Source organism: Strigops habroptila, chromosome 4 (genome assembly GCF_004027225.2).
Source record: "Strigops habroptila isolate Jane chromosome 4, bStrHab1.2.pri, whole genome shotgun sequence".
NCBI classification, from domain to species: Eukaryota; Metazoa; Chordata; class Aves; order Psittaciformes; family Psittacidae; genus Strigops; species Strigops habroptila.
This window is the reverse complement of record NC_046358.1, coordinates 72,978,364-73,050,452: the sequence shown is the minus strand read 5'-3', so window position 1 is coordinate 73,050,452 and position 72,089 is coordinate 72,978,364.

Below are 72,089 nucleotides of genomic sequence, written 5' to 3'. Positions count from 1 at the left end.
GGCTGTAGCTCTTGCCTTAAAATTTATAAGAGTTTCTTCCTTGGTGCTTCCCAAAATAGCTTAGTGGTCCTGGAAGGCTGGTAGGTCTCAAACTTCTAAGATTTCAGCTTAGTACTAACTACTGGTTTTTAAATATCTTAGGTGAAAACGCATTCTGGATGTCATCTTGATCTCTCAGAGGTCCTTTATTCCCATTGCTTTATTCTTTACTAGTCTCTTCCTCCTTGCTCTTCCGTTCAGCAGGTGAAAAATGAGCATTTATGCCTTTTCACTAAACTGGCAAATAGGTAGGCATGCCAGTCCTGCGTAGCGTGTGACATTTTATGCAAAGCTTTATCTCTTATCTCTGACCTTTCTTTTCTTACCCTTGGTTCAATTTCTTTCTGCCCCGGGGTTTGAGACAATGAAAGTTGATTATGACTCCTGTTAAGCCCTTTGGGGGGTTTGGCTCTTCATATGCATCTACACAAAAAAAGTGACCTTGAAGGTCCTTTTTCAAGAGTTGTCCCCTATCACAGTTCATCTCCTTTTCCTTCTTTTTCTGTCGGCAGAAAACTTTTTTTTTTTCTTTTTTTTTTCTTGTTAAGTGAGGGTCATGTAAGAATTCAGTACGATTAAAAATTGTGTCAAATTAAAGTCTATTTATTTATTATTTTTTAGGAAATAATAATCTTGGGATTCCTGCTCAAGGAATTCAGAAATCTTTGCCAAAAATTTGGATTACCTCTGAATCCCAAAGTAGAAGTCCAATTTGCAAATGCATTCCCAAAGATGCTGAGGTTCAGACAGATCTTTTGGGTCCCCTATTTAAAAATTAAATAAAAGGGACTTCTGATATTTCCAGAATTACTACGAGAATTACTTGGCTACTCGTTTGAAAGTATCACCAGTGGCTTTGAAATGCTTTTTCTTTGCATTCATGAGCTGTGTTGCAGTCTGGTGTCCTACTTATGGACTAAAAACTTAAGCAAGGAGCTATGAAATTAAACCAGCATATAACTGAGCCAATCTTAGGTAGTATCTCTGAGGTAATTAAGAATGGAGCAACACAGTGATCAAATCAAGGTTGCAATTAAAACTGAATCAACAGATCAATGGGTTCAAATGAGCAAATCATCATATTAATATAGCAGGTAATCAAGTAGAATTAAGAGGTTGCCACTGGAGGGAATTTCTGTTAGTCTTAAATTGCTGGGAGAGATGGGGAAGAACCCATTTTCTTTTAGCCTGAGATTTGATAGCAGTGATCACTGCCCTCAAGAAAGAAGCACATGTGTGACCTTTCTGATCGTAAGTTTACACCTGGTGTTTTTCACCCAGTATTTGTGACAATTTGATTTTGGTTCACTTTTAGAAGGTGCAGTTTACCACATCTCTCGTCTTCTAGCTCACAGTTTTACAGATCTGTTTGTTCTTATAGGTTATTGATCACTAGAACATTACAGAATCCAATCCTGGTTTTAACCATCATCTCTGTGTTTAAATACGTACAATAGCAGCATTAGGACTATGTACTGTTAACTTCTACTGCTAATATACCTTGAAGTCCAGTTCTGAAACAGAACTCAATGAATAAGAAGACTCAGTCTTTTTTCCAAGGTCTTACAACTGAAAACTAATGTAACAAAAAGTAATTAGGAAAGCTCAGGGAGCAAGGTAACTGATTTAGGTGTGTGAATAGACAGAAGATGCTCAAAATCATATGGTGATTTGGGCTGTCAGATCAGACAACCTCCAGTTTGGTTTTCAAAAACCCCTGTAGGGATCAAGCATAGCCTAGATGTGAAAATACAGCAAGAAGTCTAAATCAAGAACATACACAGGCTTTGGGCATTAGGAAGAGATAAGTGGAGTCTATAGTGTGAAGACTGAACTTGATCATCTGGTAAAGAAAATGAGATTACTTCATTAATGTCAATGTGCTGAAAAATACGGTTTCGTGAAGAGCCTCACTTCTGAAATGTACTGGTTCTGAAACAGTGCTCTTCTACACGGCTCCTTCAGCTTATTGTACTGTGCTGGAGCTCAGAGGCAACCTTTCCCTGCAAAGAGAGCATTTTTGTAGGTCAGTTTAGTCCTTTCTTTTCCAAATCTTTGGGAATGCCCATCTGAGATCTCCACCATCCTATAAATTTAGCTAAAACACGTCGGTTGTCTCAAGAGTTATTAGAGGCATATGGACAGGGCAATAACACAAGGCTTGTCTCCTTAGGTAAGAATAACAAGATCTTTTTACATTTGATTGTAATTAATTCTCTTCCTGATGGAAGTACGAATCTTCCCAGACTCAATTACAGTGTGGGCCTTCTCTACAAGTCTTCAAAAGTATTTTGCGAAATAGGTTAATTTCAAGATTGAGTCATGTTTATTCACTGATATCAAATAGCTCTAAACACAGGTCATAAACACAGAGGTAAGTCATCTGTGCCTGTTTAGTGTGATAAACTTCTTTTGCCTTTCCTCTGTTAATGGGGTTGGCCTTTTGGAAAGACTGTAAAATTATTATGTGAAAAAGAGATTGTTTAAAATTCAGCATGATCTGGGGAGTTGGGCTGTGCTTCTCCAGTCAAAAAGGATGCCTACAAATCTTGCCATCTTAATTCAGAGACCAGATGCAACACAGGTCAATTTAATTTCATTACCGTCAGAAGGTCTTCTGGAAAGATTATAATGTTTGCAAGCCACTACCTGCCGCAAGGTGATGCCACGTGAGGAGAGTTCACTGGGGACCACATGCTGGAGTGAAATTGATTAACCCATGTCAGCCATGGAGATGTAAAAGCAGGCCCATAGCTTCTTCCCTTGCTCACCAAACGCAAAGTAATAATCAGTTTAAATTTCTTACACTGTTAAGAATCAACACATAAAAAGTTAAATGAATAGGTTTTGGTTGGTTGGTTGGTTTTAATGGACGATTGTGACAAAAAGGAAAGACTGAAAAAGTAAGAGAAGGCATATTTTTATTTTCTCTTTTTATGGTAAATGCTTACTATGCTTAAGCTAACAGAAATGCAACTAGCAGCACTGGATTGCCCATGATATCTAATTCTCATACATAAATACTGCAGAACAACTTGTCATTTTAAAAGGATAAACAAAAAAATCATATAAATTAAGTGACATTTAAGAAATTCAGGGTTTATGTCACAGCCACCAGGGAAATCAGAGATCTAAGGAAGAAATGTTTCTTTAGGGCATTGATGTTATCAGGCTGGGGAGAGAGATTTTCTTAACTTTTTTTCCCTCTAACTGGTTGCCCGAATAATTCAGAAGCATGATTTTGGATTCAGATTGTCACAAAGGATTAATGTTTCTTTTTAATTGTGGGCCCTGTATTCAGAATTCATTTTTAACTTTAATGAAAATTAGTTCACTAAGGCAGTAAGAGGCTAAATGCAATCAAGTGACTGTAAGAAATAAAAAGCCCCACCGAGGCTCTGTTTTTTTGAAAACAGGAGAAATGGCACAGCAGTAATGATTATTTTGGGTCTTTACCTAAGTGTTTCTAAGGCCCGCAGAGCCTGCACTGGGATAGAGGAACACTTTAATCCCATCCTGAGGTCCATCCAGAACATTTGCTATACAGCCAAGTCTGTCCAATATTAATGGGTATCTTTGCACAAAGACTGCCTCAGTCAAAAAGACCTTGAGGTGACGAGTTAAGCACCATGGTGTTGTCTCCTACTAATTGGAAAATACATTGACAGCAGTCTCATATTTGAACTGTTCAAGGATGCTTGAGGCCAAGCTCTCTGTAGGCTGGATGGGTTGGGGCTGGAAGGGAGAAAAGGGAGTCTCCTTCTAAAACTTCGTAAGGATGAGTATAGCATGAGCGAGGTTCCCCTGAAGTCATTTGGGTGTTAACTGCACCCTTGGTGAAATGCAGCCTGAGAGGGGCATTGCTCCATGGTAGCTGGGGGTATCTCCTGGTGCACACTCAGGCTTTTGCTTTCGCTGAGACTAGGTCAGGCCTGAGAGACTCACCTCTTCTGAGGCATGGCAACAGAAATGAGCTCCTGCTGTAGCTGAGCAAAGCATCCTCTGGTATGTTGGTGATGGAGAGCAGCAAGGCATCCAGGGCAGGGACTTCTTGCATGGCTTGCTCAGAGAGCAGACTGTAGCTGCTGGTGTTACATGGTATAAATGCTGATTCCATTTCAGTCTGCAGTGGGATGCTGCTGTATCAACGAGCAGATGATGAGGAGAGCAAGCAAGGGGAAAGGTCACCTCCCATACTGTCAAAGCACATCAAACAGCTAGCTGATATTTCTAACCCTCAAGTGCAGGAATTCATCGTGCTTATCTGAGAACAGTGCTCTGCGCACCAGATCTCAGTTAGGGCCTGTCCTCACTGCTCACATTTATCATGTTAGAAGATGACCTTTGAAGGATCAAGCTACCAAACACCATGCTGGCTGCAGCTTTGCAATATGTATAACCAAGAGCTAGCTGTAATGCAGTGTTATGCCAACTTGCTTAGCCCAAACAAGACCAGAGCTTGACCTCAATACAGAACATTACCCATTCTTTGCTGTATTATCCAATTAGTCATTAATTTGTCTCTTTAAGGTCTTGTTCTAACGAGACAGTGCCAAGATAATCCCTAACATTTTACAAACATAGCTTTATAGACAGTTCTGATGAAAGGGAACCTCAAGGGGGTTGACTAATCCTCCCCCTATCCTAAGGCAGGATCAGCAAGACATTTAAGCTTTTCAAGAAAGATATTTATCTAACCCATCTTTAAAGAGAACCTGTAATTCGGGGCAGAGAGCTGGGTTGTAAACCCTGCCCCTTATTCTGTCGTTCTCTACAGCTTCTGTTTTTGTTTTGGATAGGGAGTTTTCTTGACTTATTTCATCCAACAAATATTTGGCTACAGATAGTTGAAAGAACATATTTATATATTGCCTATATCAGTGGCTTATAGTCCATTAATTAATAACCTGAGGCAATCTGTAGTAAATTCTACTGATGTGTAAGAGCTGTCTGTATACATACCATTCAGATGCGTCTTAAAACATCTGATTGTTCACTTAGAAATGAAGTCACATTCACATCTAATAGAATAAGTGCTCATATAAAAAAAAATAAAATCTTAGTCTTTCCATTCAAAAGTGGTTTTCAGTGTTTTTTTATAAAAGCAAAAAGTGCCTCTGCTTTGTAGAGCACTGACTGGAAAACAGACTACACTAACTTTTCTCAGAGGCATTTTTCACACAGATTTTGGGCAGCAACTACATTATGATGTTTGGGAAATAGAGCTATGATCTTCTGTGGTCCTTGTTTGCTTTTTGTCAATGATGTCTCTAACTTGGAAGATTTGTAGCACTCTCATCTACAAAATTATTAGTATGTCAGCAGAGAAGGTGTAAGCTTTTTCTCTCCTGAAGGGTTTCATAAAATGTTATGCAAGTGTCTGTTGCAGATGGAGTTGGTAACACTGCTCGCTCTTAAGGTAGTCCAGCATTTGGCATTTTCACTTGCCAGGTTTTAATTATTCAAACTAAAACTTTTTATGCAAATATTTGCTTCAGGCTAAATGTTTTAGAACTTTCAGGAAGTATAGTTCAGCTGCATCCAAGAGTACAGAAATCTGAGGAAAGGAGGAGATTAGCTGTTCCTCATGATAAAATATTGAAATGATATAATTAGAAAGGTTGGTTTGCTCTTTGTTTAGAAATTTTTTGGCAGAGGGATTTGCTCTAGCAGCAGAGATCTGTCTACTCCAACTCCTTGAAAATCCAAGACGAGTTTCTGAAAAGCCTCAACCTGACCATGCTCAGTGGCTGTGCATTGGAGTAGTCACTGAGTTTTCCAGATAGCTTCTGCTATTGGCTTTTCAGAGGCTGTGCAAGGTCATAGCCATCTAACTAACCTGTTTAATTTGCAAGAACAGCCAAAGAAAATTATAGCAATCCGCATACATTTTCTGTCTGTCTAGTAGATATCCATAGGGCAAGAGTTGTTCTTTCATTATTCCAGCCTACAGATGATCTGATGTCAGTGAGCACTGTGGTTTATTCAGCATTTCCTGGCGGAGGGTGGGGGAGATGTGCTATTGCCAGGCATTCAGTGGCCTCTACCTGCCTCTAATCGCTGGGGTTTGTTCTGTGTCTTAAACTGAGAGGCATGAGCCAGCAGCTAACATTTTATATATATCATAGATTCACAGACTGGTTTGGGTTGGAAGGGACCTTAAAGTTCATCCAGTTTCAACCCCCTGACATGGGCAGGGACACCTTCCACTAGACCAAGTTGCTCCAAGCCCCATCCAACCTGGCCTTATTAAAGTTACTTCAGAGATATCCAATCTGTTTATATTTGTCTATTACACATTTAACCCATCTGACCAGCCCTCTGCAAGCACTTGGCAATGGCAGCTTTAGTCAGGATGAAGTCTGCTGGCAGTGACTTCTGGAGGGGTCTGGTGAGGACAGAGCAGGGATATAGACAAGTATTTGCAATGGTGTTAAGCCTAACCAGGTTCATCTGCTTATTCTAATGTTCACTTGAAAAGAAAAGAAAATCTCTCTGGATTCAGTCCAGAAATTGTCTGTGCTGAGCATGCTGCATCACCAGACTGCAGGGACTGCGCAGGACTTACCCTGGCAGCTGGAAGAAGCAAATGCAGAGACAATTATGGTGTTAAGCACTGAACCAGAGAACAGGGAGACAGTGAAACCTCCTGCTTTACGCACTTGATCCCTTGTGATGATAACAGTCTGCTTATTGTTGCCAGACATCTCATCACAGCCAGCAGTAGAATCTGTGCTATGTACCCAGCTCTCTGACACTCCAGCTTGAGGAGTCTTTCTCACTTCATAAAATTTCGTGATAAGTTGTTTTATGAAATTTAAGACTATTTTCCTTAACATTATGGGTACACACACAAACAGCCTCACTCAGGTTTGAAAAGGAAGCAGCTACCTAGTATCTCAAAACTATTGTGTGCTGAATTATTTGTGTTCAGAATCTCATATAGCTCTCAACATCTGTATCAAATTGGAACCATAGGGGAAACTTGGGCAGTGGGACATGGTAGCAATTATCCCCAGTGCTACTCACTACATGATAGCTAAGGTAACCAGTTTTTAAGGGAGATTGTACTGACTAGTGTTGCTTCAGAAGCTTGTTTTCTCGGCCTTTGGTTGCTATTATGCAAAACCAACACCTCCAAATCAGCCTGCTCATTGCTGATGCATCGGAACTCCTGACTCACTTGTGCTTCTGTAGCATGGGCTTGCATGGCCTTAGCCATCTGGGTCTAGTTGAAACATTCATTACTTGGGTCCACATTTATTGTCATTACACAAAGGGCTATTAATTATCAGTAGTTCTGACAGACTAGTAATGTGTAAGTTTTTCTATTTAAAGTGTAACACCAGTGTATTTCGAGGGGAACACACTATATCCGTTTCTTCTTAAACTTGAAAATGAAAAGCCATTACTTTGTAAATCACTGCACAACACTGTACAAATCGTTTTTTAAAAGGAAATCATGATGACAGTGCTGTTAAAAGGGTGAGCTCACTGGTGCTGGGTTTAGATGCAGGAGTTTGAGACTCTTTGGACCTCTGCTAGCTACTGCTCGAGCATACATCTGTGTAGCTAAAGGACATGGCTTTTCAGAGGTTTACTGCTGCTCATAGTTAGAAACTCATGAAATGAGCAATTTTTTTCTGTTCTTCTGTTGCACCCACAGCGGCGCTGTTTAAGGTGAAGATAGAAGGTGCTTTACCAATGACGAGCTTATGCGGAGGGGTTTTCTGGAACTGAATTCTGAATCAGAGCGAGTACGTCTGGTTCTCACAATGAAAAATTAAATGGATTAGTTTAAGTAAATAGGCTTTCAATTTAAATTGGAAAGACTGTGGGATTTGGGTAAACAATTACAGGTGTGTGCTTTGGGGTTGTTTTCTTTAAAAGAAGGTCTGTCTTGTACTATTAAACCCCAAAAAGTCCTTTTCTTACTGAAGAAGTATCTTCCAGAATGTGGGACAGGCTTCATAATGTACCGGATAATAAAACAAGGAGTTTTATTTCAATATATCTGTCTCCACAGTGTAATGTACGTTAGTATGTGTAATGACTGCAGGGACTGGTTAGATGTGTGATAGAACACACAGTACTGTGCTGTTATCTTGTTTTAATTACATGCAGCATTTTTCTTCAAAATGAAGAAAACAATAGAGACAATAATCTGTGAGCAAGCAGATATGTGGATTCAAAAGAAATGCCTACAGTATTCCTCTGTTGGTAGTACCAAGAAGAAGGTCATGAAAAGCCCCATAAATAGCCTCTATTACCCAGAAAGAATGCCTCGGTAAGTGTCTGACAGAGATCCCCTGCTCCCAGCAGCCATTAAAGCAGACTTTCACTTTCAGACATTAGAACATAAAGCTCCTTAATGAAGGGAAGATGGTTTTAGTCAAATTGTTTTCCTTTAATATTTGTTTTCTTCATTTGAACAAAATGTGTATGACAAATGACTGACTAAGCTTACAAGAAAGATCATTGTTAAAATGGACAGTTCGAATCAAAAACTCTAAAAAATTCCCATTACACTATTTAAATGGAAACAATCCAGACATCATTAAAATAAAGCAGGATTCCTTCAGGGAGAAATTATTTCTGGTTTGATTTCTGTCAAAATGACTTTGACTTTCAGAATACTTCTACAAAATGTTTTCCTGAGGCTTTGCCTTTGTGAAGGGTTTTTAAACAAAGGAAGTATTTGCCACTAAACAGAAGTAATCTGATAAAAGTTGGAATTCAAATTAAGTATGCTGCTTTTTTAATGGAAAGGGTTCTTTATTATTTTATTTTGTTTTAAGACGTCACCTAATCAGCACATAAATCTTCATAGAATTCATCTGACAACCTCATTAATTTCCTGTGAATATTGCAGTGCGAAGAAAAGACCGTAATTTCATGAAGGTAATTTATTCTAAAATCAGGTGCCTCATATTTTTAGTTCCATGAGTCTGTGTTTTAATGAAGCTGGTCTCGGACATAAACACATCCTTGTGGACACAACATAGTTGCATCCTGATTCTGGAGAAGGCCTGGTCCTGCTCTCACTCCTGTGACTGCAGATCAGAAGTAAGTTCAGTGAGGACACATGACCAAATGTAACCTGGGGAAAACCAACCTTAGGGGACTGGAGAGCTTCATTTATGTCATATTACAGCAAAAATGTTGTAAAGGACCCTGATTATGAACATGAAACTACTTGTCTGGCAACCTTACGGTGTTAAAGCAGCAAAAACCTGAACTGATGCAACCCTGAGTCAGATCTCCTGTGGATACCAAAGCTCTTGTTTTTCTCCAGCCTCTCACTCTTAATTTCAAGTTCATTCTTTGAAAGCTTGTCCAGTATCTGAAAAAGTCGAATTCTCTGCTGACAGGCACATTGTCTAGGGCCTGATTTTCAGTTCCTTTGTGCCTCGGTCACTTGTGCAATGAATCTGAGTTTTTCCAGTAGTATGCATAGAACATTTTTTTTTCCTATCTACTTTCTTTTTGCTGTGCTTTTGTGTTTTGGTTGGTTGTGGCTTGGCATAAACATAGCAGCAAAAAGCAGATGTTTCTGTTGTCCTCCCAGCTTCTGTGGAAGTGAACTTAACAGAGGAGTGACTGGATTCTCCTGTTGCCATCCTGAGCCCGGGGTTACACCAGGGCTGCATTGTGTGTGGAGATACTATAGCCTCTTCTTGTCTGTTCTTTTGTGCCCTAAAGTGGAAGTGATCATGTTTTGAACTCTTAACTCCCTAGAATTTGGGCAAATCATCTATTTAATGTCAGTGTTCTGTAATAGACTTGATGATGAAGGAGAAGATATAAAATAATGTTGTCCTAAGTAGAAGATAGGCTATTCATAAAGCATTGGAGCTTTGATATAAATTAATATACATTACGAAGCACTGGCTATGGAAAAATCCCAGGCTCTTGCTGGTATTGAGCTCAGGTTTCAATGAAGCATGGTTCGTCCCATATTTCTGTATATTATGTGTCTTCTTCAAAATTCTGCCCACTTCTCAATGTTGTCCTTCTGTGATGCTGTTTAAAACTTGGTGGTCACAAACGCTATGCAACCATTAAAAATAATGAGATCAAATTTCAGAAAAAAAGGAGCAATTTGTGTGAAAGCAGCTTGGGCTCCAAGCAAATGCAAGGAGAGGCCGTCTCGTTGTCAGGAAAGTTTCAGAAACTTCACATGCAGAGTGTACAGAAAGCATCTCTCAGGCATGATTTTAAAAATTGCTAATATTTGAAACCAGCTGGTGTAACAAGGTTACTGAGGTGAGGAGAGAACTGCTGCCTGGAGGACATGTATTAGAGAGATCAGAAGATGTTGCAGGCAAGTTTCAATATCAGAAGCTATTTTTTACAGTAATTTCATTGCAACATTGACCACTGAGAACAACCACCCGTCATTTAACCAGTTCTGCAACTTCTTTTCCCCCCACTTTTAATCTTCAAGTGGAGGCAGCTGAATAATACCTTTTTCAAGGTAAGTGTCTGATGTGTTGCATCAATCACTAGAATTTCTTCTAAGATCCACATTATACTTTAAACCTTGACCTTAACAGCCATATCAGCATAATAATTTTTAGGTATCTGAGAGATTTAATACTTGATCACGAGAGAAGGTGTTGGGGGCTCCTTTTATGACCCATGGCAGGTAGGAGTACGATTCTGCTACTTCCCCTTGCTTTATTCTCCATCACCAAGCTTTTAAAGGCAAATAGTTGTACTGCATGGGTGCAATCTTATCTGTATAGTAATGCTTTATTAAGGAATAATGAACAGTTGAGATGAAGAGCAGGTAAGCTATTCTGGAGGAAGATGTTTGGTTTCTAGGCCAAATACAGCCTGAAGAGGAGCAATAAACATTTCATCCCCTTGCCCTCAGTGGGAGAGAGCTCTTTCAGTAGTAAGTTAGAGTATTCCAGGCTTTGGAGCTGCTGGATGTTTTCTGAGACTCAGAAAGAAAAGTGGAACAGTGATTTTTTTTTTTTTTTTAAATAGTGGTTTCTATGATGTAAACACATTAAGTAAAAGGTGACCAGGTCATTTCATGGAGGCTACAGAACATTTTTCAGATCTTAACAAGCTTTGGTCCTAAAGGTTGCTTGTACCAGATCCATTGACCAGCCATTCTTGTAGAAATTTCTCACTTTGCAGCCATTTTTGAATGTGCAGAGTCAGCCAGTTCACTTGCAAAGCTGTTCGGTAATGTAAGTTACTCCTGTTTCCATTAGGGATGATCTGAATTCTTTCAAGATTTGTCTGGGGTTTATGATATTATTTTGGGGGTTGGGGAGGGTCTCCGGAAGTTAATATATTTAACCAAGACATTTCACAAAGAAAATAATTTTGAAAAACAGGTAAAGTGTCATTTTCCCCTCTCCATCACAGGGGAAGGAGATGCTAAGTTTTCTTTTATTCAGTGCCTAAGACATGCAGGCTGTAGCTATAATAAACATGGTTCAGTAACAGGGACTGTCAGTTTGGCCTCTGTCATTTCAGGCCAAGACTCTGGCTCTACCTGAGTGAAGCAGTCAGTGAGGAAAATGCGGGTCAAGCCTTGCTCATGCATTCCGTGGATACCTTTCCATTAACATCAGTGAGACGCAGGCCAGGCTTCAGTGTCATAATCATATTCTAGTTATTCTAGCTATTATGATAAATGAATTTGTTTGCAATATTTATACTGGGACAGCAAGTTCTCAATTAAAATAGTCCTGTTTGGCTGCAGGTTAAAATGCGTATGTAATAGGTTGTTAATTCCTCCTGGAATTTGCAGGCTGCTGGTTCAGAAGTTAATTCTAAGTACTGCACAGGTTGACACAGTCAGGCAACATTTTTTTTCTGTGAAATGGCCCTGGAGTTGGCCCACTGTATTACTGTGGTGTTAAAAATGGATGTTTGAGTAGGGATTTCCATAGCAGAAAATGATTCTTTCAAAGCATGTATGGATGTGCACTGCATGCACTTTACAAAAGGAAATGCTTTTCTGCTGTTATAATCTCCTCTGCTATTTCTGGCAAACATTCATTTGACTTGTAGGTTGATCCATTTCTGTAAAGCTTCTCTGTCCTTAACAATCACGTCATGTGGCTGTCAGAATCCCATTTCGATGAGGCATGGTTTTCCTGGGCTTTATCTTGTCACAACCACAGTAAAGCATCAGACATGCAAAAGTAGATGAGTTGTGAAAAGCACAAAACCTTTGATGCAGCTTTCTGTTTTTAGATTTTAGTGATTAGGAAAATGATGCAGTGTATTTATAATGACATATTTCTGCACTGGTTAAATGCTTTTTTATGCTCTAAGACCTGTGGGGTTTGTTTCAGCAGCATAAAATATTTCAGCAAAGGTATATTTGAGGGAGGGATTGATTTGGTTTTATGTACCTTCTATAATCATACTGAATCCTAATTATTCTTTCTGCTGATTGCTATGTGGATGGCCTGAGATGTACATAGTGCAACACAGTCCATGCAACTTCTTTATGATCATTTTGTACAAAGTAGTTTTCTTTGTGGCCAAGCTGAGAGTGGTAAGGCACATGGTATGAGCTTTATCTCAGCATGCTCACAGACTATGTTGGAAACCACAGGATTCCTCAATGCTTTTAATAAATAACACGTCATCCATCTAGCAGCCGAATCCCTGTGCCCTGCATAAGCTGCAGCAGTCAGCTGGCCTGTTTATCTTCACCCCCACCTGCTGCATTCAGTGCGAGCAGAGCTATGGAACCTGGAAAAAAAAAAGCCATTAATAGAAGAGAGGCAGAAGATGATGAATTAACGGAGCCTCCATTAATTTTTCATTTTGACAGATTACGGTCTGTCAAAATGCAGAGGAAATGCTTCTCGTACGCAGAGCCAGGGAGCTCGCTCTTTGTAACGCAGACTTATGTTTTTTCGCATGAATTAGGTAGTGGGCACCAAAAAGGATGAAAAATTCAAGACAATCTATAATTTACATGCTTGAAGATAAATAATGAACTAAATCCTGTCATTAAATTGGTCTTTCGTTTTTTCTTAATCCCTAGGGTGATGAATCTGATTCTGCAACAACATTTAATATAAATTGATTTTTATTTTTTTTTTGGTGGGGGGCAAAGCTGTTTAAAATACTTTTTGTTATAAATAGCTTGAGCAGCGCAGTACATTGCCTTAGGCTGAGTGATATACCAGCCTATTAATGTAATAGTGCATTAAGATTGACATTAATTAATGTCAATATTAACATCACCTTTTCTAAACCACGTTGAGCTACAAAAAAAAAACCCAACTCATAAATATTGTAGGGTTTGGTTTAATTAACTTTGAGTTTTGTTCAGAAAAAAAGAGAAGGCTGATGTATTGTGAAACTTCCTTTATTCAAATGGTATTAACATGGGTAAATGGGCATTAGGATAAGCGGGGGCTTTTCGCATCACTTAATGTATGTCAAGGGACATGACCTCATTTCTAAGTGTGGTTTTTTCAGATAAGACATTAGGGTAAGTGAAGTTGCATTGCATATCATAAATAATAAAAACAGCAGCCTTAAAAGATAATCATAACAATTTTAGTTGTGCTGTAGGTTGGTTACCAAGAGCTGGTAGAACTGTTTAACTTCCTTTGCGTGATCCTTATAGAAGGCAAAGGAAAAAACCACAACTGCTATATGGAAGTTAGAAATTAGGTTCCTCTTATTTTTCTTCACTACTTCTTTTTTCTAGAATGTTGTGCAAAAACCTGTGTGGAAAAAAAGTTGCGTATGTATATGTACACATGTACACACACACGTATAGGACATGAGCTTGATCAAGCTCAATTGCTATTATTGTCTGATCTGATGTTCACAAAACACTGCAGAGCTCTTTGGGAACTGGACTGTTTCTCTAGAACAGTTTTCCTTGCAAATAATAAGGCGCTGACTACCTGTGCAGGCCAGATCTCTGCTGAAGTCAATGGGACTTCCAGCCAGTGCAGGAGTTTTCTTGGGTGTATGTGTCTCTCTCTACAGTATTGAGAAAAAATTGGACTCACTTCCCTCTGACCTGCATTTGTGGGAGGACATCCTTACTGGATGGCTCCTGTTTCAGATGGTTTCCTTGTCTCTGTGACAACAGCAAGAGCAAGCCCACATTATCCTGTTCAAACATACCAGGTGACTCAATGGAAGTGGAGCAAACCCTGGTTATGGCTACAGCAGTTTCCATTCTGTGTTCGTACCCTGTGACTGTCGCATGCTGTGGAACACAGGGGAGCTCTGCAGGGGACCTAATGTACCATCATGTGTTTTAACTTGTGTCTGTAGATGTTCTTTTGGCTTCTAGCTTGCAGGAAGTACCTCCTAATGAGTAGCCATAAAGAAAGCCAAGCTAGTGAAAGACTGATTTAATGCAAGTTCATACCATTAATTTCTAGGGATTGGTATATTGAATGAGATTCCTGAAGAGTATTACAAAAATGTTTCAGTTAATTCTAGCCACTATCTGGAGTAATGAGCAGTAGCTGCTGTGCATGGCCTCCTTCCATCATGTGGGTTTGGGGATGCTATACCTGGGGCTGGGAGGCTTTCTACGTGCAGCACAGCCCCACATCACCTTCTAAGACCTGCTTAGTGCCATTGGGATGAGTCTGTCAGGTAAACTGCCAGGTCAGCTGTTTCTCCCCATGGAGAGCTGGTAGCAGTGGTAGATGTCCCAGGTGTAGAGCAGAAGCTTTGTTGGAAGCATCTGGCTGCCAGAGATTCTGCCAGCCAAAACAGTTGTTCCCTTTTCTTCCCAAGGACGTTGGAGACAAACTGGCCCAAATCATCCTATGGACTAGATTTCACTTCTGGGTGTTCACATCTGAACTTTTGCCTCATAGCCTTGCAGACAACTGAATCAAGAAATAAAAGTATTAAAAGCAATTAATTTTTAAAAGGTTCTAAACTTGGCAGTGAATATTGAGCTTCTAAATCATTCTTGTGGCACTGTCTTTAACCGCTTAGAAAGCCACTCAGATCACTATATTTTGGTTTTGTTCATAACACGTTTTCCGTTTACATTTAATGATCAATCAAGATACTTTGTCTCTCAGCCTGATGCTTACCAATATCTGTCCATTTTTTCTGGATTCATTGAGAGGAAAGTGTTTCTTTTGCATGTTCCTGCAGTTACTGAACAGACTGCGGATTAAATACCACGTTTCTTATGCTTCCAGATCCAAGTCTTTTTCCAAGCACCACATTGCTCCCCAAATATTTGGGGTTTTGGGAGACCGTGCTGCTGGGGCTTCCCCCTTGTCCACTGCTGGCAGCTGGTCTTGTTGCCAGAGGCCCACAGGGCTGCCAGGCAGCACCCAGCCTTGCTATCCAGAAGCATTCTCACCCCGTCTTAGCTTCCCACTGGCATTTTCTGGGGTTTCATCATAAATCACAGTGTTTGCATTATCTTACCGCAAAACACAGCTTGACTGACTCCCTCATCTAGCCCACTGTTGGCCCACCAGGTTCAGGAGAGTTTCACTTGGCTGATGCTGGAGCAGTATCTTTTGGATGGAAACCAACCACATTTTTGCTGTGTTAGTCCAGTCTCAGCACCACAGCTTGGCGTGTTCCAAAATCCCCTGGAAAGCTGAGCCAGAGGGAACATCATGCTAGCTTACACCAGCTGAAGATCTAACCTAATTCTGTATGTACAGCAGTACATTTATAGCTCTGATTAGCAATGCCAGTCATGGCATCACCATGAAGTAAAACAGGTAGAGTGTCTCCTTGCTGAACCAGATGTTCTTTAGCTTGTGCTGTCTGTACCATTGGGACAAATGGGGTCTGAATTTCATCCTGACTAAGTCGGTAGGGTATTTCTGCCATTGACATCCTTCTGGCAGCAGGAGGCCATGTGACATATTTTTAACACATCTGGGCTTTATAGTTTATTTCCTGTAACAAATGTGCAGGAAATACTGGTGGGCTTTCAGTGCAGATTATGCTTTTGTAGCTGTCCAAATTATCTTGGCCTATTTAAACACATTTAATGCTATTTTAGGCTTGTTGGTATTCACATTGCTTACTGCTTTAAATGTAGCCTTGGGGGCCCTGTGGGCTGGAGCTAGAAATGAAGTTCTCCCTATGGAAGTCCTATGGAGTCATATGGTAGATAATGGGATTGATCCAATTTCCATTGAAGTCTGCAGTGGCGGGATTGAGTCCAGTATGTTGATTAGAATTTCGTGCTTGCTCACAAGGCTAGGTGTGCAATCAATAAGGAGAATGACATGAAATATCAGAGGAAAATTTTATGCAACAGTTTTTCTGCAGGGGAAAAAAAAAAAAAAAAGGAAATATACATTGTTCCAGGACTGCCTCTGTTTCCTGCATATATTCATTGCTTTTGAACCTGTAGAAGCACCACATTTGAAACCTAATTGTTGATACATATTTTCTCCTTACTCTCTTTAGAGTCAAATTTATTTGTCACATGAGGTCTGTATTTGGACTTCACAGGGTAATGGGTGGTTGACAAGGGAGACAAGTTCGAGATGCTTCACCCTCAATCCAAATGCACTGTTACAGTTCAGACCTTTAAAGCCTTTAAGATGTGTCAAATTATAAAACCTCTTTTCTTCTGGCCCCTCTTGTTGCCTGTTCTGCTCCCTGTGTTGAACACAGCTAGTCTAAGATATCATCCTACTACAAATATACTTTTGGGTTTGCTTACCTTCTTGTCTACTTCTGATACTGACTTTTTATCCTGAGTAGGAAATCCTTATGATTGTATCAAAAGAATTCTGATTAAATTCTTCAGGGTTTTGGTAATTGTCATTACTTGTCAAGATTAGTGAAAACTAAAGGCAGCTTGTATAAGGCAACACTAGCTCTAACCATTTCTTCGCTAACTATAAGGAAAACTGAACTTGTTACAATGCTCACTGAGTTTGATTTCTTATAGTGGAGGTAAATTTGAAGTACCTGGTAAGGCTTATGGACTTTCTAAGGAAATTTCATAGCTTGTTGGAAAAGCTTTTCCTGAATCCAGGCGAAGCTTAACAAGAATATTCCAAGTGGGTATTTCCAATTCTTTCAATTAATTTTTTTTAATTATTTGTTAGTTTATTATTGGTGTATTTATTTTCATCAGTTCGCTCAAATGGACCAGGACCAGTCACAGAGAGCACTGCAGTAGGAAAGGGCATCAGGAAGTTTTCATTTTAGTTTTCCTAATAGCAGATTTCCATGTGTACATGAGGCAAACCCAGAGCTTTGCAATGAAAAAGAGCGCTGTCCTGAGAACCAGCCATGTGCTATTGAAAGCTGACGAGCATTGGAAAGCAGCTAGAGACAATCAACGGATGAGTTTTTGCAAGGCTAAAGGTAATGGTATGGTGTCTTACTGAAATCAAACATACAGAATTGGATCGTGAGTGGGTTTTTTTGATAATGTGCTGTTTAGCATCCCAGAATTTTAAAAATGGACTGCCAAGGCGTTCAGTATCTTTTCTAAATGGTAGGGTATGACCAAATACACTGTGTAGTGTTTTGACAGACATTTTAGGATAGTTCTGTATGACACATGGTTTCCCTTTTATTGTTCCTTAAATTGAGCCATGTAGCATATGTTATATGCATTCCTATAAAGAAAAAAAAAAAAGCAAGATTTAGTAAAAAAAACAGGGCATCCATTTCTACAGTGTCACCCAATGAACTGGGTGACATGGGTATAAGAAATGGGATTAAGATATATGGCAGTAAGGCTGGTTTTTTTTCCCATACGATATGGCTAGATCATCATATTCTCATCTTGAGAAGAATGAAATTGAGATAATTTTGAGTAATTTTGAGTACTGGGGAAATTCATTCCTCTATAACTTCAGTGAATAACGTTTTCAGCAGTTAATGACAGTCTTACATCTGATCTAACCACTGTTGAATTTGATGGGGATGTTTGATGGGAATGCAGTTAAACCAAACTGATTGCTTCTGAAAATTCCAACTTTATAAAGTCTTAGAAAATATTTAAATAAATCAGACCAAAGTAATACACTGTGCCTCTCAGAAATGAAACCACTACCTCTAGGGAGGAGATTTCAGCTGTCCCTACAGTTATTGTCATTGTTTGTCTGTAATATGATAGTATCTTGGAACCAAGCCTTAGATCAGTTTTCCACTGTGCTACTGCAGTGCAAACAGAAAAGAAAGGAAGAGAACTCTGCAGAAAGTGGCTGCTACTTGTAACAAGACTTGATACAAAGGAAAATTGCACATAGAGAAAATTTCAAAACATAAACAAGCCCTGATGTTAATTAAAAGGTGTGACAACAAAAACAATCAACTTGTTACCTTACTGACAGGCAGAGTTTGTGTACTGCAGAAGCAGTAAGAACAGATAGTGTTGAGTACAATGGAGAGATGCCCGTCCGAGCTGACTCCTGCAAAGAAGAGAACAAAGCTGGCAAAGATCAAACTGATCATGTTTCAGTTTAATGTTCTGATAACTGTCACTGTCAGTAGGAAAGCACTGCTTCTTCAAAGATACCAAGCTTTCTGTGAGTTGCAAGATGAATATTCATATTGCTTAGCACAGAAGGGAAAAATAATGATTGAAGAACTTTGGAAAGACAGTGTGAAGCTGATGAAAAATGCATCTGCAATCAGCACAAGTTCTAGAACTGTAAAGCAGAATGGTGTAAGGTAAGGAAGTTGTTTATCATGTTGGAAGTAAAAATGCACAAAGCCTTTGGGGTTTGCTTGATGGATATTATACAAGACACTTGGAGGCTTTTGGGACACTCCATTGACTTTGCATCCTAAAATTTCCTTGGGACCATATTTTATCCTGATCACAAGTTAATTTTATTCTAGTGAAGGACAATAAATGTGACCAGTATGGCCATTTAGAAAAAAACTCATGGAAAAACACATAAAAATTAAATGCGGTCATGACAGATAACTAAGTATTTCACTTGACGAAAACCAGAAAAACTTAAGTGCCTACAAAACAGAATGATGAAATCTCAGTTTCACAGTAAATGAGACCTTTGTGAAGTTTAATAAGAATGGAACCTCCTTCTCTGTTTTTGTTGGAATGTAGTGAAGATAGCTTGAGATTTATAAAATCTACATAGTGTGCATCTGTTAACACTGGTGAAATCTGAACCCAGTTAAAAAGACCATGTCTGTGTAATAACAAGTTCAGTACTACTGTCAAAAAAAGGGCATCTGGCTAGAACCAGAAGTCAGAATTTTTTTTTTCATTTCTTTTATTCTTTTATAAGTTATAATTCCTCATGCCCCATCCCTGGCAGTGTTCAAGGCCAGGTTGGACGGGGCTTTGAGCAACCTGCTCTAGTGGAAGATGTCCCTGCCCATGGCAGGGGGTTGGAACTGGATGGTCTTAAGGTCCCTTCCAACCCAAATCGTTCTGTGATTCTTTGACTCCAAATGTTATTGTGTTCAGAATATTTATTATAGCAACCAGTATTTGGGGGGAATAAAGTATTTCTTAGCTTAGCTGCTTATATTTGGTTTTTACCTTCCCTGATTTAAATACATAAGCTAAGGGTCTAGTTCTGCTCCCATGCCATAAACCCCTGCATTCTGCAAGCTCTGACTGTGGCGAAATTTAGCAACAGGGCCCGCTTTCTGCTGTTTATAGTGTCTCCCAGTCTTGGGACTCAACTTTGCTTGACAGATGCTCCTCTGCATGTTAGAGCATCTACAGACTTCACCAAGTGCTTGTGACTTTCATGGGATTATTTTTAGTGTAGGGACTGGAAACTGTAAAGAAATATCTTCAGAAAGAACCCATTATTGTTGAGCTGATTTGTTCTTTGAGGATTCCTTTTAACTGGGGAAATCCAACTGTAAAGTGGTTCATGCTGCTTGGGCATGACATTTTCACCATCTCAATTTTGAAGAACTGTATTTGGTTTATAGAAAGACCAAGAAGACCCAAAAGATAAAATCCTGCCCCGCAGAAGTTTACTAGATCTTGAACTGCATTTATTTGGGATGGAATGTGCTAATTGATATTTATCTTGGGCTAAAACCCCCACGTCCTTAGCCATACAAGAGCTGTCAAAATGTGATATTCTAAAAGAAAATACAGAGCATAGCTAGGAATTCTGCATGAAAGTCTGTTTTAAAATATTTTTAAACACACTGAAATAATTATCTTGCAGAGGAGAAAGTCTCAAAATGGTTCTACAATTAGCATATTCAGCCTTGCATATAAATGATTTACTTAAGTGTCAACCTGCAGACTAATATAGATATATTTCAGTCAAGAAGAAGGGCAAGGAGTCTATCACAGAGCTATGAATCTGGACCCTAGAAGAGTTTGGAAAAACAGACAGCAATTAATTTTGGCCTTCAAGGATTATCAGAAGGCTTCACATAAATTAAGAAAAATGCTGTGGAAGTTAAGAAGGTAGGCAACTGTGCCGTGCTGGAATACCAATGACTGTCCTTGTTTATCATAAAATAGAAGACTCAGTTATAAGAGGAGAACAATGAATTTCTAGAAGTATATGAAGCCAAGCATTTGCCATTAGTCTTAATTTGCTCATAATAGAAGCAGACAAGATCTTCCTTTGTCTTCTGAAAAGAAATACTTTAATATGGAGATTGACTTGTTTGTTGGTCAATAGGAAAAATGCAGTGCTCTGATATAAAACCCCACTAGCACAGCGCTGAATTTTCAGGCAGCTGATAACCCAAGAGGGAAAAACAAAGAAATATACAGCTTTAAATAATACCAACTCCAGTGGAGTTTAGGTACATTCCAGAAAAACACTACTGAAATATTTTGCATTACAATTGAACAGAGAGATCTGGGCCTGACCATACGAATACTGAGATCAAACTCTGATTTTGAGAGTACATGCACAATTTAGAACAATGTCTTCATATGAGAGACTTGAACCTTAGGATAATGCTGATACTATTACCTGACTATTAATGTGTTGGGAAATGTATGACAAGAAATCATAGTTGAGACAAGTATGAATCCCTTCTTCTAGACTCTGTATTTCTGTTTTGTCTTCATCAGAATTCCCTCAAATAGTGAAAACAGGCATACTGCACAGAAAGAAAAATGAAAGAACTGGGTAAAGACCAATCAGACACCCTCTGGATGTCAGTTACCTGGTTTTATGTGATCTCCTAAGAGCCACTAAGTTATCATCTAGATTTTGTCTTAAAATTAGTATTAGCAATAACAGCTTTACATTGTGGACTTGAGCTATCAGTCTAAAGAAGTATTTTTGGTTTGAATTATTTATCTAAGTCTGAAGCTTATATTCCCACAACACAACATTCCCCTTGGGGTATTGTTATTTTTGCTAAATGAAGAAGAAACAACGTTTCCGATAAGAACATTTCATGACAATAAAGTTCTTTATGGTGAATTAAACTGCTAAGTGTTCATTTTATGTTCTGATCTCAACATAACGGAACAGCACAATTCCAAAAGTTAAGCAGCCAAGCTGTGTAGTTTTTGTACATCACACTGCTACTAAAACCAATAGATTATCTAAACCATTTTTCAGGGGAGCAGTGACCACCCAATTCAACCTCCTATTACAAAACTCATTTCAGTGGTGTAAGCAATGAGAGAACCTGCTGCTCCGTCCCAGGCCTGAATACCATAACCAGCACACTGAGCAGATGCACAGGCAGAGGGGGAAAGGGGAAAGAGGAGTCAGATCTTGCTGTCATCACTCTAGGAGTCAGATTCCTTCCTGCTACAATTGAAAATGCTGCCAGAAAACTTCATATTCTTCTCTAGCATGTAAGTTCTCAGTAAAACATACACCACTGAAGCCTTACAGAATTGGCTGTCCAAAGGCAGGCTGGAAGTTGAGCAGCTTGTAACAACGAAAGCTCAATCCTAGAGGAAGAGTCAGAAATAAAGCAGGCACTTCCTGGAATATTGTCCCAGTTACTTCTGGCTCAGTGTTTTCCTTTGTATTTATAATCTGTTGTGGCTTTTTCTTCCATTAATTTCTCTTGCTGATTTTTGAATCCATAGAAAGAACCACCATCCCAGAATATTTACATATTCTGCGGAGAAGCACCTCCTTTTGCTTTTTATAAACTTGCGTTATCTTTTTGTTATTGTTGTCCCCTCCCACTTTCAGTGGAAGAGGGATGAAGCAGCTGTTGGCTTCCTTTGTTAGCACTTTCTCTTTGCTAGTTATGATTTTATAGATATCTGTCATGCCCCTTCGTTCACCTCTTTTTCAGGCTCATTTAAGTAGTAGTCTGGATGTCAGTTCTTTGTGGGGAAGCAGTATTTTTGGAATGTTTGGCACATCTTCTGTTATTTTCTGGGTTTACTGTATTATTTTGGGGATGCGACTGAGGACTGGGCTGCCACTTTAATAAAACCAGTTTCTTATAACTTAAAGATCTCTTAGCGATAAGCGGTTCAGAACCTCTTTTTGTGTATGTAAAACTTAGGAGTTGCTATATGCATTACTTTATGCTTATCAGTATCAAAATGCATTTGCCGTTCAGTAACACAAGAGCCTCCTGCATCTCTTCACAGCTGGCTTTCAACTTTACTGGGAAAAACAAAAAGTTTCACCTTGAAAAACTTGGTATCCTGAGAAAGCTTTGTCCACTCAGTGTTCATGGCCTTTGCTAGGTCAATTTGGACACACTTAGTTTGGCTACCTGGGGAATCCCCCAGTGACACCCTGCTGCTGTGAAAACTGCCTCACTTTTGTCCCTGTCTTTCAACCAGCTCTTTATCTGTGAGAGAACATTCCCTTGTATCCTATAACACCATGGTGTCTTTAAAAGTCTTTGATGAAGGACCTTGTCAGATATCTTTTGGAAATACAAATAGACTATGTCAGCTTAAACTCCCTTACCCCTATGCTTGTTGTTTTCTTCAAAGGACTCTTAGCTTTGAGAGTCATGGCAAAAGCTGTGTTGACTTTTCCACAGAATATATTAATTCATATATACATTAATGCTGTTCTTTTATGCCCATTGTCCAAGAAGATGGCTATGTTCCCTCTCTTTTCTTTTTTTTTTTTTTTCCTTTGATTTTGCTTTTTACTTTAATTTTACTCACCAGATTTGTCATCTGTCTCAGATTACCATGGGTAACTTGCAGAGGAAAGGCAGTGACAATAAATCTTGGGTAATCTGCACTGAATTAAAGAGGCAAGAAGGAGTCATACCTGCAGAGATACAGTGGTGTATGTATGATCATAGAGCCTTTAGGGTAGGAGCAGACTTTGAAAATTTGACTAATAGCAGGGAAAGGCTTTGGCATAAACTGTTTACGTTGCCTTTGCATACACATCAGTCATGAGTATAAGCCATCCTCCTTTCTCTGCGCAGATCCTCTCTATGGGTTGGAAAGAGGTGACATAAACGATAGCCTGCAAGATGTAGGTAGGATAAACTGTGATCCTCTTAAATAGCAACAAAAGAGTAGGATAATTGCAGCCTTGGGAGCAGGCATTCACATGGTTGCAAGTGTAGCCGCACTTGCTATGCAGTAACGTGGTAGTGCCACACAGGTTACCTTTCTGCTGTGTCTGCCACAGGGATCCATGGTTGTGTCACTGTACATGTGGGTCAACGACCTCTTTAAAGAGCTTGATCTTCTCCTGCTTTATAGTAAGTGCATCCAATATAAAACCATGTGGGTCTGAATCACGTTCATGCTTACTCAAGAATGCATAGGAATAGGTGATACTGTAAGATAAAGAATCTGTGCCAATGGTTGCACTGTGGACAGTAGGATGGTAGAAATCAGGATAGTTCTTTCTTTGAAGGAAGATCTCAGATGCAGTAATTCTGCAGCTGCAGAGTTGGGAAACAGATTCAGGTTTGCTAAGAACAGTGTTATCTTCGTAGAAAATACAGCATATTTCTGTCTTCATAGAAGACAGTTTTTCAAGTAATTTAATATATCCGATTAAAATTTAGATGTGGAAATTAGCTTATCAGCATTTAAAAAGTAGAGAACTACATAAGAAGGGGTGATACAGAGTCTGTCCCTGAGGCTGTCTTACCTGCCTTAAACCACTGAAATGGTGAAATTACACTTGAAGCTTCTGAAAGAGTATTTGAAACTTCTGATTACAACACTCAGTAAGCATCAGCTGAATGCATGGTTTCCAGTGGCAACTCTGCACTCTCCACTGAAATCCCCACTCCTCCTCCATCAGCCTGTAGGGAGGTTTGGCCTTTCAAATCAGCTTCAGCTGATTTAGCTCCTCCAAGTGCAAGGTGGTTTTCCTAAATTCACTTCCTCCTCCCCAGGCTTCCCAACAGATGCTTCTGCAGGTGGTTCTCTAGACCCTTCAATCTAAGGTGCTGCAGGCCTAGAGCAGGCATTTGGCAGTGAGCAGGTTCACCTCCCTTTTGTGTTTTCCAGATAAGAAATACCTTTTAATTTTTGCAATTTTTTGAGCTGGCAAATCCTCTTGTGCTCCATAAACATCAGAGAATAAAACCTACTTTTTTTTTTTCCTTCCAGAAGTACAAATTACAATGATGATTTCCGTATTTAAAATTAAATCCAGCTGCTTGCATTGCAGCTCCAGCTCCATACGTGTAAGCAAACATCTCGATGTTTTTTCTGTGGTCTTTGATAAGACTGTGGAGGCTGGTTTGTTTCCTTTTAAGCCTTAAAAAACTATCTCCTAGTGAGAGATGTAACTTGGATTGGTACTTTGTCCTTCTCCCATGCCTTTTGTGGGTGTGTGTGTATCAGGTCAATATGTTTGTAAGCTCACACCTGCAGTCTTGGTCTGACTCAGAAAGAAACAGAACTCCTCCACTCGTATCAAAACCAAGTGACTGTAAATCAGCAGGAGGTGCCTGGCAGTAGCAGTAAGTGCTACATACTGCAATGAATAGGTTACTCATCTTGACTACTAATGCATCAAGTTGTATCTGCCACAGCTATTCTTTGCATGATACATGCATCAGTTAAATGAATTTGAATCTGCTGCTTGCATCCTGATGACACAGCAGAGTGGTTCCCAAGGTCCATCCACAGCATTCAAATCCTCCCAGAGCAGAAGGAGAATGCAGGCAGATGCTAAGGCATGTATTGACAATGTATTACATGTATAAGGCATGTATTCCCAGGATTAGGGAAACTAAAATTTGTGGGAAATCCTGCATCCACAGATGGAAGGGTTGCTGTTAGGACATTGAAAACAGGAAGCACATGAAGATCACTAGATAATATCTGTGCTATTTCTTTGACCTTAAGAGAATTTTAAAGCAGATACATTTGAAATACATAACCTTGAGGGTTATCTGGCTGTTTGTTGGTTACAGCAAACTAGTTTTATTTCTTGTATATTCTGAAGTGGCTCAGGATAACAGCAATGAATAACATCCGTTAGATCTGATATGGAGGGGGACTGCAATCCCAGGGAACACACAGGTACATTCTTCTTCTTAAACACTTGAGCAGATCTACTGAGCCCTCCAGGTTTTGCATTCCTCTGGTTCTGGGCAGTGTGGCGCCATGTCGGGGGGTCCCAGCTGGGATGAGTTCCCTGGGATTAGCCATGTGTGTAAATCATTTGCTGAAGTGGGATCTACAGAACCAGTGAGTCCCTTGAAATCTGTGGAATTGCCCAGGTATAAAAATTGAACTAATAAGAGATTATCATCTTTGGACACCTCTGGGTGAAAAGTTTCTTATGTATGGTGTAGTTTTCACATCCCTAATCTAGAGATCATAATTCTTTTGGTGTTTTTTTCCTTTGTTTTGTTTTTCCACAAAGGATGGAACAGGGTTATTGTTTGTAGTCAGAAAAAATGATCTGAGCAATCTAGAAATTCAGAAGGTGCTTCAGTCTTCTGCTCTCTCTTCTTTTCATCATACACCAAACTACTAAGTTTGTTCTTAATTTTGAGGTCTTTAGTGAGCTTTAATGAACTTAGCTCTTTGATCCCTCCAAGAGACAAGTAAATGTGTGTAATTTCCCCTTTGCAGACAAACGAGAAGTTAAATATTGAGAGGTGTAAGAAGTGCTGATAGCACTGCCTCTCGGGCTGTATTGCTGTGAGCCTCAGCTCTGGTAATCATCCCTCACGCCATTCTGGGAGCAGATCTGCAGCAAATCTCTGGTGAAAGCCTTATACCATGGTTTGGGGAGCTGCATCTTAATGCTGGTCACCTCTGCATGTTTACTCCTGTGGTTTCATTTAACATCACCCACATCATTAGTCTGACCAGGCTGGATTTAGGTTTGGTTTGTTTTCTTTTTCCTTTCCATTAATTTTTATGACAGTAGCATTCATGCATTCTCCCCCTAGGGAAAAAGGAAAATAAAACTTTGATGGAACTGAGGAGAGCCCATGTATGCTTTAAGCAGGAAAAGACTATTTATATCTCAGAAAGAAAATATCTTCAGTTAAAGGAATATGGTTGCCGAAGACTAATTGAAGTACGTTGATATTCTTTGTGCATAACAGGCCTATGTGTTTATATTTATATGCATATGCAGATTTTCTCTGTATAAAAAATAGGAAGCCAAACTCTAGTGTTTGTATGTCTGCATCTATTGCATGTATTTTTAGGCATAGTAGAGGTAATATAAAGCATTTATTTACACATGCACACACAGTGATTGGGCTGTAATCCTTCTTCATTTATAGCATCAGGTAATACAAAATAAAATTAGCAGATTTATGAAATAAAATATAATGAGATGGATCTTGCAGGAAATTCCTCCAGGAAATTCCCACTGGCATGAACAAGAAGCCTAGCCTACAGGACTTATCCAGTTCTTGGGCAGGAACTGCAGCTCACGTTGACCTTGTTGCGGCACAACTACAGTGCTAGCTAACTAATGTAAACACAGTCAGAGGTGGCTAGTTCAGATCTAGCATCAACAAGTTTGGATCAGAGCACTCATGAATGTAAGCTCTTCCAGGAGGATTTATACTCCTGGTCTTTCCAGGAACTGAACCTCGTTACGTGTATTTTTTGCACTGGTTGCACATCTTCAAAGAACAAGTTGTGTACAACAGAGGTACATTTGTGTGATGAGCTGAAGAGTCTGATGAAGCTGAAGTGAACCTCTACACAAGCAGGAGAAATTGAGAGAGCTTCTTATAGTTTTCTGAGTTATATTTGGTTCTTACTACTAAAAACTAAAGTTAGATGCTTGCTTCTAAAGTTAACATTTCTATCTCTGCTTAATCTGCTCTCTCATCTTCCCTTCCTTCATGTGATTGATTGCTGTGTTCTGAAAACAGCCACAGAGCTCTTTGGCAGCTTGAGATTTTGAATTGTGCTGTAGCGGCAGGAACAGTTGGCAAGGGTTTCTGGAAGGTTAATCCACTGAGAATTTATGGGTTTGTGCTAGTGAGAGAGCAAACATTATTTGTGTTGTCATGCTATAAAACTATAATCTGACATTGATGGTTATTTTGATTTTGCTTCTATTTCAGTGAATGGGAATTATGTAACAGCACCTTTCTTAGGTAGCTCTTAAAGTGGCTTAGAAAACGCATGAAACCGTTTCTGCCGGGGTAAGGAGGCAGAGAGGCTCCCAAGCTCAAACAGCGAGCAGAGGCTGGAAGCTGTGTGCCAGGTTCCGGCGCCCGTTGCATTGCTCTGAGGCACGCTTCCAGCTTTCTCTTGACTGGCTTCCTTCAGTCTTCCCTGCGAGGCCACAAGGCAATACTGCGTTCCACCACATATTTTTGTTGCTGGTCACATTTCTTTCTAACTCAAATTCTCAGAACAGTCATCTTCAAATTAGCTGTGATACTGGAATACTAGTATTAGTATGTTAAAACTTAGCCTGTGTGATCTGGAGGTATGAATTGGATACATGTTTTAGATGTTTCATCTCTACAAGGCTAAACACATTCTAAACACGTAATCTTCTATATTCAGCTGGGAAATATTGGACACTTGCTTTACTTTTGACATGATGTGCTGTCTGTCGTGGCAAAGCAAGTTTTCTAGGTCTCTTTTGTTCATCATATACTATCACCTGAGTATCAGGATGAGTACACATTTCTTGCGCCATACTTCAGAAGCAAAGTGTTTATTGTCTTGTTAAAAGCGGACGTGAAAAGGAACTGCTACAATGATGGAAGATGGTAAGAATTGTTGTATCATCGACCATGTAAAGAGAAGAGAAAAGCAGTGGGGGTCTGAGGAGGAGCTGGACAAGAAGTCTATTTCCTTCTTGGCTCTGAGAAAGGAGTTAAGATAACGATATTCGGAGAACAGACACTATCAGCATTTGGATGCATGACGGTTACCACTGAAATGCCATATTCGAAGCATATGGAACAATTGCAGCCTACTGGGTTGATATGTTGGCAAACATTGACTTCTTAATGGCAACTGCTGTGCAAGTGACAAAAATGCTTCGGTGCCTTCTGGTGTGAGGAAACTGTTTCAGCAGCAGACTCTTGGCATGGTTCAGTGTGTCTATAGGAGCCACTCCTGCACTCGGCAGTGATGAAAGGTGGCTGCAGAGCAAAAAACATCTGCCACCTGGGTGAAACTCATGGTGTCCTCACAGCAGGGAGCAGTACGGCCTCAGCCTGTTGTAACAGTATGGACTCTGGGTCTATCTCTTGGACTGTAATCCATGTAAAACAAACACCCTAAGTGTACCCCAGACTTACCTGTTTCACTGTGCTGAGTGTGGCATCTAGAGTGTCTGTGATTTGCCAGTGCCAAAGTGGTGTCAGTTAGCATTCCAGTGTTGAAACCACCAACGACCATTTTATTTCTAAGATGTGGCCATTCCTCAAGCTCTTTTGAGCTTTGTCTTGTCTTTCTGTGCAACCCATTTGTCTCAGGAACTTTAGATTTCACAGGACTTGTAATAACATAGCGTGTTCTGTGATTTCTGCAGGTGTATCTTTACCCTGTTCTCTAGTGGAGAGAAATGAGAAGTGATATTCTCATTCTTCAAATGGAGAACAGATCCATAGAAAAACCTAACAGTATTGTCAGAGCTCAGGAGGAAAACCATGGCAAAGTAGCTTCAAGTTTCACAAACTTTTAGCTGTTCCAGGATTGTAGTTTGCCTTCAGTGTTTGTCAGAAGTGCTCCTTTCACCTTCATCTTCTCACTTTATACTCAGTTGATGCTCCACATGATACGTGGTCTGGTCCATCCAGCTACATCAAACCAAGGGCTATAATGGATTGCAGAATGTCACTATCATTTTCCAGCTAATGTCAAGTGTCCTAGTACCTAGACAGGGTTTTAAATATTTCATACCTGAAAATCTGCATAACTGACAAATAAGAAAGCTGCTTGTACCATTAATTCTTAATTTATTTAATATAAGAAATTGAAAGAACCTAAATGTGTAAAAGAAAAAGATGGGTATCTTTTGTAAAGTGATGGTACTCTCAAATTGAGATAATTAGGCCCAAAGGAGACATTTCATATTTGTAAACATAAAGGGCCATGCTGGTTGTCTTAAAATAGGTTTGAGTGTTCATAAAGAGTAGCTTGAACTTTCTAGTTTGGTTATAAGATACACAATGCCCTCTAGTTCTTATTCATGGTAGTAACATCACTTTAAAAGTGAAATTCTGACAAGTACAGCTGCGGTAAAATCTGTAGAGCCCAGTAGTATTATTGGATAGCAGTTATTTAGAGGTCACTCATTTTGATTTAGTTGAAATTATTTTGAGAGGCTGGACGTATCAATTAAAAATTGAAAGCTACAATAATCCTCCTCTAGATTTAAAACTCAGGTAGACTGAACTCCTGACCTCATTGTTTCCTGCCTCCATGCAGCTCCGAGATGCTTGCAACTTCAATTGAAATTGCCCTTCTACATAATTAACTTCTGCCTGCAAAAATTTTGCACCTTTGTAGGGAAGTTCAGTCGCAGAGCTTTAATGTCATGTTGTGGTTTAATCTCAGAGAAGCAATTACTGTTGCTTGGTTACTAGTGCCATTGCTAGCTCATTTTTAAACCAAAACCCAAGCTAATAGCACATAGTTGTAGGTTTAAGCCTTAATAGAAGGTGCAAGTGAGGGTTAAGTCTGATTTATGTCTTTGAACGTTTTTGTCTGAGTCTTCGTGTTTTTCTGTACAGGTACAGGAAATATTTTTCAGTGGGCTGCGCTTTGGTATTTTTTTCTGCTGTGTTCTTGTAACTTCCAGGGGATTTTTGTCAGTAGGATGAACTGCTGATAACTGCGAGGGTTCTGGAGCTGACCAGAAGCCTGATAGCTCTGAGTTCAAACAAAAATGAAACTTAAAGGTTATGAAAACATATGAAACATAGGTCATAGAAAAGACAGCTGATAACCTTGGGAGCAGAAACTGCTGGCTTCAGTGTCCTGTTCTGCCAGTGGTAACTTGACTCCTTTTTGGCAAATTTAATAGATTTCAAAGTCTTTGTAATGTGGATTTCACCAACGGGGACAGAGGATCCACTGGTCTTGGGTTGGAACAAAGGAAGCGTCCCATTGATTTCATTGGAAATCTTGGCTAACAGTAATATGCCAAATATTGTAATACTTGGTCTTAATGAAGCTGGAAGGGCCACCTTAAAAGCCTTGGATTTATTATTGCCTTAATTAGAAGGACACGGAGATAGCCAGTGTGTATTTGACTGGAGTGCTGTTTTGTAGACATAGTAGGAAACTTACATTGCTGGGTTTGAGTGGAGCATGAGATTGAGGTAGACAACCACAGCCATTCTAAGCCGCTGTTATTAATTCACCTGCAACGTGTATTTTTCATGTGCAGGAGGGCTGTCCCTGTTGTGTACTTGTCAGGCTTCCCTTACATAAGTGAATAGGTTAACTGGGCTTTTGCTGGTTTGCTGGTTATAAGTCTCCCTGTCATTAGGTAGAGAACTCATGAATGCTACAGATTTATAACCAAAGTTATTCCAGTATTCTGAAACTGTAAATTATGCCTCACTTCACCACCTCTCCCCTTTCACAGGAGACAATTTTAATACTAGGGGAATAAAGTGTTTCTCTCATGAATAAGGATATAATAAGACCATCAGTAAGCGACAGAAAAATGCAAGCTCTGAGCATGGTGCATATGATGAACAAGGCTTGAAAAGAGAGCAAATTCAGGCTTATTGCTGAAACTGAAGATGAATGACATCCTTACCCCTGCCATTGTAGGAAGAACTTTAAACTTTTCTTAAGGCTGAAATGCTAACCATGATATTTTTCCCCTGCTATAGGTATTCTGTTTTTTTCTCCCAGCTGCAGTTATCAGGATCTTTAAACTCTTGCATGGATTTACAGAGCCTTGTAAACAGAAAGTACTGTGCACTTTCATTTTGCTTAATGTCTTAAGGTTATACTTTTTCTTTGTTTTCTGGCTCATTCAATGGCAGGATTGGAGACTTTAAGTCTGGGACCCTGGTATTGTCCCAGAGAAACACACGCATTGCTGATATCCATGGGGTGATCCAGAAGCTTCTTGCATACAGTATTGCCTGTAAACAAGTGCTGAAAATTTATATTGTAGATTAAGAAGGTGCACTAATGAGACAATTTAACTGCAAGCTTCTCTGCAGAAAGTTTGGTCATAGAGTTGGCTGTCTTAATTGTCCACAAATATGCTGTCCTTAAAAATCACTGCATTGAAAATACACCAAAACCTGGAATAGCCTGTGAAATGGGAGGTTGTAGGGTTGAGTAACTGGCTCTCCTTTAAGAGGCATGCCTATCTTGGGATATGGTTTTGTATTTGTCGGGAGCAGTGATCAGTTCTATTATTGTTTTCCTGTTACCCATACAAATTAGCTTTGGTTCAGGTGTGTGCAGTTAAACAACAACAACAACAAAAAAAGGAGACCTGCTGTCACGATGGCTGAACACTCAAGACTCATACCTTTAAAATCAAACAGACCTGCAAAAAGCGGCTGGAAAGCCTTTTAGAGCAGGTTAACCCGAGCACGGTGTTGCTCTGGCCCCATGCCCCAGCGCTGAGCAGACGGCTGAGGTGGTGAGCCAGCCGCACACAGGTGCAGCACGTGGCTGATGCTGCAGGTGACCACCTGTCCCAGCGCTGGCAATGTCACATTTACCTCTGGTTTGCCCCCTCCCCCTGACCAACTGACTGATGATTTAAAGTTGGCATGTGAAGCACCCAGATGTCCAGCTCCAGGAGGAGTCTCTTCAGTAGAATCATCTCATTGACAACTCATTTTTCTTTGTCTGTTTCTTGGCTTTGTTGCAGGGACCTGCCTGTGTGTCTGGTGCGGGGTTTGACTGCTGCAACTCTGCTTGATCCTCCTTGATGTATTTTATTTTCCCTTAAGCTTATTAGAGATGCTGTTTCCTACAGTATAGGTTTTGGGGACAAAGGAGTGGGTTCTGAATCGTGTACCTGAAGTGAGGAGAAAGGTGTTCTCATTTCCATAATGAATTTCTGGGGTTTTAATGTGTATATATGTGGAGACGCCTATACTGCTACGCACTGAATAGATGAAATGTGGAAAAGTAACTTTGTTATCTCTGTGTACATAAAACACAGGAGTCTTACAACACTGCAGCACCAGCTACCTGACAGGAACAGATTCATTTAAGTTAGCAAAGAGCACAATGGCACTGTCCTGCGCAGGAGGACCTGGGGTGGTGATAGGGAGTCAGGTGAGTCAAACTAGTGGTACCTCCAGAAGACTTCACTTTCTAAGGTGAGTGCCTGGTACTTTCCAAAGCAATCTAGTGGTCGCATTTTGTCTGAAACTGTTCACCTGAAGCTACTAATTGCAGTTAGAAATTGTCATCCCATGTGACATTATGTACTGATTGTTGACTAAGTCTCTCTCTCTGAAATTATAGTAATTATTGTACTCTCCTCAGCAGGTAACCATTTTTAATCTTCATTCTCTATTACGGATGGCCAGAACATGATCTGCATGTTTATCCCTCCCGTGTACTCAACTTCATGCGACAGTCCTACTTCACCTACTGAAACCATTTTGTGTCCAATGGCATTGATGGGATATTGCATTCATTTCTGTGTTGCAGTGATAATTTGTGTTTTGGTACTAATAGAAATTTATCTAGATATGCTTAAAACTGTAGATTCCAATGAAGGAGGTGGTCTTTTTAATGATAGAAAATATATTCCTTCAAAGGTACGCCATATTTAGGAAAATAGAACAGCACACTGAAAGCCTAGATGTATACTTTCTGTCCTTAACCCTTTGAAAGGCAGTTCTTTTGGGTGGGAAGGTCAGATTGCCCCTCAGGTTATGGCATGCCTCTGCCTTACTGCCTTGTCCGATCTCTCCTTTTTCTGATGCTCCTTAAGCACCTCCAAAAGATGCACTTGGTACACTTAAGTATCAGGATAGTCTGGTTAGGCAGAAGGTAACCTAGCAAAGGAGTGCTCTCATATATTGTTCCTTGTCAACATAGACACTGAGAAAGAAATTATTTACAAATTTGTGGTGTACAATTATGATACATCCAACCTGTAATGGATTGTGCCAGTCAGACTACTATGCTGTGTCCTTGAGACTGAACCATCTCCTTGTCTTGCTAATCATTTTGACTGCTTGTCTCTAAGTTGAACTGATTTGGATTCAGGTATTTGTTGAATCAGACAGCGAAATCCCCAGAAACAGTGGAGAGCATAAAAGTCTTTCTAATAGTCCTGTAATATCAAAGCAAGGTTGTTTCCACGCTTCTAGATTTTATTGGAAATGTATGTCCTGTTGGTAAAACTGCACACTAGCTCTTCTCTCTGGACAGTCTTTCAAGACTTCGCTTCCTCTCCTTTCACTGAATGTCCCGTGCTTTTAGCAGGACTTCAGGAGCATGGGGTTTCTACTTAACACCTGGACTACTTATAATGCTCTTGCAGTGCCTAAAACAGGCTTACCTCTTCTCATTGCTGTACCACAATGTGGAATTGTGTAAGTGAGCTGGTAAAAACCATTGTACGCTCTGGAAGCCTCTCCTGTGCCTCCTTAGGGAGGAACCTGTGCTGCAGCACCTTGCACACAGGCATGTTGGGTATTTTCTATGCAGCTATTGGGGCACAAGGCAATACTTTTCTGGGCTATGCAGTTTGGGGGGGGGGGGGGAGGGGGCTGAGGAATTACATAGTCCTGTAGAAGCAAACATGTTTCTCCTGGCACCAGCAGAAAGCAGATGTTAACCTGATCAGTTATCGATGAGGCAGAAGGACAGTATGCAAATTGTAATAGACTACAAGCAGCATCTTATATGTGGCGAAAAATAGAAAAGGAGAGCGAGCTTTCTGTATATGAAACAGAAATAAAAAGCGTACAGGCATATGAAGATTTCTGTATTTCAGGACAGATTTCTGCAAAACAGCAAATGAGCCACAGTTCACTATTAAAACCGAAATGCATTTTGCTGGCTTTACTCAGCCCACTAATTGCCCATGAAAATTCAGGTCTGGTGTTTGACACATTAATTACTCAAAAAACATTTACACTACAGTTTGCAGAAAGGAACAAAGAGAAAATGTAACTGAGAGAATAAAAAGCTGGCAAGTGAGGGGAGGAGGATTTTAAGACAAGTTTTCTGATGGATTAATCACACAATATTCTCTGGGGCCAAATGCTGACCGCTGTAACACATTGTGGAAGTGAGCAAATGCCCGTTAGCTAGACCAAAACAGAGTGAGGGATGGCAGCTACCCAGCAGGCATGGGCACTGGTACCCACACCACGCATGCTCAAGTCTTTGCTAGATGTAGAGGTAAAAACATCTTGAGAGGGGGAGACCTTCAGGAAGTTTCCGCTCAGCCACTGCATTTTTCTAGGGATGCAAGGAATAACCAATGCCACAGCATGTTCCCACCTCTGCAGGGTTATTCGGTGTCCCTGACTGTCCTCTGCAGAATTGTAGCTTGGTAATACTGACTGTTTTTAATGTGGGGACTGATATCAATGCATTGCCTACAACAGATTTACCATCACATCTTAACTCTTCTGAGATCACAGACACCTCTGGAGAAACTGGGTGGTAAATCTGGAAGAGAGGAAGAGAACATGAACGGTGTGTCTGTGAATACATCTCATTACAGATGCAGTGCCATTTACATAGGGGTAAATAAGAGCTTTGGGGAAATGGGGTCTTTATGAAGCCTCTGAGGAATAGAAATGTTCTTGTTTTGTGGTTTTTTCCTCCCGTGTTCCATTGATTGTGATGTAAAGAGTATTTATATTGTGTACCAGAAAGGAGGGAGGGAGGTTGGTTGCTGTGAGGAGAATTAAGGCATGAGTTACTATTGAAATTAGTACTCTATCGACTCAATCCAGTCATCTCCAATCATTACAGCTTTACAGAAATGTTAAACTACTTTAAAACTTTCATTTCCCCTTTAAAACTAAATTACTTTTGTGTTTTCTCTAGCAGTAGTGCCACCATAAGGCAAGCAAGCTACAGTGGAGCAAACATATAAACAACAATCAAGGTATAATTACTAAATGGGAATAACACTTTCTAATGCTGCTTCTCCCAACCCAGCTCTGTGTGTACTGTAATGGAAGCTCTCTCCTGCTATTTGCAGTCGAGTTCTTCAAGCAGATGCTGGATATGCTTGAGCAGTTTGGGATTGTCTGGTTCACTGATTATGCAGTTCAATCCAAAGCTCTTTTATTCTTTTTCTTAAATTGAGAAAAATCCTTTGTAGGGGCAGATAAGAAACTCTGAATAAAATAATAAAACACATGAATATTCCTTCTATTATCTGTAGCTTTTACTGAAAATTGAAATCTTATTTTGGATTCCAAGATTCACTTCCCTCATTTTCCTACTATTACCTAATGTTTCTGTCTCAGTCATGAGCATTAATCTAAATTATGATATGCTTTCTATGGAATGACACAACCAAATTCATCTTGGGCAAGAAAGACCATGGTCCCTTAAACTCTGCTTCACAAAATATGAATTTTGCTTCAGCTTCAGGTAGCTTTTCAAAAGCTGTGGTGCATATCCCATTAGAGAGTAGGTTCTGAACTTTTTGAGATTTATTCATCACAAATCACCCTGTTCCTGTTCATCTTTTGATATTTGTCCATAGAAAGAATTCACACTGTGCAAGTTTTATAAACTCAGAACGCCACAGTAAAGGATTGTAAAGCACATGAACTTTCAGGTACCTCTCGATACCACAAGCTCGCAGAGGTTCTCTCTAGACATATATTGGCTTAAACTTTTACTGCAGAATTCAAAAACTATCTATTTAACTGCTGTAAACTATTGAACTACAAACTTTCAGTCCCATTTATTTCTAATGTTAGAGTAGGTTAAAGCCCTAATCAAACACCAGCGTACCACTTGGCAAGACACTGTACAATAGCAGGGGGAAAAGGTGTTCCTGTTCCCAAAGAACTTTAAATTTGCATCTTAAGGGAGAAATAGAGGAGAGCAAGAAAAAAAAATCTATGCAGTAAGAGACGTGCAGTGCTATCAGAGCACCAGCAGACTATAGTGGAATTTGATTGGTTTGTGTGTTTGGTTTTAGTTCTGAGGGCTATTTGGAAATACTTTCAAGAGGTAGTTTTGAATGGTTGGAAGGCAACACAACTGGTGATGAACTTTCTGACATAGGAGCTGACATGTTAATTAAAAACAGATTTAGATGTTGGAGACAGCTACTAGCCCCACCAGTGACACCTTTCTAGACTTCGTTAGATAGAATAATGTTAATCCAGAGGTGACCTAGTTTAGCTAAGTTTCCAATACCTGTCCTCAGTTGTAGAGGATTACATGTTTTAAGAGGTTAGTTTTCAGAGACTGAGTTTCCTAAGCCTACCCGAACAGTCTGCAGGACTGACCTGCCAGCGGGAAGCTCCCATCTTCGGTGCCTGCGTGGTGTGAGCTCTGTGGGTCAAGGAAAGTGTTCAAAACACAAGGCAAAACAGTTCTGTTGACTGCCTTTCCAGGTGGCTCAAAACCTTGGCTCTTCTCAGCTGCCATTGCCTGTTATTCTGGAACCGATATGTGGATACAAGATTGGGAAAGAGGGCCATTTCTTTCCTGATCAATATTTTTCAGCGGATTAAAAAATAACTTCAGTTTTCTGGGATCACAATCACAGACTAACAATTCACTTAAAATAAACCAGCTAAACATTGTGATCAGTTAAGCCCAAAGTTTTCAAATGCTGGGTTTCACCTTTTAAAGACAGATGAAAGGAGCCAAGTATCTGCGTTCTTCAGTCTGTTCTTAAATTTCCATCCCAAGCACAGTCAGATGTAATCACAATGCCAATACTGGTAATTATCATTAAAGTCACAAATAACCATTTGACATTGATAGAGAAAAAGTGTCAGAGCCCATCAGTGTGCCATGCAAGAGTCCTTATGCAAAGAACTGGTGTGGAAGCATTCCTCAATTACCTACTGTGGTGGAGTAACTGGCTTGACTTTCTTGTGCTTCCAGTCAGAAGCACTTTGTGTGAGTGAGAGTGGAAATGTACACCCAGTGTGTGCTGTCTGTGACAGGAGTGCTTCAAGCAGTAGCAGAGTTTCAAAATAACTTAAGACTCACAGAAATCAAGATCTGCAGAAAGGCATAAAATTTGCCCAGAAATGTGAAGATAACCTGTGACAAAACAATGTGGTGGGTTTTTTGTGGGGTTTTTGTTTGTTTGTTTGTTTTTTGTTTTTTGGTGGTGGTTTTTTTTTTAGTTTTTTGGGTGGTTTTTTTAGTTTTTCTATTTCCAGAAAATATTCCTGTTAAAAATGAGCTTTATTTCACTGCTGGGAGTGAAGTGATTGCTTCATAAGCCCTCATCTAACAGTATTTTATTCAACAAATGAAACCAAGGCATGTTCAAGGCAGCAGAGGAACCCAAGCAAATGTGCAGCTGGACATAGTGAGATGTAGAGGGAGACTGCCTATAATTTATTTTGCAGTGTAATTGCTGTCTGATAGCCTCTAAAGATCTATGTGTACTTTGATCTCTACGGAGTTGAGCGCCAAACCTAATGCTGCACACATATATGCAAATAGATATAAACTTTAATGTTCAGGGGCATTGTGTCATTCACAAAATATAATGAGCCAAATTATCCTTTTCTTACGGTGTGAGGCCAAAATTCAGCAAAGCGTAGCAGGACACACTTAACTTTCATTCTGAAGGCGGTGACATTTAGACACATACTTAAAAGCTTTGCTGAATCAGACTGGACTTAAGCATTTGCTTACCCTGAGGTGTGCACTGGAGAAAGTTGTTTGTTTGGAACTTAAGATAATGTTCTGCTCAGACTAATGGAAACCACAGTATGTCTTTCCTTTCTGTCTGAAAAAGAAGGATTGGGAGGGGAGAGGATCTAGTTCATTCCTCAGAAATCCCATTTTACAAAACATCAAAATGGATTCAGCCCTATAGCTTAAGTGCCACTTTTTACAGGTCGCAGGCACAGGGAACAGTGAGCCAGTCATTTGAGCTGGAATGATGATGAACTTGCTTTCCTTTTTGACAACAGCAGTTCTTTTTAATTAAGCTATAATATTGTCAAAGGACCTAAGGGACAAGCAGGGCACATGGCAGTGGTGTACCCTTGCCTCAGAGGCCAACAGCATCCTGGGCTGTGCGAGCAGGAGTATAGCCAGCAGGTCGAGAGAAGTGATCCTTCTCCTGTTTGGCACTCGTGAGAGTACATCTGGAGCTGTTGTGGGTACAAAAAAGACATTGACAAAATGGAACAAGCCCAGAGAAGTGTTACTGAGGTGGTCGGCAGCTGCAGCACACGAGGTATGAGGAGAGGCTGAGACATATGTTCAGCCCAGAGAAAAGGAGGGTCGGGGGGGGGTTTACTGTGATCTAAGCTGCCTGCTGGGGAGGATATGGAGAAGATGGGTCCAGGCTCCTCTCAGAGGTGCACAGTAGAAGGTCAAGAGGCAACAAGCACAAAGTGGACATCAGAAATACTATCCAGATATACATAAGAGCATTTTCCCTATGGAGGTGGTCAGTAAGAGGTCCAGGGAGGCTGTGGTCCCTCCATCCTTGGAGATATCCTAAACTGGACTGAACACAGCCCTGAACAACCTGTTCTACCTGCACCTCCTTTGAGCAGGGGTTGGGCTGGAGACCTCCAGCAGTCCCTTCTGACCAAAATTGTTCTGTGGAGAAACATATTTTTTCTATAAAGCACTCCTACAGTCTCGCTTTTATCTTCTTTAGCGGTGTTAAATCTGCTTGAGTTGCATGCGTTTACCACAAGTCAGCATTTTCATCACTGTCTTTCTGTTTAAATGAAGTCTTCTGACCTGGAGCCATTTGGTGAGAGAGGAAAAGTAATTATGCACTGAGCTCTTGTCGACTGCAGATTTCCCGCTCATTTTTATGTACCTAGTCATAATGTAACTCTCATAAAATTTAAGCACTGCTGCATTGCTAGCATTTCCATTTTGCTTGGTGAATATTTTTTGTTAATACTGTGCTACCAATTTGCTTGAAAGAGAAGCTAGAGTCTCTTTTTACGGGTAACATGTCTAACTGTTGTTTTTTTAAAGATAACATCTAAATTTTGTTTTGATACTCCTAGAAACTGTGAAAATTGGGTGAAAAAGTCACTGGATTTTTTTTTATTGTATTCCTCCCAAAGCAATCAGTTGGTTTATTATTCATCTGCTGACTTAAAAGTAATGTCACCCCCTGAAACTCCTTGTTCAGGCAAACTGAATTATTTCTGACAAGGATTCATCTGTGTTACTGCTGTGCATTGAGCGGTCATTGAAAGAATATGTAGATTTAGCTACTTCTTTTAACATAGGTGGGGTAATGAAAGCCCATCTCACCTGTGCACCTCAGAAATCCAAGAGTAATTAAGGTAACCTGCTCTGGATTTAGAAAAGCTGACTGCTTGTGTGTGGTACTCAGAGAAATGAATGAATACATTGGTATTAGGTTTTATTTGCTGCCATGGAGCGAAGCGGAGGAGAACCCAAAAATAAGGGAATGAGAATAGGAGGTAATGTGAGAGATGTGAGAAAGACAACATCCTCTGAGCAGCATGAGAGCAAGGACGTTTTCTTTCTGTTCTCTTCTCTCTGCAGTAGAGCAGTCACTATTTGTTGGGCTACACTCAGTAAAATAACCTCAGTGAAGACCAATGAGCTTTTTAATTAATATTCATGTATATCCCAAAATTGGGAAATTTTATCAGACACTATTTGGAAGGCTTTCTTTCAGGAGATTTCCAAATCAAATCTGTAAGCTAAAGAAATGGGGGTGATTATACAAAGTCGTTCACCCACTCTGAACCCAGACTTATTCTTCTCTTTTAATGTAAGGCTGAGGCATGCTTAACAAGAAACTTTCCCTCTATCACATCACCACTTCATTAATTCAGGTTTAGGACTGTGTCTTTTTATGTGTTTGTACAATACTTGCCACATTTAAATACCATTAAAAAGAAATCTGGAGTCTTGATATAAGCAATTTCTTTATAACTACAGTAAAAATAGCCAGTTCTCATATAATGCCTGGCAGAAGAGGTCAACATTGTTACTCCTGGTTTACAGAGCAAAGGAGTAATCTAAGACAGAGAAATTACTTGGCTCCCACCAGACAACTCAAGAACAAAACCTAAGGCTGCCCTTGTGTGGGTATGTCCAGGATTTTTCAGGTTCACTTCTAATTTTAATCACATTTGTACCTATAAAGTTTGTTGAGATGTATGTCTGTCTGCTGACTTACAGCTTCCTACTGCTAACATCAACTTTGCTAATATACCCACTGCTAACCTCAGTCCAGCTGGTGACTAATGGGGTAATAAAGAAGCCTCCACTACTTTTAAACTCTGCATTCCTAGACAGTTAAAGCATATAGCCTAGAGGACTTCTTAAGTTCATATAAGACACCTAGCTTTCTCATATTTCCGTATTGCTATGGCCATTAGAATATTCTTTATGTTGTATCCTTGGAAGCCTCTGGTGCTCACCAGTTCTCCTCTGCATCTCAGAGAGCAGCAAGGCTGGGACTCTGCAGTCCCCCAACAGCTGTAGCTGGGCCGGGGTTGCTGTTAATGAGCTACTTCTGTCCACCCCAACACTGAGGGCAGCCCTGGAGGGAGGTTATGAAAACCCAATAGCTTTTATATTTTGTTTAGATAGATGAGAAAAATGTGGTGCTTCTAAAGATAAAAAGGGGAGCAGCAGAAAGAATCTGCAGGGTTTAGGAAAATTTCTGGCAGTTAAGCTGGAGAATCACATTAATTTGTAAGGTTGGATGCAGTGTGAGAGGATCAGCTGACATCATTTCTGACACCATCAGTTTGTGTCACGAGAGGAGGAGAGGACGTCTGCATGAGTGAGCTGCTCGGGCTATGTACTGGAAATGGGAAGTGTCTGCTCCCTTTTGCTGGCATACTGTATAGAGTTTTTTAGACCAGTTCAGTTAACATGTGTGTGATGGGTACAACAAATCAGTCTGGGGAACCTCTGAGTACATGAAGCTCTCCACGTGCTCATAGTCTGAGGTTTGGTCCTGAGCTCTGTACATGACGAGCCTCTGCCCTCCCATATGCATTCAGAAATTTTCTGTCAAAGCTATTAGCTCCAAAAACAATCGGGGAATAGGAAGCTTATGTGCTATTTTCTTGAAAGAAAGGAAATTTCTCACAAAGGGCATAGAAAATCTATGTATTGTCTTTCTGGGGCAGTTGCAAACTGTCTCCTTGGGACACAATGTAAGAATGTAAGAATCTGGGTAGAACACTCACCAGTTCCTCCAAGACAGCCTGTAACTTTTGGTGTCCTTTTCATTACATTATTTAAAGTGTCTGATGTGTGATTATTTTACATATGTCAGATATTTACAATGAGTCAAGTACTATTTGGGCACTTAAAAATCTCTCCCTTTCGTTTGCACAAGATGTAGCTATAGCTACCTCTACAGAAGTGAGCTGCTGTGGTATGAATGAGGGCTGCTTAGCCACAGAGGTCCACTGGATAGCCAAATTGTGCCGAAGCATATCTAAAATAATCACCACCATGGCATACAAGTTATAAACTCTTTCCTTCATGCAAAGCAAACTGACTGCCATTTGGCAATTTCAAGCAATGTGACCTCCTACTGTAGCTCTCTTAGCTTGTTCTTTCCAGTTTTTAGTTATTAATACAGACACTTTAGTTATCAAAGATTTGACAGGAATGAAGGATTGACCTCCTGTGATTGAAGATGCAGACAATCTCAGCTTGTTAAAATAATAAATGGGTACCTGTCAAAGAGACACTCAGCAAATGTGGCCCCTGTAGATATCTCTATTGTAGATTTTTAAAAACTCCTTCTGCTTCCTTGTATGGATATTAATTAATAATAATATTTTCTTTCATGGAGATAGATGAAACTGCTAATTACTCTTTCCCCATGAATCCCTCACTAGTACCATTTATCCTGTAATAATTAAACATCTCAAGGCAAAAAAAATGGTTGGTTAGAAATAGTTAGTGATTTCAGTGCTAGTAAAGAATTGGCACATAAATTACCGCAAAGGAGGATGTGGTTGTTCGTAGGATCTATCTCTAAAGCAATTAGAAATAACAATGGAATTTTGCCAGGTACCACTCTTGAATTTCCTTGCTCTGAACAGAGCAAAGATCTGCCTTATCCTTGAAGCACATCACGCTGTAAATCCCCAGGGCTGTATAAACCCTTCAGAAGCCAGCGCGCCGCCTCAGGAGGCAGGAGCAGGTCTCATGGGCACAGATGGGCTCCCTGATGGGACTATCTCAGCTGGCTCTGTACCAGCACCCCAGTGGCCCTGAGCTCAGTAACCACAGTGCAGGGGCTAAGGAAATGCAAAAGACCCCATTTGGTTTTCGATGGCATATCCACAGAGCCACATGAAAGGGCAGCACGAGCTTTTGGCATGCTTTTCTCTTCTAGACCACATCTCATTAAACTCCATCACCCCAAAATGTCTGCTACTAGTTCCTGCATCCATTGAAGCATTATGTTGCTGTCAGTGACAGCACCAAATCAAGGGCAGGTTTTGGTGAAGACACGCCGTAAGTTCAGTTGTGAACTCACCACACCCAAGCAGTGTCTTACCCCCCCCAGTTTCGTTGCTGTCAGTATAGCAGTGCCCAGGGTGCCTGTTCTTCAGCCAGGTTATTCCGGTTTTACAGTAGGGCAAGTAAGATCAGTAACAAGCCCTAAATACGTTTGAACTGAGGCACATCTTTCTCCCTCAAGCATTCAGAAATATTGGCATTACTGGAATGTAAGACTGCTTAAGAAGGAAAAGGTATCTGGGTTGCCTTAGTCTGTAGGTGGGCAGAGATACTTTTATTGAAAAACATTTCTGGTGACTGCCTTGCTCAATTGTCAAGATTCTAGTACTGTATGAAACAGAGGCAAGACAGTGTTTTGCAAGAAAATAAAGAAGTTCTCAAAGTGAGGAAACCTGTAATTCTCTACAGCAAGTAATTGAATATATGTGTATGATCTTCCGTAATAAATTGTTAAAGAACATTAGTTTTGGACATTCAAAGCATGCTGAGTTGGTGTGGAGTGAGATAATGAAATGAGCAGGTATTAAGAAATGGCCATCAGAATCTCTACTGGAAGCAAATCTAACACTTCCAGGTATTTTTAGAGTGATTATTTTTAGCTGTGGGTAAAAGTGGTATTTGTTACATTGGGTGTATGTGGAGGGAAGAATATTTTCATTAATCTATTTTATTTTTTTTTTATTAAAAAAAATAAAGGAAAGAAAAATAGATGGTCTGGGTGGTGTTTTGAATTTTCCTTATGCTTTACTTTCTCTGTGCAAGAAATTGAGCACTAAATGTCATCTTCCAAAAGCAGGGGAAAAAGCAGGGAGGCTGAGGAAAAAGCAAGTTTCTTAGGTTGATTTTCTTGAGCATATATTTAGGCTTTTCTTTGTTTTAATATAGAACTCTTGTGTTTGGAGAACATCCCACAAGCATTATTAAATATCACCCTTATCCTTGTGTGTGGACAGCATCCTATAGGCATTGTTTATAATCACTCTATACAAGTCTCTCGAACTTGTGTCCAACTTCTGTCTCAAAACAGAGCACAAGAGGTTTGTAAAACTTTACAACTCCAATTTAAATATCCCAAATTGATGCTTGCAAATCAGTTACAATCTCACATCATAATGGTTTTGAAAAATTATTCCTCAAATAATAAAAACTACAGAAACTAGTTTGGGAAAGTTGTGATCTGTTGGTAAACTAATTGCCACATAATATCCGTTACTGGAGGAAGTGGGGAGTGGTTTTTTTAGTCTTTCTTTTTTCCTTCAGCTACTGCATTCATTATTTCAAGTATTTTGTGAAGCAGTGTCTGGTTGGAAGCCCACAGGGAGAATTAACACATCATCATTTATGCTCCTGTTCTGAAATAAATACCCTGAAAAGGAGAGGATCTCCATCCAGGCTGAGATACGTGACCATGAACAGAGCCTTTGTGGAAAGAGTTTCATAACAAATGACCTTCAAGTAAAGGGCTTGAGTCACGTTGACTAAGTTACCATTTCCTTTACTATAAGCTACTGTTCTTCCAATGAATTTCCGTGACTAATGAGGTACCAGCACCTGCTCCTTGAATATGAAGTAAGGTAGGTTCTTGTAGATAACTTTCAGTGGCTTATGTTGTGTGTGAGGAGGCTGAGGATAGCAGTTTTCCTCTCTTTGATGTTATTGTTTCTTTTAAGTCCCAACCTCTAGCTGAGTTCCAGGAGATAGAAAACCAGGGAAACGGTGCATACTCAGCTTTAGCAAAAACAGGCTGAATGATGCTGCGATAGTGAAACTTTATTCATTTGTGTTCTATGCAAAGAAATACCTGTTAAGAGAGAATAAGAACGAAAACATTAGAGGTATTCTCTCAGGAATCAATATGGTGGCAGAAATCAGAGCATTAGCTTTGAAATACTGAGAGTAGGATGTGAATAACTTTTTTAACCAACTGAGGACAAAGGAACTGACTCCAGTGTTCATTAATCTAGCCAATAAAACAAGATCACTGTATCGGAGTCTTACTAAGATTGATGGAGATTGAGGCACAAATTTGATTTTTGTCTATGGCTAATAAAAAATCATTTACCACTTTCCAGCCACTGCAATATCTTTAGAACTAAAACTAGACTTGGAACTCAGTAAGTATATCATGATCTTCAAGAAATACCTCAAGTTCTTCATTTATCAAAGCATTTCTAAAAAGTTTCCAAGATAGAAAGGTTTAAACAGCCTTGTGAGCATCACATGTGTCTTGGGGAAAGAAGGAAGAAAAGTTCCAATATTCTCAGCATGTGTATTTTTAGACTTGGGATTCTGTACTGAGACACAGTAGGCAGACTTTGCACTAATGTACTTGCTTATCGGAGTTTTGGAATAAATGTGTGATTTACCCTGGTTTCAAAGCAAGCTTGTAGAAGCCCTGGTAGTTTTGTTAGGAATGTGGTCCTGCATGCTGTGCTGTGAGGAGCACTGTGCTGGGAACATCACTAGGCTTTTCTGGAAGGTGTCCCTCACAACATGTTATTCACAAGACTGGTGTTGGTAACGCTCAGTTAATCTATTGTGTGTATCTAATCATAGGCTGTCATTATTTTAATATACAGCCTAGCTGCACACAAAAAGAACAATAAGGTTTTTCAGCTGTATTGTAAATTCAGTTTGCCATCAGCTGCCTTAGGTTGTTTGGAGTCTACATGTCAAAACATAGGGACCAGTGTTTTGAACTAACCATCAAGGTGACTTCCTTTCTTGGAGCCTAATCATGTCTGTATTAAAGTGTTTAACATGCATGGGTGCTGAAGCCGTGCCCTCAGAAAGGAAGTATTATCTCTTCTCCAACAGGAAGAAGTTAGGCTTCTAAATTCATTTCCTGGCTTTTGTTAGATTTACTACAATGCTTTATTCTGTCTTTTGCCAGAGACTTGAGGCAGGCAATTTTGTTTTTTCAGCATCTGTTCTCAGCCAACTATGTAAAGTATAAAATGTAAAGGTGCATGTCATATCAATAAGGTCAAAGAGCAGGTAACGAATGAATGGCACATTGAATTCCAGAGTGTAACAAGGAACCTGTACTTGTACCAGTTGCAAGTTGCTGGCAGCAGCGAGGCATTTGCTGCTCAGCAGAAAGATTTGGTTTGCTTTCTGACAGGGCTGGAAGGAGAACACTTTGCACACTGAGTGCAGCCATGTCTTTTTCTTCTTGCTGCCTTAGGTTGTTATTTCCATGGACCTTGGCACTGTTCTGAAATCTAGAACACAGTGAAAATAAATATACATGCAGCAGCTATATGTTTCCTGTTTCAACTTCAGAGAATGGATATTGTTACAGATAAGGAGGAGAATATAAATCATAAAATCATTCAAGTGTGTTACCTTACCAGTACCATCTCTTTGCTACTACACTGTCTTCCATGACACTGATTCCCTTGGTCTGGAGGAAAGCAGCAATTTCTGCTTCTCACTTCATCAGCTGTCTAACCAGGCAAGCTTTTAAACCCTAAAACACTGTTCTCGAAATTTTAGATCTGCTGAACACAATGCAGAGTTGTCATAGCCTTCCCCGAACCCAGACTTTCATGACGTGAAGAATAAATCTAGGGCTTCTGAATTGTTTGTGGTTTTTTTCTTGTAGCTTTCTTGCAGCATTCATTTTTAGCATAACAGCTCTAAAAAACTTCCAGTGAGATCCCATTCCATACTGGCAGAGCTGCACGATCTTCAGCATCAAAATAGGACCTACCTGAAAGACCTTTCAGACAGGCAAGATGAGCTGACAAGGAATATCAGAAAAGTAGTGCTGTTACCATAGTCAAGTTCCTGCTACTAGTAAAGTGTCTTCTCAGTAGCACAGAGTTCTCCAAAGACTTCGTCTTTAAGCCAGAACTGCCTTAGTATGGATGAAAAAGTTCAATTTGAAATTATGAATCAACTCCTCAGCTTACAGGCCTTAGTTCCTTCGATATCAGTGGACTAACAATTAATTACTTTATCTACGTATAGAAGGTCTGTAGATGTCTTCATTTTACAGTGAAACTGCTCAGGTACTGTCAGTTATTAGCAGGTCTGTGGGCACTGCAGGGCAATGCTCTCCATTGTGGCCTTGGGGCAGATGGTGCACATCAGAGGAAGGCTGCTCACAGAGCAGAACTTGCTCACATGTGCATCCAGTGTGCTCATCTCAAGCACTGGAAATAAAAGTAAGCAATTCTGTCTCCAAAGTAAAGCTTACAGCATCCCTTAAGCTACCACAGGAGGATGAGTGCACAAAGGAAAAAATAATCTGTTTAATGGCAAGAGCATCTTGTGAAGGCTTCTGCTGTTTGAAGCATTGGGTGTGGAAGTAGTCCACGTTTGCAGTCATCTTATCTTCTTTCTCTGTGACTCAAAAGGCACACTCAGAGATGATTCCTAAAGTAGGGCTCAGCACCCAGGAGATTCTCCCATCTTTAAAAAGTGCTATTTAAAGTCTCACATTGCAGTGTTATGATGTCTGTGTATCTTTTCTTCTCTAACAAATACTGGTGGCCCAAGTATTTTCTTTGTCACTAAGACCAGACGGATTTTCTCTGTTCTTGCCTTACTTGGTTAGCCAGGATTCAGCAAGACTCATCTAAAAAGTCTCCAAGGTCTATTCAGTTCTTGGTTCCTGTTGCAGACTGCAGCCACTGATGTCTTTTTGCTCTGAGGCCATAACCCCTTGGAAGCTATAACGAAGCTCTCATATCTGATGATCCTGTATTTTAAATTGAGCTATTTCATATTATTCTTAGGGCAGAAATAGTGGAGCTGCTGTTTCATTGCTAGTTACATGTGGCTAGTGAGCGCTTAGTAAAAGGCAGACCACGTATCCATTCGTCTTGTTTTATGGATGGAAATCTTGCATTCAGCCGTGGAGGGTTCTGATTGCTTTCATCTTTATGTGGGTTGTTAATCTAAGGACAGAGGTTGCATATCCTTACTTTTAGCATTGATGAAAAGAATTGGCTAAAACCCAGTTGTTCTGAAGTGTTTTTAAGTGTCACCCATTTTTCATTCCTCCTCTTTTTGCTGTAGAAATTCTGAAATCTATTCAGATCGCATAAAGTACAAACAAAGAGAAGCCAAGTGTTTTAGTGCAGCGACCAGCATGCCTTGCAGGTGGGTTATAATAAGATGAGAGCTGTCTTTGTCGGAACTGAATCCATACTTTTCATGTACAACCTTTACAAATTATGCCCATGTAGCACAGTCTGAATTACTTTTTTTACAGCTTTAGAAAACAAATGCAAAAATCTTTCAAGTGCATTCAAAGTCATTACGGTACTTTGCTGAACTGAATCAATTGTCGTAACCTCTGTGGGTGTGTAAAATATGAAATTACTATCACTCTTGTAGTCTTTCCGAGTTTGTAAATTAGAAGGAATTGATTATAGGTGCTTTTGGAAAGGACTCTGGTGTATTAAAAGTGTCTTGATGACAAACAACAATATATTATTTGTAAGATCTTGCTTGATGAAACTGTCTTGTCCACTAATGGCTGTTTGTCTTTGTTATTGTTCTGACTTGCCTTCTAACAAATTGATGTGTGGGCTGAGATTTATCATGTGATGACTCAAGGAAAGAAGAGACTTTGCCTATTAAAGTGGTTGTAATTCCTGTTTTATTTGATAATTTAAGATATTTTAAAGTTAGTTAATGTCAATATTTTCCAGTTCAGTCACTCTTTCCCCAAGAGGCAATTTTATAAATATTTGCTGTAGATTTATTTTAAAATGAAGAAATTGTCTGGTTCTCCAACTACCTATTTCACTATTCACATATTTTATTCACTTCAGAGCTTCTATAAATTATGTTGTAGCACTTTTCTTTATGGATTAGAACTATTTCATACTTCCTATTTTCTTATGTCTTTTTTGTTCTTGTTCTCGAAACTTCAGTTAATAGCAATATGTGAGCCTCAAAACATCCTTTTTACTCAGATTAACAACCAAATTCAGCTAAAAGTCTGTGACAGTTTAATCATCAGTATCAAAATAGCCTCTTCCAAAGTATTTGTTGCTGGTTTCAGAAAACAGTAACTCAAAGGAACATAAAAACATGCCATATTTTCAAAAATCTTAATGAATATGTATAGGTGAAAACCATTCCTTCAATTTCTACTTAGTAATATTTTAATTCTGAATCTTCAGCTTCTTATGAAGCAGAGCCTGTGCTACTTGATTTTATTAGAACCGAATTGCTGTTTGTTCATTTTCCAATGCAAAGGTGGCATCTCGTATTTTCATTTAGGCATGTCACACAAAAGGGGAAGACGATACATGAGACAGTTGAAGTAATGAATGGTTTAAAGGTTGAGTTGGTCTGGATTTTGAATGATTAGACACTGATAATACATAACTCTGGCAAGAGGGAATACACGTAGGTGAAGACCTATTTCTCTGAACACCTTCTGCAGGCCACCAACAAAGAGACAACGTCTGCTTTGACAGACTGACCCATTAGGGCAGTTCATTATGGGCTGTTATCCCAAATAAGTACAAAGAAATGCTGTAGGTCATAGGTACACTGATACAACAGAAACATATTTTAGAAATAATATATATATTATATATATAATAACATATATAATATATATATTATATATAATAATGTGTATTTATTTTCCATGTTCTTCATTGTGGTGCAACAGAACTTTACGTGAAGCTGTGGGGTTATGATTTACGTCATGTAGAAGAAAATTGTAGAAACTTTGGAGCCACACGTTATATTGCTGCAGTTTAATATGTCCTGCGAATCACCACAGCAGAGGATCCAAAACTATCAAGAGGGAAATATTAAATTGGAGATCATGGGATTTTTCAGGGTCAGAATCAAGTTTCATGCATCACATCGTTTGGAGTCGTCCCATTTGTAAATTACTAGCGGTAACACCAGTGGGTTATGATGTGAAAAGCTGAACACCACCATTTGGAAAGAACAGAGCGAAATCTGCTCTGTGGCATATGGGAAGTTTTAAGATGTGTCAGGTTGTTAAAGATAATATTCCCATGTTTTCCATTGGAGCTTTTAGAGGTACATGTAATGGAAATAGAGAATATTGTTCATCAGGTCGGTTTTCTCTGTGTTGTTGCATCAATTATGTGTGTATATCAAATGACTGCATGTGTTGTACTAAAAACCTTACCTGTTATGCCGCTATTCAAAACCCATCACATTTATTTTTTTACAGACTGAAAAAGAGCAGTTACAATCTAAAATGAGGGGTTAAATAACACAGGAATATCTCTGTCTTATGAGTACAGGATATGTTTGAATTTGGCAGGGAAGGTCTTAAATACTGTTAGAACAGCAACAAATGCAGCTCTTCAGAGACCTTTAACGCTTCCTTAGCATTGTAAGCTGACTAGGCAGTGAAAATGGTGACAGGTGGAGCTTTTACAGCTCTACTCTGTGCGTGTGCCAAAATTCGGACAAACTCTAGTTCAAATGGCAGCTTGTATCCTCAGATGACAAATTATACCTGGTCAGCACAAGAATGAAAACAAGCAAGACAACCTTTTTTCTACCTCTCGGTTCTTTATGAAACTAAAATAATGCTTTCCTAGAGCCTGCCTGAAAAAAAACACCACAACTGCAGCAGTGATAAATGTCCAGGCCAGTAAGTCCAACTGACCAGTTCAGAGAGGTCATCCAGGTGTTCTTGTCAAGGAACAAATAGATGATGCTTCCCTGCGTGATCCTTAGTTACTGCATTCAGTGCCTCACTGAAACATTTCAGCATGTAATAGCTGTCACTCCTTTCAAAACCATAAGCCTGTGATGTCTTTATATAGCTTCAGAAACAGTACAGCAGTTCTCTGTGGCAAGCTTTATGGTTTTGACAATATATGCCTTTGCTCTTCCTTAAAACAAAAAGGGTATCGTTGAAATCCCTGTGGCTTTATTACATACAAGTGGCAAGCTCTTTACATTTTCAGTAATCCACATCTGTCAGCCACTGCTTACAAGATAGCCCAGGGGTTATCTGCCCTTTGTTATTGCTTTGATTCCTTTCATTTGTTTGCTTGCCCAATTTAATAACTAGGAGAGATCCAGCTTCTTGATGATTTTGTTGGCATAACACCAAGCTCATCGGCACTTAACTCCAAGGTGGTGCTGTGGTTGCAGCTCTACATGTTGGAAGCTGCTATATTGGGTCAGCATCTTTGCCTAGTATCTTGCTGTTTGGTTTATTCTTTGTTCTTCCTCTGTTGCTCAGTAGTTGCTGTGCAGCAGCTATGTGGGCTTTATCATCTCAGAGAAATGTTTTGTAAAGCAACAAAATTTCCTCTGAGTTTAATGAACCATTCTGTTACATGAATTTGGGGGGTTTGTCTGTCTAAATGTTTTAAATACGAGGGGATACCGCTGCTGTAGTTCCTTGTTGTCTACCAGCATGCAGGAAAGCTGAGATACATAAATAACAGATGCAGAGGAGAACAGAGCAGAAAATTGCCAATTAAAGAACATTGTATAACAACTTCTCCATCTGGGTCACCAGCAGGGTTTGAACCCAGAGCATGCCGTGCAGGAAGCACCAGGATGCTCTTACCCCTTTCTGCACAGCCCTGGGAGAGAGATGCACAATAAACCCACTCTCACTTGTGCTGCTTTCCTACTGGTCATGAGAAAGGAGGAGTTTCTCACTGAAGTTGCACCATGCAATAGAAATGTAGCCAGTTTTTTTGCTGGTGTAGTCAAAGCAGAAGATCTCTCCAGACAATCACTTTCTGCAATATAGCAGGGATTTTTTTTCTTCTCTCCTTCCACAGATGCAACCATAGTACCTAATTATTTTTTTTTAAAGTGCTGATGTATATTGAGTTGATGATGTGTGAATATTTCCCACCTTCCTCCAGGTGCTGTTGCTCACTTTCATGAACTTCTCAGCTTTGCTGATGTGTATCTCCTCCTTTCTTGCTGCACCCTTGAATAGCCATCACCAGGCTGCCTGAGGCCAAGCAGCTGCTTTCGTGCATGGTAGTACAGAGTGAGAAAGGGAGAGTGAAAAGCATTGCCCTTCCTCCCACATGGTACAGTCCTGTCTGTAGTGCTTTACAGAGATCATTGTCTTACAGAGGGAAATCTGCTCTGGTTGTTGGTGCTGAGGATTTCTCTGATTCCACAAAAAAAAAGAAGATTTGGACACTTGCTACAACTTCTGGTAATGTTTACAGACAAAAACTAAGTCACCTGCCAGATTCCTTCCAAGAAGAGAAGCAGTCAGGGGTACTGCAAAACAAACACACTTCAAACTGCCTGTTTCTTGTTTGGGGTATCTGCCTGGAAGCAGCTCATGAGCTTTACTACACCTGCTTTCCACAGCCTGGTTTCATAGCAGGCACATCCTATCATAAAATCATAGAATCATAGAATAGTAAGGGTTGGAAAGGACCTTAAGATCATTTAGTTCCAACCCCCCTGCCATGGGCAGGGACACCTCGCACTAAGCCATGTCACCCAAGACTCTGTCCAACCTGGCCTTGAACACCGCCAGGGATGGAGCATCCACAACTTCCTTGGGCAACCCATTCCAGTGCCTCACCACCCTCACAGTAAAGAACTTCTTCCTTATATCTAATCTACACTTCCTCTGTTTAAGTTTGAAGCCATTACCCCTTGTCCTACCACTACAGTCCCTAATGAAGAGTCCCTCCCCAGCATCCTTAATAGGCCCCCTTCAGATACTGGAAGGCTGCTATGAGGTCTCCACGCAGCCTTCTCTTCTCCAGGCTGAACAGCCCCAACTTTCTCAGCCTGTCTTCATACAGGAGGTGCTCCAGCCCCCTTATCATCCTCGTGGCCCTCCTCTGGACTTGCTCCAACAGCTCCATGTCCTTCTTATGTTGAGGACACCAGAACAGTACATAGTACTGCAAGTGGGGTCTCACGAGAGCAGAGTAGAGGGGTAGGATCACCTCCTTCGACCTGCTGGTCACTCTTCTTTTGATGCAGCCCAGAATACGGTTAAACCAGATAACCTTCAAATCATCTCCTCATGACAGAATTGTCCTTGAGTGCCTGAGCAGCTCTTACTGTGTGGGATGCCTTGCTGCACTAAGTGTGGGGGCAATGCTTTCATCAGGTAAAGAAGATGGTGTCTGACACATGAGTGGGGAATGGCTCCCACAAATCCCCCTGTCAGGATGAATATGAGGGTGACTTGGCACTTGCACGCCAGCAGAGGTGTTAGCCTTCATTGTCAGCTTGCAGAGTGATTTACAAAATAATTTAAAAAATTCATGAACCACCTTCTTTGTAAAGCACTGTTGTGAAGTTGAATATTTTATTACACAAGGCAACCATCATTCATTTCTAGGAAGGAATACGTGACTGCAGTTTTGAAAGGCCAGGGTGCTGGGATGGTTGGTGTTGGAGGAAAGTTCTCGCATGGTATTTGGTGACTGATCATTATACAACGCTTCCATACATTGGCCTTCTAAGAAAGGGCTCGTCCTATTTGGTCTGGTTTTTCAGGTTTCAATTCTTTGTGCACACCGTGGCTGTGATATTTTTCTTTTTGTAATTACTTTTTTTATGGTTACATATTCTCATAAATTAAAAGCTGATCTAGTTGGAAATATGAGTTTTCTAGTTAACCTTTTCAAGGTGCAGGTTTTCCACATGGTTCATTGCAGCTACAGCTGCCCACCCAGAGCAGGACAGCATGGGTTCTACTGAGCTTTGCAGGCAAAATCTTCCTGGTCAATAAGAAGTAAATACAGCAGAACAAAAAAGCAATCGGTTCCTTATTTGCAGCAGTGAAGCCCTGCAACATGGTATTGCCTTTGCAGGTAATAGGCCATAAGCTTTGTCCTGAGTTTGCAAGGTCCCAGAACGGAGGCATGTAAGGTCTGCCTTGACTGAACTCTTCTTGATCTACCTTTGCTTTATTTGTTTTAGCTGTGACAGCAATTTCTCTAACTGATCAGGTATCTATCTCTGTCTTTGGTTTGCCTGTGATGGAGACCCGCATTTTGATATAGATAGCAGCAACAAGCAGATGTTCTAGGTAGAATGGGGTATTTGTTACTCCAGCACAACAATGCAGTGTAGAGAAATACAAGCTTGGTATGACAGCAGGGACACTGAGAAGGAGATGCACATGCAGCGGAGAGGAAGGCAGGCATCAGAGGGGAAGAGATGGGGCACAGGCTTGGCACTGGAGACGCAACAGCTGTAAACAGCTGTAGTGGTTGGCTTAAAAAGTGCAAAAAGCTGTGCTGCCTCTTTACCCATAAACAAGAATTTGACTAACCTACTCTATATTACTGTGTGATATTACAATAAGAAATAAAATGCTCGCATGCTATGTTAGAGATGAGTGGCATCCTATGCAAACATGGTCATGAAACTAAAATCCAAAGCACCAAGGATAATTTAGGAATGACACCACATCTCCATAAGCCATGTAACTCCATACAGCTGCACTGAATCAAACGCATTCTGGACAATCAGAGCCTGAGCACAGCCCACTGACCATGATTAATCATGATAAGGGCCATAGGTTGGGGTTTATTGCTTTGCCTCTTATTGAAAAAGCAACCCTTCTCCCAGCATGTATTTGTTTAAAAACTGATATTGACCTAAATTTGAGATTTGGTAGAATATAACTCTGTGCCTCTGTGATTAGTTACACAAACACTTCCAAGTTCTCTTTTTTCAGCATGTGAGTCCCATGCCTTGTGCTCCACCTCAGCCACCCTCACACCAGTGTGGCCACCCCAGACTCATACAGATCAGTAAAGCATTCCTTGGGCACGATTCCCTGTGCCTCCAGCTCGGGGTGGGCTGTCCTGTTGTCTTAGGTCTCGGAACACATTGTGTTAAGCATTGGAGAATGGGATCTTGGTCGAGATTCAGGGAGCAGCACTGGATGCACTGAGTTTTACCGCTATTTTTCAAGAGGGTCGGTATATGTGTGTGTGTGTATGCAGGGGAAGGGATTGTTTTATGAGCTTTTGTTAAATACTTTGAGAGGCTCAGGTGGTGGCATGGTAAAATTTGACAGTGATTAGAGTCTCTACTTGGGTTTTTCAGTAATTCAAAACTACTACATGTCCCCTTGGGGTGGGGGTGGTTTCTGACCTTTGCAGTACTTGAGCTTCAACAACTGGTCAGGAGAGGTGCCTCTTTCCATGGCATAAGCAGCCTGACAGCAGCACTTTGAGGTGCTAAGTGTTAACATTTCATGCTTGAGAGACCCTGGTCTCCTCCGGCCCCTTCTTCCTGCCATGAGGGGGGGATATGGTCTGTATTAGCATCTGATACCGCAGTGAGCAGCAAAAGCATGTCCTTGAAGTCCTTCAGTAGTAACAGTGGTGATGGGAGTTGACAGGTGCTGGCAGGTACACTGCCTTCTGTAATACTGAACGGGGATCCTGTGGTTATGGTTAGGTAAGTGAGAGCAGTCATAAAGCAGCATTCCTGGTTTTTAATATGTTTTCTATCCCACTGACTTCAGCTGCGAGCCATTGGCCCAGGCTCTCTGCACCTGATGATAACAGCAAGCCCATTAAAACATGAGAGGTGAAGGATACCTTTCGAAAGTTTGCTTTAAAGGGAACAAGGACCACTCACAGACAGTTACCACATCGTAACTGTGGAGGGCAGGTTAGCCATGAATTGTGACTACTCTACAAGCAGCAAATGTCCCATCAGGTGGGTAAAAAAAGCAGAGGGAAAAGCATCATCCTTAATTACGGGTTTAGCAGTAATGACACTTTCATTAGACCCCAAAATAGTGCTACTCAGTGTGAGAGCGTAGCCTGTTGCAGGGGCCTGTTGCACCTGTGCATTATAAGCATATTAGGCAAGTAGTATTAACCTGGACATAAGCATGCTAAAAACTGTATCTGATGACAGGTGTAAGTATGCCCTGATGGTACAAGACCACTAATAGGGTAAGCAGCAAACACAGAAATCTAAGCAGAAATACAGAAATAATGTGTAGCAGCAAAGCAGTCAATGGGGAATTGTATACTTGCACAAATGAGGGTACAGGGAAATGGGTACCCAGTAAAATCTGCAAGAAAAAGGGGTATAAGACAGACAGGAAAGAGGTATGGTGAAACAAAAAGAAATATGTTTCTTGTACTTATTGGGGGAGTATGGGGGGGGGGGGGGTGTATATACACCATACAGAGCAAGCAAGCAAGATGTTTGGTGAAAGCCAAACAAGTCCTGGTGCCCCCAAAAAATAAACAGTCAGAAGGAGATGGGCAGTCCTTTTGGAAAAGTGAGCTATGAGCAGAACAATGGGAATGATAAGCAAAATGAAGATAGGAAAGAGCTCATAAGCTTGGGCCACCCTGAATCAGCACTACCTGCACCACCCTCATGGTTCTTAAGGACTAAGCATTTGTAATGCTAATTATTCATTAAGACTAATAATTAACCATTAGCATTCTACATTGATAGTGAATGTTAAGCTAGTGTGTTCTGATATTTCAAACTGGCCTGATCTATCGGCCTTCCCACCATATTGATCTCTTAATTGCCTGATAAGTACACTCAAACATATATTATATGGTGTGTGTTTTCAGTTGCAAGAAGGGAGAGAGAAAAAACTCCAGGACATGAGTTGCTCTAGCCTTGAAAGCCAGGTTAGAGACTGTGGCCAATAGCCAATGGCAAGTTCTGTTACATAGCTAAGATAGGCAGACAGAAAAGATGCACTGACTTAGGTGCTAACCACAGCCAGGAGCAGGGGCAGCCAAAAATCCTTGTAGTTTCTGATTCTGAATCAAAGGTTTCTTTCCGTTCCTCTATTTTGCCACCAGCTGATCAGCCCCTATTCATTTTTGCTACAAGCACTGTGAAGAATGCTGCTCTATTGTAAGAAACGCACATCCCCTACCGAGGTCCATGGAATTGATAGCTTCTGCCTCATTAGAGACCGTATCAAAGGTCAACTTCTGTAATGGGGTAAGCTTCAGCCTTCATGCCACTGATTTGTAAGTGGAGAAAAGGAGGATCATTGATGCCACAGGCACAAATTAAACACAACTGCATTTTCAAATTGACAGTGCCCTTCCCTTCATGGAGTTTCATATACCACAGTATAATGTATAATATATATATATACACTATTTCAGGAGTGTACATTATATAGCAATAGCATTTAACATACCACTTCAATCCCTTCCTCTGCCGCCTTTTGGTTTTGATAAATTTTTCTGCCCCAGCACAGATTCTGAAACACTGAGCAGCTGCAAACAGAGATCTTTTAGATAGCGTCAATATTCAACCTGCTGTAGAAATGTTCTCATGTTTAGCATTTCCTCTCTGAACTTGCTTTCATCCTGGGCAAGTATGATTATTTGTGTCCATTATTGTTGTGTGTATTTGTTGCCTTTTGAAATACCAGCCTGGGAACAGAAGCGTACCACTGTTTGAGCTGGGCATTACCCACCTCAACAACACTTCTCTCTCTGCAGTCTCAGCACACATTTATTTTTGGGACACCTTTAGATTACCTTGTGCTGCCTAATTCTACCTCTCAGATACGCTTGCTCAGCACAAGTGGTGTTTTCAATCAAGATGTATGTATTTATTCAGAAATGTACAATGTTCATCCCAGCATGGGTAGATACTATAGTTGGGTTTTTTTTCCAGTCTCAAGAGATTTCACAAGATGGTGAAACTTGTTTGTACTTCCAGCAAAAGGCATAGATAGCTATCACTGACAGACCAAGGCAGTAGCACCTGCATACATGCAGATGTACCATGAGCCAGTAGAAGACAACTGGAGAGCCCAGGGCCTGCTCAGTGTGCACGGGTGTCCTGCCTGTTGCCACAAAAACAGCATTTCTAGGCACTGCACTTAGGATTATGCAGAGGACCCCTCTGCTGTGTAACCATGCATCTCCAGTGGGAGAGAATGAGTCCCTTGTGTGACATCTCCCTGCATTTACCTTCAGAAATTCCTGGCAGACTATGTTCCAAGTGTAGAGAGGAATGCCGCTCTTTGTTCAGTCACTTATTACATGAGGCTGTGGTACTGTTTGAATCATAAATTGCATGTTAATGGCCTAATTCATAAGCCATTGACATTTTTTATGAGTCCTTAACATTCAAAAATGAAGAATTTGTGTTCAAAAAATAATTTGCATTGCAAAATTCAATAATTTAGTTTCTCATATTCATTAATGCCTAAGCCCACACCACATAACTTATCCCACTCTAACTACACTTCCCAGCACACTGATAAAAACAGGATACTCACTAGTTCATATAAAGTGCTTCTATTTGCAACTAACTCTTTACCTGCACTGATTGATTATATTTGTAGAGAGGAAAAATCCAGCTATGCGGCAAGTGTGATGAATGCACTGAGCAATGGCTGCTTTGAAGCTGCTTTCTGCTCTAATCATGTTTTCCTCCAATGGCATTAACTACCATAAAATATGAGATCATAAAGGGTAACGATATCAGACAACAAAATCATCCTGCAGGCTGCACAACCCCACTCTATTAGGGAAGGATTCATGTTCCATTAATGAAAACTTGCTTTGCTTTTGACCTAATATCACTAGTTGTCAAAACCAGACGAAACGACTAATAATAATGTATACTTATTACATCACTGACAAATTCCAAGTGCTGTATATCACCCTCTTTTACAGAGAGGGAAACTGAGGCTTATACAAAGCAAATAGCCCAGTAACTCTTGTAGGATTGAGTAGACCTCTCCGATTGTCCAGTGCTCGACACACTTCTTCTGAGTGTGTACATGCAGGGTGCTACAAGGCAAGTAGTGCTACCTAAACAAGTTTTCTAAGTGGTATTTTGGGTACTAAAAGCAGAACAACTGTGGCCTACTAGGCCGCTGTCCTTTCAGGAGAGAGCATGAGCACATCTGGAGGGGCTGCCCATTTGCAGGTGGATGGTATTGCACAGGGACTCTCAGACAGTGTTTGCTGAAAGGGAAGTAACTGGAGAGTCTTTGCAGGAGGAAATGCTCTCGTGGGGAATCCAGCCTCCAAAAAAGACTGGTGGGTTGCTGCCTGGGTGGAGATGGGAGTCCGTGTTGTGAGTATCCTTGCAGAAGTACCTTCAGCTGGTTTAGGTGAGACTTCCAAACTACAGTGTAGCTAAATCATTATAACTCAGCTGGCTTGCAATCCTAGGGGAGCACTTGCTTAATTCGTTGCTAATAGTAAATCTTAACTAAAAACAAAACATCTCTTAAAGAGCTTAACTACATACAGATGACTTTCCACATATTTCTGCAGCAGTATTTCTATTAACTATTTATGAATCTCTTGGTGATGCACAATTTGATCCCTTCTGTGGCAGAAATCACCAAGGGGAGTCTCTGAAAGGCAGGGCCAGATTCTCCACCCAGGATGTTAACTATCACATTTAGGCATTCAGACTGAGCTAAACACAGCAGGAGCTGCCTGCAGCAACTTCTGCAGTTGTCCAAAATTCCCTCCCAGAAAGCTCCTATAATAATCATTCAGAAATGTAATTGTGATGACTCAGTCAGTCACCTCCTTTCCAGCTGGCCTGTTGTCCCAGGCCAGCCCCTAGCCTCATCTGTGCTGAGGCTGGCTGGGCTTCCCAGGCCACCCAGAGAATTGGTGGTACTAGTGCCCTGGGTGTGTGCGCAAGCACAGCCCTGAAACCCAGCCACTCCACAAGTAGAACTGAAGTAATTTCTACTTACATACTTACAACAGACTTATAGCTTATGTCCCCTAGCTCTTGTTGCAGTTGTTTGCTGTAGCATATTCAAAACTGGCTTCAGGTATCCTTACACCACACCACAGCACAAATTTTGTGCATACAGCTACAAACCCAATTTTACTAGATTAAGTATTGCTTTCCCTTTGCAATGACATATCAAATAATAAATTTTACACACATCTTAAGGGTTTTTCCGTTACATTTTTGTTCAGTTCTAGTGAAGAAAAAATGATAATTGACAGGATAAGTCATAGGCATGCCCTTGCTGAATGGTCTGCAGGATGCTGGCCTTTTGCTGTTCTGTTTTTTTCTTAATTTCAGTCAGCTCTTAATGTTTCTTTGGAGTATTGGTGGCTTCTGAACTCCAGTAGCATAAGTTGCTGACAGTTAATAAAGAAGCAGCTACAATATATTTGCAGAACTTCTTGTCTGAGGTTGGTTGCTAAACAGACATGAAGCACAGTTCCATAATTACACAATGGCAAAGGCTTTGGGAGCTGCTGAACCATGGATACTTCATTTTTAAAGGTCAGATGAAATGCTGATTTACTATAAAACAAATCAATACCAAAAAAAAGAGGGGGGCGGGGGGAAGAAAAAAGGTTGAAAAATTAGAGCTTCGACATTGCAGTAGAAAACACACAGATTTGAAACTGGCAGATAATACATGTGGGTAGTAAGTGGACATCACTTCTTCCTTTCTCTCCCAAAGCTAGAGCAGCATGAGACCTCCAGGGCACTCCTTCCCATGCAGCACTTGATGTTTGCAAGGAGGCCCGAGTTGGTACCTGATGCTCAAAGGGACCAAGGCAGAAGCTGCCTTTGCAGCTCTCTGTATGAGGCATATCACAGTGTGGCAAGTTTGGGCTTTCTCAAATCTCCAGGTAGGCTCTTTCGTTTGCTGCTTTTCTGCCATGCAAGAAAGACGCTAATGACACGGGTACAGATCTTTCAGTGATACAAGTTTCCAAATCCTTAATCTGTTTTGGTCATTTATTTTTTTAAATATCCTAGCAAACTAGAGAAAGCAGCCTTGGGTGCTGGCAGTTCGGGCCTTGGTCTTCTCCAGGTGTTGCTCCCATTAGGTCTTACATCAGAAGCAGTGGGCTGGTTTACTCCTGCGGTGGAAGAGATGTGCAGACACAGATCAGCCAGCCATCTCCCACTGTCGTACCCTCTGGGCTCCCAGATCCTGATCAATGCTGCCATTTTCCCCATCCTTGAAAACTGGTGTCTTACTGGGACTCTTTTCAGGTCTGGGGGGAATTTAGAGTCTATTTTGCATTTTGATTAAATCTAAGATTCTATAGTGTGTCTCGTGGAGCAAAAGATAATTTTTAGACCCCAGTTGTGCACCCTTAATATTTTATGCACAGGCTATTGTCATTTTCTCATCTTGCAACAGGATGTGTCCATGTACAAGAAGAAGCTGAAATCTCGGTAGGATCCTGTTGTGCTCAGGTCTGCCTGGGATGCTATGAACTGTAGCACCTAGAGAGAGTGTCATCGCATACCTGTGCCTCTAGGTCCAACCCCAGCCAACCTAGTGTGTCATGTTTGCAGTAAGAGACTGGACAAACCCCCCGCCTGCTCTCAGACCTCTCATATTGCTGGTTTTGATGCTGTAATACAACAGCTAAGCCCATCTCACATGTGAGAATTGACATTAAAGGAAATATGCAAGTCTGGCTCCAGAGAAACCCAAAAGATTGTAATTCTTTTAATTACAAAATTTTGACAGCAATAAGACGGGGAGAGGGCTGTTGAGTGGGGTTTGAGCCATTTGAGGGTCAGTCATATTTTTCTGCTTTTCTCTCTAGCAATAAGCTCTTGAAGAAATTCACTGAGAAATGAGAACTTGTTTCTAAGTGTTCATATGATGTATTATTTAAAACAGTATTTAAAACAATTTATTGAAATTGTAATTTTTTTTTTAATGAGCAAATTAATAATCTTGCCTTAGTTCCAAAAATATAAGGTCTTCATCAGTAGAATTGTCCAAATCTCAAATGCCACCAGTGTAACAATACAGTCCTAAAAGGTGATCAATCTGATTTTGAGCAATACTTTACAATTCATCTCTGACAGCCAAATAATTGGGTGACACAAATGCGTGTATCTCACTAGTGTTTTTCTGACCAATATATGAACTTTAATTTTTCATAGACACATTTCAACATGCCCTCCTCTGAGCTGAAACTGTAATTATGAGTTTGCCTTTTATAAGACAGGCTATGTTGCCCTTAAAAATGAATAAGCCGCCTTATTACTACACAGCAGATGGAGTGGCAGAACAGAGCTGCCTTGTGGATTGTTAAACCAAACTGTTGCTAAGAAAAAAACACCACTGAAGACCAAGATCAGTAATCATTTCAGAAAAGCAGGTTCCTGTGCCCCTCCAATATATTTCTATGTTACATCCAAAGCAAAGACGGATGAACATGTGTATGCCAAAAGCAGCATGAGCTTAATGTTGCAACTGCTTCTAAGTGAAGATTGCATTTGTAATTTAAAGTTGTTTCAAAGTAGTGAAGGGAACTAGGGAGTTGTTTGGGGCAATAGATATGGAATATCATTACAAGCACATGCAGATCATATTTTGCTTGAACTAATTCCTCCTGCTATTTTAATATCAAACATAACCCATGCCAGTTTTACATCTCAAATATATTTGGTATTTCAAAAAAATTAATAGTGTCAGTTTTATTAATGTGTTAAAATATGAACTAAAAACATGACAAATCAATGGGAAACAGTCTGTTTTAATGAATATTTCATAGTGTACATCAATAAATCATAGATCAAAGGGAATGAAGCACATTCTGCAGTATTTCTTTTCTGTCAATGTGGGGTTACTGAAAGTTTTACAAGTTGTTTTGGCACTTACTTAGTTGCACATTTGAATTAACATTTTACAAAGGAAATAAAAGAAGTTATGGCTTTGAATCCCAGAACACCATGATGTTCAAAGGAGGTTGTCCTGTTTTCTCTCTTTATCATTTCATTGTTTTAAAAATCCATGGTTGACCATATAATTGCAGGTCTGCGTTGCTCATGCAGGTGGCTTGCAGTTCTGCCTTCCCAAACCAGGCTGTTCCCAGGCTTCTCAAATGGGCACTAGCAGAAAGTGAAAATGTTCTTAACAGAGCATCTTGACCTCGTGTCCACCTTTAACAACTGATTTGTTATATATGGCTTTGCGTTGTGCCTGTCTCTTTCTGATGTCTGTTTTTCCAGACTACAGGTGGATTTAAATTTAAGGGCTGAAACATGAACCCATGTCTTCATTGGTTGTGTGTGCATATGTTTAGTCCCTACCTATCCTTTAATGATGTATGTTGTATAAACAGAAAACTTTACCTTCTTTCTCACAGCTGAAGCAGGAATCAGAACTGCATAGGAAGCAGAAGAGTCAGTCAGTATCTCTCATAAGCTTTCAGTTCAGTGGTTGGTTAGCACTAGGGACAGGTAGCTGTAGATGGAGATATTGGCAAGGCAGCTTCCCTGGAGGAAGATTCTCATTCACAGTCTCGGGTTTTCTCTAGTTCTATAGTTAAACTCTCTCTTTTAGGCTACAGAAATGACCTTCAAAACAGGAGCCGAACTGACATCTGCAGCAGTGTATGCTTGAGTTTGTGTAAATAACGACTGCAGTGGAAAAACTTGCCTTGTTTATCCTTCAAAACTTTAAGCTTGATCCAGTCCAGGTAACAACAGTGCAGTTGTCAGACTCCATTGTCTACATTTTAAGCAAGAAATTCCTGACTTCCCAAAGATCTCATCAGCGTATTAGAAGCAGAATCTGTATTTGCCTGGGTGGATAGATTCAATTCATGAATCATACTTGAAGTTTTATGCTTCTGTCCGTTTTAATCAATTATCTCCTTCAACAGACATTGGATTGACCCCACCCGAGGTACTTGGTCAGTCTCTGATCCTCTTAATTAGTTCTTGGGCCCTGTTTCTATTATCAGAAACACATCATGGGTGACAGTTCACAATCAAGACGTACTAAATCCTGTCAAAGGGCAGGCATATATGGGAACGCCGTAGGCTGGGGATCAGGACTTTTTTGAAATGTGTTCATGCCTTCCTGTCTATGAAGCTTTGGGTCAATTAGCCATAAGCAGCAGAAGAAATTTTCACCAGTGAGGTTCACTGTGTCTACTTCTGCAGTGACATCTCCTTCCAGAGTAGAATAGTCAACCTTGTCTGTATGATACTTTCTAGCCAGGAGGATGGATATTCAGCCAGTCTTAATATGAAACCTGGGAAGTGGCAATAAATTGCAAACAAATTGCCATTTAAACTAAAAAATAAAATGGAAGGAAAGGACTGTTAAAAAGCAGAGCTCTGGCCAAATGTTCCGTGCAGCACCAAAGGGCAGAGATCCTGACATCCTTCATTCTGCAAGCACATGCCTGTGGAGTCTTGTGTTGGTACCCACCATCCAGCCCATCCAGAAGCAGGGGTTTGCCCCTGCACTAGCCTTTTACTCTTGTTCATTCCAGGAATGCTATGCCTGCAATTGGCCCTGCTAAATATGCTTCCAAGGTGACTTTTAGGAAAGGTACTATTAAGAGTTCTTTCTCTGAAAGTTTTGTTTCATTTTCCCTCTAGGAAGTTGAGATACTTGTCCTTTTTTGGACCAAGGTGTTTACTTACCAGCTTGACTGATAAAGTAGCTTTATTTTCAAGGGTATATTTATTTGTAAACCCCATGTTTCTAAGTGGGTACTGAGCAATCCATCGAATACACTACATAACATAGCAGCCTTCCAATATCTGAAGGGGGCTTACATGGATGCAAGAGAGGGACTCTTCCTCAGGGACTGTAGTGATGGGACAAGCGGTAATGAGTTTAAACTTAAACAGGGGAAGTTCAGGTTAGATACAAGGAAGAAGTTCTTCCCTGTGAGGGTGGTGAGGCAACTGTAACAGGCTGCCCAGAGAAGCTGTGGCTGCCCCATACCTGGAAGTGTTCAAGGCCAGGGGCCTTGAGCAGCATGGTCTAGTGGAAGGTGTCCCTGCCCATGGCAGGGGGGTTGGAACTGGATGATCTTAAGGTCCTTTCCAACCCAAACCATTCTATGATAACAGCACGTTTTAAAATCTGGCCAAACCCCATTCCCACCAATAAAAAAGCTTCCCTGATGTCTGTGGGATTTGGTTCAGGTTCAAACGAGGTGAGAATTAGCTCATAGTCAGAGCTGAGCGAAGTATTTGCTGCAAACAACTCTTTTCCAGTTTAGCAAATTTTTGGTTTCATGTGTGGCCTGTGAGCAGGCCATGAGTTTCACATATTGAATGTTGCTTTTAGGCACAGGGAAAACATGGTTTAGTTGTAGCAGATGTGGATCTTTCCAGGAAGGAGACAGAGGTACAAACAAGTTTATGGCAGTGTCCCCTTTTATCTTTTTCACAAAGGTGTTGGTTGCTTATGCACAACTTTATAATGTTTCTTGCCTTAAAATCTTGTCTAAAACTTGATATACTGATCATACTGCTTTGCCTAGCCCAAAGCAGTCAATAAAAAGGATTAAGGCTTCCAAATATACGAGATAATTAAAGTTTATTTTTCTCGCAGTAGTTGAATAGTTAGGGTTCAGGTTTGTGTCTTTTTTTCCTGCAGTACAGAGAACTAGAAATCTGTGGGGTCCTTCTTGTTTTTTTAAATGCAAGCAGTGGGTTCAGACCATTCCTGTTTGAGTAACCTAGTGTTCTGCATTCCAGATGGAGGTGAACAAGCTCTGCTGCTCCTTGGTGTCACCAGCAGCCACCAGCTCAGCTACCTTGCTGTACTTCCTCAAGCTCAGTGCCACAATGATCCCACAGCTTCTGACTCCTATCCCCAGAAGCTGGGAGCACAGCAAAGATGGGAACAGATATCCTGCAATTTACCAGGTAGATATTCCCATGCAGCGTATTTATCTGTGTAATAGCACCACCCCACACACAAACACACTTTTTTTTTTTTAATAGAAAAGTAGAGAAGATTGCATATATTCATTCAGTTAAAGATGCAGGGCTATTTACAGTAGTTAGCTACCACTAATTAAGTAGCAAAATCGGGGATAGAAAGGGAGACAGGAGTCGTTCAGTGCATAACTGCCGAGTGATGTGATTTTGCTGTAATCCACTGATGTTCCACACGAACGATAAATCCCCAGACCTCTTCAGTGGGCAAAGAGAAGTTTAAGTCTCAAAATGGTTATACTAATGCCAGAAAAGGCTACAGGAGGTCTTTGAGGGTTTTGGTAATGGGGTCCATCCTTTGTTACTCATCTCAGAGGAAACAGTACAGTGTTCTGTCCCCTCTGATTCCTTTGGTAGAGCCCTATCTGTGTTGTATCACTGAGTCCCATGTAATCCCAGCTAGCAGGTCAAAAAAACCTACTCAGGAAGGGAAAAGCCTATTGACCAGCAGCATAGAAAAAGCAGGTTCAGTCTCTGAAGACAGAACTGGAATGCCAGAATGTGCAGAGATTAATCTGAAACTAATACCAATTGCTTCCCATCATGTTCAGTATATTTGACATAATTATCTTAACAGTCTGAAAGCGTTATATTGTTAAAGCTGCCATGTGGAAGACATGCTCTACTGATAGCAAGCACATCAGACAATGGTATTGAAAAGATTTCTGAAAAGTTTTAATTAATCTTACTCTCTTTTTTATATAATTGACATTACTTTGGGCTTATTTGTTCCGTGGAACCCAAGCACTTGGCTCCTGGTTACAGGACTTTAATGGATAAAGGTTTCCCTGAAGAGAAATAATAAAAGAGGAGTCTCTGATCTCATATGAATGCTACAGCAGGATTACCTTAAAGAAAAGATGGTTTCCTCCATAATGTGAAACAAAACTTCATATGATGTTGACATAAAATAGTGCTAAATGGGTAATTTTAATTTTTTTTTTTCAAGCATTTATCTTTTCTGGCTGAGACCCATTATTTTATTGCACTGGTTGGAAACCACCACACTGCATGACACAACCATGTTTTTAATTCGTCTGAAAAGTTTTTATTGGGAAACAAAGGGAGATATCTTCTAAATTATTATGGCAACCTTTAATTGTCTGGCTCAAGAGACCATTAATTATCTTGGTGTGGAGATGATGCACCTTTCTGAACTAAGACACTCATATTTACAGCAGCCTTTGCAGAATACAGTACCTGTTGACTTTCTTCCAGCCTTTCATTAAGGAACTGCTGTGATAGGAATTAACTACAGTAATTCCATTACAAAACCTGCTGTCCAGTGGAATTTTTCTGGAAGATTAGATTTCTGAAAGGGAAAAAGGCCATTTAAGCTAAGCATTTCCTCAAGGCTCAAAGTAAATAACTGACGAAGAAGGTCAGAATGAATTTAGAACTCTTAAAGGTCTGCTAAATGCTTGCATGCAGCGTATGAAAAATAAACAGTGCAGCTTTCCAGTACAGTGATTTTTATTGTTCTGAATGTTTCACATTTCAGTTTAGTGAGAGATGAGAAACACAGAGGACAGAATCTGATCAAAATGATTTCACTTAAAGGAAGAGCAGCATTTTAAGCAGACATTTCAAGGTTGAAGTGGTACTATTAGCAGTTGCTTGGGATTAACACCAGACGAAAACACTTGTTAAACCCATTGGGGCAGAAAGGCAGAGAGAAATCCAATGACCTAGGTAAGGCTCGCTTCATGGCACAGTGCATCCACCATGCATAGGGCAGGTACAGAGCACAGGGTCTGGGTATATATTATGTCTGTTTATTATTAACTGAGCAGTGTACTGGTACCCAGCATGTCTGCAGTGGGTGGCATTCATCGCCTGCTTTCAGCTGCTCTTTTACAACTAAGATGCTTTCAGTACTTGGTCATGTTTAGTAGGTCTATAATTGAGTCTGTATTGAGTAAACTTGTTGGAAGACTTTTAACTTTATATTGTCTTACTGGAAATTCAGAATATGACTTTAAACCGTCTTAATATAGTTGCTATTGGGTTTTTTCCTGGAGGTCAGCAGTAGCTACCCTATTCCTGTGAAAGGAAATTAAAATATTCCCTGGGCTACCACAGGCTAACAAGGTACTGAGTTTATTTTAAAAAATGCAGCCCGGGTGACCTCTTTTTTGACCAGGAGCAGGTGGACAAGCAGTGGCTAGAGCTTTGTTCCCATACAAACCCTCTTCCTTACCAAGCTTCAGCTAATACAGCTCAGTAGGAGATGATATTACATTCCCGCTACTGGGGCTGGATTAATGAGGAAGAAAAGTGTTATGTCTGAGTCGTAGTACCTTGCAGGTGATTCACAGGGCCTTGCTCAGAGATGGAGCTAACACACAATTTAAGTTATTGTTCCTATACACAACAAGAGAGGTAAAGCTAATTCAAGCAAGCTGAGCATACGCTGTATCACAACCAAAAGTGTACATGTACATACAAAAAATTGTAGAAATGGATCCCCCTTTGTGTGTGCTCTGACTTACAGAACAAAGAGTGGGAAAACAAAGTTTCAAGATGCGCTTTCATTTGGGGAAATCTTTCCACAACTACAGAAGTCATTACACTGCATCTGCAGCAGCTACAGTCATTGGAAGCAAAGTGGCTATCAGCGATGCTGGAATGTCATCTACAGCAGAGCTTTTGCAAATTAAGAGTCTGATGCTGCATACTGATTGAATGCTGCAAACTACTTCCCCCTTCACTGTCCTTTATTTCTTCTTCTCTCAAATTGCTGTCAGTAGTAATCCCTCTTCTAATATACTGAGATGGAGAAAATCTCTCTTCAGGGTTTTTCTGGTTGGTTGTTTGCTTTTCAATTAATCTCCGCGAGGGCTGTGCTCAGTTGATGACATTGGATTGCTATTCACATGCAAAACTGCAGGCTTGACACGTGCTGTGGGCAAAATGTGCTGGGGGTAAGATGCAGACCACAGGAAAAATTTCTCTGGAGTAGTGGCCATTTAGGCTTGACATCAGCTCCAAAAAGCTACGTGTGGCTGAGTTACTGGGTACTCATTTTAAAAGGCTGTTCACCTGATGGTGAAAAACACTGTTCTGTGGACAGCTTCAGCAGTGTAGTAATTACTAGCTGATTCTATCTAACAGCGATGGCACAACTTAGGGACCCATAGCATCAACTGCAGAATGCCTCTTAGTGCACTGGCATGTACAGGGCTACACATATATTGTTTGTGAGAAAGAAATAGCGTATGAATTTAACTTAATAAGCTGGATGTACAGCATAAAGTGGGGGTTTGGGTTGTTTTTCTTTGGTTTGGAGTTTTTTGATTTTATTTTGATCTGCTCAGATGTGGTCTAGTTTCCCATCTGAGAGGTGAGCTGAATGAGCAAAGCCAGTCTGAATGCCTGAAACTTCAGGGAAATCTTCCTTCTTTGAAAATTGTGCAACTTCACATCTTCATGTCATTGAAAATGGGATCGGGGATATGCCAATTTAAGATATGCCCATTTAATCCGTTGTACTGGAAATGCAGCTATTGTTTTAGGATTTAGTTAAATACTAGAGTGCAGTAAAAAACTCCTTGGAACCAAAATAAATGGAGGAAAATGTAACTTGGTTTATAATAATCCTAAGACTAGATTTTAGTATGTTCTTTGAAATTCTATTTAATTTGTCTCATCTGTTAGTTTTATTAACTGCCACTTAAATGTTTAATCTAGGGGGGTACAAATAAGAACAGAGCATACAATGAAGACATCAGCATGGATAGATTCCCTGATTTTGTATGCATGTCAGTGCTGTAGGAAGAAAAGTACAGTACACTGGACTGCAGGAAAACTGTGTAATTACTTATTAAACTACAAATTTTAATCACATGCTGAACCGCTTGTAATGTAGTGTTAACAATTTTTAACCTCGTGAATTGATGCAAACTCAGCTCCAAAGCTTGATATCTCCAAGATGACAGAAAAGATTCATGAAAAGATGTAGGTATCAGTGACTGAGTTTCAGCTTCATGTGACTGACAGACCAGATTGTCTTCTGCTTCCCCTAGCCATTGTGATTGATGCTGGAGAACTGAATCTAGATCTCTAGGCTGTTCTGGCAAAAAGGAAGCCATAATCCTGTAGGGACCTCCTAGGGCCGGAGGGTCACTGTGACAAAAATTCAAAAGCTTTGAACCTTTTGCCTTTGCCCCCTCTTTCTTGGTTTTGTTGTGGTTATTTTGTATTTGGTTGGAGCTTTTTTTAATGTATTAAGGCTTTTTGCATGAATGGAGATTTTCCTTTTACTTCAAGATATCAGAAATTGAAAGTATCATCTAAAACTCTTCACAATATTGGGCCTGTTTTCCCTTTTAAGCAATTTTGGTTGTTGCTACAGATACATTATGGAAATAGAAATTACCATTTTTAATCACTGGTGAGAGAGAGGAAAGATCACGAAGGAGACTCTCACTTAGCTGTAGTAGGATGTAGTTTGGGGTTAGAACCACATTGCTTAAAAATACCTTCACCTCTCATTCTTACTTGCACTTGCCAATGGTTAGTTCCTATTTAAAGACCAATGAAGCCAATGGAAACATTCTCCCAGTGGTCTTTGGCCCCAAAACAAATTTGTGGACCTGGGGTTTCAGGATACCAAAACTAGATGAGTAAAATTACCTGGTTTCAATATTTTTCACATTTCAAAATGTAGATTTTTTTTTTTTTTTTTTTGAAGTATTTGGAGGTAAGAAGGCACATGAGCAACTCTGCTCTAAGACCATGAGGATCCTGCTGTCTTTGATAGGGTTCCTTGCTCACCTGAAACTAAGAGCTTTACTAGGTGCAGGGAAAGTGTGAATGACTCATGAAAAACTGCTCTGAGATGGCAATAGGCTCGTGGCTATACAGAGCTTCAAAGCAAAATCACAATTTTATTTGAGAAGGTGGTGCCTACAGTCATGGCAGCTGAAAGAGAAACAGTCAATTTTGGCTTTCTGTACCTTCCCTCCCTGCCCCTCTATTTTTTACAATAGTTACTGGTTAGTTGAATATCCTCTATGTGTTTTTCAGGAAAGTCAAAACTCACCAATAGGAACTGAAAGCTTCCTGAGACTAAAATCCCAGAGAAAACATTGAATGTAGTAAAATTGAATTATAGGTAGGATTATTTTAGGCACAGAATTTTACGAAGTTTATGGAATTACTGGCTCATAATGAATCATGAAAGGTGGAAAAAAGACCCCATAAGTAACAGCCAGAACTAGTTCAATATAAAATGAAGCCTTCACCATTTTGAACCATTTAATTCCTACCTACAATACACCACTACAGCTTTCTCCTAGTGGCTGAAAGAGGACTACAGGTTCCGAACATCTTTACCTCCAGGAGGAGCAAATGGTCCTAAGCCAGCCAGAATGATGGGGTTTATTATGTTTGTACCTAAACTAGATTTTGAACTGGAATTAAGTGGGAGTTCTCCAAGCAAGGACTGTAACAACAGACAAATTGAAGGGAAACACAGGCTAAGTTTTATCTGTATTTTTAAATCATAAGAGAAAGCCCAAAGGCAAGGTGAAATGATTTGGGACACTCAGCCAGCTTGATGCATTCTGTTAAATGTCTCTGCACCTATTTATAGACCAAAATAATTCATCTGAGATTATTAAGTTACTACTTTGTGCTCTGAATGGTGGTGAAACTCACTTATTTCCTGAGTTAGCACTGGAATGTGCCTCCACTGGGTTTGTCACTAGTTTTTTTTCCCCTCATTCCAAAAAGATGGGTAATGAAGCTATCCTGACACATTGGGATATTGACAAGCAACATCAAATCTCATGATAGCATGTAACGATTCTCATTTACAAATAAGAAAGAGAAATGGTTGTTATTGCAAAATGTTGTTAGATTTAGTATTAAATCTTGCATAGTAACAGTGTAATTATTATGTGTCATCTCTGGCTCAGTAATTTGACAATTTGGTTCTTTGGGGGTGGGGCAGATGGCCTATAACGTACCATATTTTTATAATTTGTTTATTCTCTGCAAACTCAGTATGTAATTACTCCCTCAGTCATTACTAGTTTCTTTGAAATCTTCCTTTTCAAGAACTAATAAATCCTCCAACACAAGCTTAAATCTCTCCTTGTACTGTTCTCTGTCCTCCCTAAGGAACTTTAATACTAAACACTCTGGGTATTTCACACTCCAAATTAGCTTTAAATACGTCTTCAGTATCACCCTCTGTATAACACTTGGCCACCTTTCTTTTTTACCCCTCTTTCATTCAAAGAATAGTGAACTTACTCCTACCTGAGAAGCATGCAATTTTAAGCTGAGGTTTTGTCACCAGGATGGTTAGGTACATAAATAAGCAGAGTCTAAAATGCAAAGAGCTATAGGTAGATAGATACATATGTATGTACTACCTTCCAGTATATGATATATGATCACTGTAGCACACAGTGCCAGTACAGCAGGCATCTGTATAAATAAAACTCGTGGG